This window comes from Peromyscus californicus, unplaced genomic scaffold, assembly GCF_007827085.1.
Source record: "Peromyscus californicus insignis strain IS unplaced genomic scaffold, ASM782708v3 Scaffold_3__1_contigs__length_106647218, whole genome shotgun sequence".
Lineage (NCBI taxonomy): Eukaryota > Metazoa > Chordata > Mammalia > Rodentia > Cricetidae > Peromyscus > Peromyscus californicus.
The window spans coordinates 100,427,620-100,499,708 of NW_026294551.1; the positions used below are offsets into that span (position 1 = coordinate 100,427,620).

At 45.2% G+C, this 72,089-nt stretch overlaps 1 long non-coding RNA gene across 2 annotated transcripts; it reads left to right on the top strand.

Moving 5' to 3' along the window:
- The first annotated feature begins 8,912 nt into the window (after positions 1-8,912).
- Positions 8,913-48,558, top strand: LOC128123238 (uncharacterized). Of its 2 annotated transcripts, none has more exons than XR_008222610.1 (4): positions 8,913-9,479; positions 26,065-27,804; positions 37,711-38,075; positions 46,299-48,558. It is a non-coding gene; the product is annotated as an uncharacterized LOC128123238 (long non-coding RNA). The 2 variants fall into 2 exon arrangements; XR_008222609.1 differs by lacking the exon at positions 8,913-9,479 and adding an exon at positions 19,094-25,376.
- The last annotated feature ends 23,531 nt before the right edge of the window (positions 48,559-72,089 follow it).

Genomic DNA, 72,089 nt, shown 5'->3' on the forward strand with positions numbered 1-72,089 from the left:
TTTCCCAGCCTGAAGTATGTTTTCTACTGACAGAATATTATTTTGGTTTCAGTGTAAAATGGAAAAGTCATAAATTGGACCATTGTAAGTTGGGGCATATCTGTGTGTGTCTAGAAGCTCCTGTTAAAATGTGGTCCTTGAGGCTGGGGAAGATGGCTCAGTGCAGACATGAGGCCCTGAGTTAGGATCCCCAGCACCCATGTGCCAGAGAATTGCTGGACTCACTGGCCACTACCTAGCTCAAGGTCCAGTGAGAAGACCCTCCCTGCAGAGAGTGATACAACAGGACATTTGATGTCCTCTTCTGGCTTCAATAGTTGTGCAGGAGCACTTGTATCTGTATACACACACACACACACACACACACACACACACACACACACACATCACATGCACACATACAGTGTCACAAACACAGACATATAGACACATAGACACATACACTGGAGGGAGAGAAGCAGAGAGATAGAGTAATGTGGTACTGTTCTTTTCTTGAAAAAGCATTTTGGTTTTTGGAGACAGGATCTCACTTTGTAGCCCAGGCTGGTCTGGATCTCACCATGTAGCCCAGGCTATCCTGGAACTCAGATGAAACCCAGACTAGCCTTCCACCTGTGGTGATCCACCAGCCTCTGCTCCCATGTTGCAAGTATGAGGGAGCATCCCTGGTTCAGTTTTAAAAACTCATACTGGTGATTGAACCAATGGGCTAATGCATGTCAGACAAATGCTCTACTCATGAGCAACATCCCCGGTCCTTTTCAAACATTTATTTTGTAAACTTTTTATTAGAGACAGAGTTTTACTAAGTTGCTCAGTCTGGTCTTGAGCTCACTCTCGCCCAAGCAGGACTTGAAAACTTTGAATCCTCCTGCTTCCACCCCGGGGTAGCTGGGATTTCAGGCCCATAGGCCTAGCTTCTTACTAAGAAACTGAATCGGCAAGTGCTATAGTAATTGGATATATTTTGGGGCCCAGTGTGATGTTGGGATGTGTGTGTACACTGTGAGTGGATGAAGCGCATTGATACATTCATCTTACACGCTGGCTTGGTGTGCACTTGCTCTCTAGCGCTCACCCCTCCTGGCTGGCTGGAAACTGTGTCCCCTCCTACGTTTATAGTTGTGAGACTGTTCTCTAGGGCACAAAGGATGGACAGCTTGGAAGCTTCAGAAGTGTCACACATGAGTCCCTGAGATGGTCAGAAGGTGAACAGCTGTTGGTTTCAGGGGTTCCGTCAAGGAGACCTAAGTTATAACGAGGGGGTGAGAGGGATGGAGGGGAGAGGTCAGAGAGGAGAGGAGAGGCTGGAGGGGAGATCAAGACAGAAAGACAGCAAGCTACAGAGAGGGAAGCATTAGTTAGTTTTCTGTGATATCCCTCAGTATCAGTCTTGTTGGTTAGTGATGGGTGGCAATGGTCTATCTTTTATTTGAAATTTTTTTTTTTTACTTTTGGGTGCTTCCTGTTGAAACAAAAAGAACAGACTCCATTTCTTTTTTAATATTAAATTTAAGAATTAGTCAAACTTTTATTTTTCTTGTGTATGGTATTTATGTGTGCTCACATGGGTATGTGAATGTGAAAGCCAAAAGTTAACATTGGGTGTTATCTTAATCAGTATTCTATTGCTGTGAGGAGACACCATGACCATGGCAACTCTTATAAAAGAAAGCATTAATTGGGGCTGGCTTACAGGTTCAGAGATTTAGTCCATTATTGTCACAGCGATGAAAAGGGCAGCATGCAGGCAGACATGGTGCAGGAGAAGTAGCTGAGAGTTCTACTTTGGATCCACAGACAACAGGGAGAGAGAGACCCTGGGCCTGGCTTGGGCTTTTGAAACCTCAAAGTCCACCTCCAGTGACACATTTCCTCCAAGGCCACATCTACTCAAGAAGGCCACACCTCCTAATCAGTCTCAAGTAGCACCACTCCGTGATGACTAAGCAGTCAAATAGAGGAGCCTATGGGGGCCGTTCCTACCACAGATGTCTTCTTCAATCACTCTCCACCTTATGTTTTGAGATGTGTGCTGCTTGGAAGGGCTCATAGCACTGGAGAGCGACACTCTTCAGAAGTTCCTGAAGGGGAATGAGATCTACATCTCTGTAGGGATCACTGGGAAGGAAGGACTTGATTCTCCACTACTTCTGTCTGGGGGCTGGTGTCTTGGGCAAGAACAATTTTTCTCCCTCAGTTTCCCCATATATGGACGGTGATGGTGACAGCGCTTTATTCCAGGGTTAAGAGGTTAAATGAAATAATCCAAGCCTAGAACTTGGAAGGACACACTGCACTCGGGAGCGATGCTATGTTACATTACTGTTATTTTCAATGAATACTATTGCTCTTAGTTCCATTGTTGTATGGAAACACAGCTAAGAATGAAAATTGTCTCCCTTCTGGATAAAGATTTTTTGTTGTTGCTGTTTTGAATTAAAAACCTTTCGTATTTTCACAATCTTTCATTCAGTAGTTTCCAAACCTGGAATTCAGCCTTAGGGGCTCATTTGAAATGGAGATAAGGTTTGATTCATCCATATTTCATGACATCATTTTTGATAGGAAAAGCATTTAAAAAGAGAAATAACTACACAACAACAGGGCAAGTTGGGTTAGCATGTACATCACAACACTCACTCCCCCTAAAGCAGTTCCAGTCTTCCTGGAGGCTTCAAAGCAATAGGAGATTCTGGTCTGTGGGCAGTTTTCTGTAGGGAGGGTGAGGTGGAGATGGTTGGCTTGTGTGACCAGGCATTACACTGAAGGTGAAGCAATGCCAAGGTCTCAGTTTCCCCTTCTCACACTTTCTAACTGAGGCAGGGGCTCCTGTAGGTCCCAGTCTGGCTGTGAATTTTCTGTGTACTCCAGGTTGGCGTCCAGCTTATGGTCATCTTCCTTTAGACTCCCAAAGGCTAGGTTTACAGACCTGTGACAGCCCACCAGCCCTCCTCCCCTGGGGAGGTTAACACTGTCTCACCTGTAGGACTGTGAAACACTTCCCAGGGGAGGCTGCTGCCCACTGAAAGAAGGACCTACAGGAAGAGGACTTCCAGACAGAAGAATCTTGGGAATTCTTGAAGGCTTTTGATATTTTCCTTTTCAGCCCTGGCACTGTCCAGTTCCGTATAGCTGGCCATGGCTATGTGTGTGCATGAAATCTTTAAAAATTCTTTAGTCTGAATGTGGTGGTACATACCTTTTATTCCAGCACTTGAGAGGCAGAGGCAGGAGGATCTCTGTGAGCTTGAGGCCAGCCTGGTCTACACAGTGAGTTACAGGACAGCCAGGACTACATAGAGAGACCCTGTCTCAAAACAACAATCTTTAAAAATAAAAAAACCATACATGTATATAGTGTATTTTGATAATATCTACCACCCACTTTCCCAGATTCCTCCTAGATCTCCTCACTATGTCCCTCTTCCAATTCACATCCTCATTTTTAAAAAGTCACATTTTTTTTTTTTTTTTTGGCTTTTCGAGACAGGGTTTCTCTGTGTAGCTTTGCGCCTTTTCCTGGAACTCACTTGGTAGCCCAGGCTGGCCTCGAACTCACAGAGATCCGCCTGGCTCTGCCTCCCGAGTGCTGGGATTAAAGGCGTGCGCCACCACCGCCCGGCCAAAAGTCACATTTATTTTAATACTGTGTGTATGGGCACACATATGGAGGTCAGAGGACAACTTGGGAGAGTTGGTTCTCTCCTTCCATGATGTGGGTCCCAAGGATCAAACTCAGATGGCTTTACCTGAGCCATCTAGGCAGCCTCCTCATCTTCCTTTTTAATAACTTAGCTTCAGCTACCAGCTTGACATTGTCAGAGTTTGCTGTGGGAGTCTTGACTAGGGGACTGTTCGGACCAGACCAGCCTGGGGGCATGTCTATGAGGCATTGTCTTGATTGTTGATTGATATGGAAGGTTCCAGCCCACTGTGGGCGGTGCCATCCCTGAGCAGGTGGCCCTGGGATGTATGAGAAGTCCTGGAAGGCAGCCAGAGATAAATTCAGCAAGCAGTAATCCTCCATGGCTTCTACTTCAGTTCCTGTTTGAGTTCCTGCCCTCGGTGATGGACTCTTTCCTGGAATTGTAAACTGAAATGAACTCTTTTCTCCCCAAGTTGTTTCTGTTAAGACTGTTTTATCATAGCACCAGGAAGCAAACAAAGACAATAACCACTGAGTCTAATTAGTGCTACTTGTATTCACTTGGAGCATGGACAACTGTTGAGGGTCACACCCCTGTGGAAACTGACTCTTCCTACCTCAGCAGGCTTCGATTACCAGTAGTCCTTAGATGTGGATGGGATTGCATCTGTTCTGGAATGTTGGCTGGCTTGATCTTGTGCAGGATTTGTTCAGACAACCACACTGCTGTGAGTTCATGAGTGAAGTGGCGATGATATATCCAGAAGACACTGTCCCAAGAGTCCTCCTTAACCTTGAGCTCTCGTGGGCCTTGCATGGGCCTGTATGTGCGCTTCTGTGTGGTCTTGTGGAAAAGAAGTTGTTTTTTTTTAAAGTTACATTTATGTGTTTTTCTCCATGCAAGCATATGTGTTGTTATATAACAAGACTTCCTGGTGAGACACCATACACACATCTGTTGGGGTCGGAGGAAATGCTGAAGGAGACCCCAGACTCAAAAAGTATGTAAGAGCAAAGAGTATTTATTTACCAGCATATGTGGGGATCATTTACCTGTACAAAATGATGATGACCCCAAGAGGAGTGTGCAGGTTTAAGCGTGGCTAGGGGTATTTCAGGGACAGTTAGGTCATCTCAAACATAATTGGTTAAGCAAGCAGCAGTTACATTAGTACAGTTTTAATTGGCTGAGCTTTTATCTTTGGACATACTTGGGTAAGTTTCAAGGGGTTTGCAGGAGTTGTTCTTGAGACATTGTAGGGCTGACCCAGGCCCTGTTCTCTCCCTCATCCCTGAATGTAATTTGTTGATAAATGGCCCTTTGTTCCTTCAATCTACTCACTTAAGTTAGGGAGCCCATGACAGATCAAAGTATAGATACCACCAAAGTCCAACTTTGTGAACCAGTGAGTTGTTTTGGGGTTACTTCCAGGAATTTAGGTGAGGGGTCACTTATAGGAGCAGAAATGACTCAAAGGCAGCTGCACCACCAAAGCCCACCCCAGCATGGGTGACAGCTCACAAAAGCTGGAAACAGAGCCCACTGCACAGCCTGCAGGCAGCTCAATAGGCTGAAGAGTGTCCTTTCCAAGTGACTCAGCTAGTTTAAACCTCTTCCAGGCAGCTTGGCTGGTTCATGTTTCTTCCATGTAGCTGGTCTGGGCTCAAGAGTCTGCAGCTTGTCTTGTTTGAGAGGGACTCTCAGGAGTCTTTACTGTTTACTCTTGAGAGGGAGGGAGCAAGAGAATCTGATCGGTTTCAGGGACTTCCTGAAGCTCTTTTGAGTTGTTTACCTTTTGTCTTAATGGGCTTCCCTGCAGGATGGGATGTTTTAACGTGCATATATATACATATCTGGAGGACAGAGAACAACTTTTTTTTTTTTTTTTTTTTGAGACAGGGTTTCTCTGTGTAACCTTGGCTGTCCTAGAACTCTCTTTGTAGAACAGGCTGGCCTCGAATTCATAGAGATCCACCTGCCTCTGCCTCCTGAATGCTGGGATTAAAGGTGTGTGCCACCATCACCCGACTAGAGAACAACTTTTGAGAGTAGGTTTTTTCCTTCCACTGTAAAAGACCTAGTGACTGAACTTAGCTCATCAGGCTTGGCAGCAAGTGTCTTTATCCACAGAGCAATCCCCAGCCATGTAAGATCCTTGAGAAAGATCTTATAGGCTCTAATTAATATTTTGAGAAGGTCTCCAGTTGCCTCCTAATTCTAGCTTTCTCTTCACCATGGTAACCAATAACGTAAAGAGGGTAGGAGGAAAGATTTTTGATCTTGTGTTGCCTGGGGCTTGTCTACCTCCTTTGATAGTCCCTGAGACCCATCACCATTAGGATATTGGGCATAATGGGCTGATATCCCAGGTCCTGGATTCTGTTTTCTGTTGCATGGTTCCTATTTCAAAATCTGGAGAAATGATTAGAAATTCTAAAAGGATTATCTGAAGGTCACAGGAAAGCCACTGTGCCTTTTGTGGCAAGGTGGCTACAGCCGTGTCTCTTGCCTCACATGCTATTCTAGAACTTTCTACCATCACTAGTAGTTAAGCTCTTCATTCCCCTTGTGAGTCTGCTACTACTTGAGTTTAGCAGAAGTAACGGTGTGTGGCTGTGAAGCCATAAACAAGCCCCGAACATTTGCTTATGCTTGCTCTTTGGAGGCAGCCTTCATGTTGTAAGGATCCCATGGGAGGCCTGTGTAAAAAGAGACTGAGGTCTGTACCCCCTCCCCCACAAGGTCCCAGCTTGCAACAGGAGCATCCTGTGAGTTAAGATGTAGCTCTCTTATACCTACCCTTTTGATGACTGCCTGGAATAGCTTTGCTGCTTCCCCCCAGCCCTCCCCAAATTATATGTCTGTGAATAGATGGATCATTGTTGTTGTAAGCCATTAAGTTTTGGAATAGTTTGTCACTTGGCAAGAGATAATCATAACTAATGAATGTCCCAACAAGGGTATTTTGTTTTGTGTGGGGAGATGTTCACCCTTCAGATTTTCTGCCCCACTGCATGTACTTCTAATTTTGTTTTAAAATTAGAACTCCTTCTGATTCTAAATAGTTCTCAACGGAGACTTGAACAATGGTTTCAGGTGAAGGATGATGGGAAAAGCATTGGAGGCGACAGGAAGTGCGTGGGCAAAGGAGCTGTGTGGAGCTCATGGAAGATCCTAGACACAGAGACCTAGAAGCAGCTAGGATGCGAGAGGAAGGTGCAGAGGAGTGGAGGATGAGGATGGTCAGGTCACAGGAGTCACACCTAGAGGACCTAACAGAGATGTTGAGTATCGGGAGCGGGAGACTTGCCTCTAGTCACAGAGGAGACTCAAGTGGGACATTCCTAGCCCTTGCCCCTGAACCCAGCATAGACCCCTATGTACTAGTTTTGGTTCTAGAGTAAGCTACGCCTGTGGTTTGGGTTTGAAACATCCCCAACAGGGTCATGTTTTGAGTGGCTGGTCCCCCCAGCTGGTGGCCCTATTTTGAAGGCTCGGGAACAATTAAGGAGGTGGGACCTGGATGGCAGAAGTAGGTCACTAGAGGTAGGCCCCTGAGGGTGAGATGTGCTCCCGTGTCCTCTTGTTTTTTTCTCTATCATGGTCTGTCATGTGACCAACCTCCCCATGGGGTTATGTCACTATAGCTGGAGGTGTTCCCACTGCTACATCTTTCCCCTCTGAGGGACTGTGAGCCAAGGTAACCTCTTGTCCTTTCTGTCAGCATTTTTGTCATAGCAGTGTGAAAATGGCCAGTGACCAATAGAACTGATTTTGGTGGCAGCTTCCTTTCGGGATCTGCAGTTTTTGAATGAGATAAAAGCCCTGGGTCCAACTGTCAGCTTCCCGCCATGTTGGCAAGGCACGGTACTATACCCATCCTGGCAGGAGTGCAGATATTCTAACAGGAGACACTTTTGTTCTTCCCTTGGGCTATCAGACTTTTGAGACAATGGACCCCAAGAAATTGAAATTTGCCCAGGAGTCTCCTGCTGGGAGAAGGAAAAGGCTGAAGTCTGGTGCCAGCCCAGAGGGGAGTTTGACTCCTGAAAAGAGCTCTGACAAGAGAGACAGGATCCCAGACAGTGACAGGTCACCGATGGCCAGGGCCACACAGTGGTCAAGACTGCGCAGTTTGGCAGACCTTTTGACCTCTATTTAAACTTAAATCTTACCTCAGGGGGCTGGAGAGATGGCTTAGTGGTTGGGAGCACTGGCTGCTCTTGCAGAGGACCCAGGTTCGGTTCCCAGTGCCCCCTTGGCAGCTCACGGTTGTCTGTGGCTGCAGTTCCAGGGAAGCCAACACTCTCAGACAGACCTGCAGGCAAAACACTAATGCACACAACAAAATCTTATGCCAGGACCCTGCAGATGGACGAGGGGCTGGGGAGCAGGCTCTGGACCTTTCTATTTGTTCCTCTTCCCAACCTCATTTCCAAATAAGGACACAGCACAGCTCTTAGAGGGCTTTTGTGTATTCAGTGAGATAGTCTACATGAACAGTTAACATATGATAGATAAATATTAACAAAGGTAGCTATTTTAACATTTGAAACGGAGAGATACAATCAGGCTTTTAGAAAACTCTGTAAAACGAAAAACAAAATTACTTTCTGACTACCCCTTTGTAGAGAAGTCTTTTCAGGTTTTAGGACCCTTAGCCTTAAGAAGAACAGTAACCTTATTGTCATTATTTTAAAAGCACGTTTATAATATATTACCAGTATTTTAGAAATAATATTGTTTTTTTTTTTTTTGGTTTTTCGAGACAGGGTTTCTCTGTGTAGCTTTGCGCCTTTCCTGGAACTCTCACTTGGTAGTCCAGGCTGGCCTCGAACTCACAGAGATCCGCCTGGCTCTGCCTCCCGAGTGCTGGGATTAAAGGTGTGCGCCACCACCGCCCGGCTAGAAATAATATTGTTTTAAAAGAATTGCTTTTGAGAATACTTTCTAAAACTAGTATTTCTTATGTTGCACTTTTGCAGTTTCTGTATTGTTTTAATCCTGCAATTTGCTTTCCTGCCCTTTTTTAAAATTTTGATTTATTTTGTTATTCCATGTGTACGGGCTGCATGTATATCTGTGCATTATGTGTGTGCTGTGCCTGTGGAGGCCAGAAGAGGGCATCATATCCCCTGGAACAGAGTTATAGACAGCTGTGAGCTGCCATGTGGGAGCTGGAAATTGAACCTGTGTCCTCTGGAAGAGCAGCCATCTCTCTAGGCCTCCCCCTGCTGTTTCTTATGTTTTGTTTTGTTTTGTTTGAGACAGGGTTTCATTCTGTGGTCCAGTGTCTTGGTTTCTTCTATCGTTGCTGTGATAAAATCCTCTGGTAAAAGCAACTGAAGAGACAAAGGGTTTATTTCGTTCACAGTTCAAGGTTCATCATGGAGGACAAGTCAGGCTTACAGGAGCTTGAAGCAGCTCTTTCCACGTCACATCCACAATCACAGGAAACTGAGGGATAAATGCAAACTCATTGCTGTTTGCTTCTCGTTCTACATTTGTGCAGTCCAGGATGCCCTGCCTGGGGAAGACCCTCCCACAGCGGGTGGGTCTTCCCACCTTGGTTAACCTAGATAAGACTGTCAGATCCTAAACCAAACCTGGAAACAATGGCTAACCTTGGTGCCTACTAGCATACCAAGCCTGCCTGTGCTGGCCTCAGGCTCTCTCAGCATCACAAGTACCTGTTACAGAGTCCATGGTTCTGGCATGTGGGCGGTTCTGAGTTGACTAACAGCATCTATAATAAAAACCTTTTCTTCAGTCATACTTTGGAGCAGTCATGTCCTCATCTCCACAGGATGCCCCCTGACCATCTCTCGGGTGAGTCTAGAGCTTGTCAAGTTGCCCACACTTCCCATCATTCCCAGGCTGGCCTTGAAGTAGTGATCCTCACATCTCAGCCTCTTAAGTGCTGCGAGGGAGGTGTTAGCCACCACTCCTGGCTGCACCATAGCTTGCCCATGAGAATCAGCCTGCCCTGCTGGCATGCTGGTGGAGGGATGGCTGTTTGATTATTAAATCCAGGCTGGACATGTGACCTGAGGTTGAGACATTCCTTTAAGCCTGGGGGCCTCCACAGGAGAGTGACTTCTGAGGACACCTGTGCTTTTAGCCCTTCATCACACTGGAAGCTTTAATGGGATTCCATTGTCTGGTCACGATGGAATTCTTTTTGTACAAAAATGGAATTGTGATGCGTAAGTCACACCCTTTGCTGAAAGACAGTGCCTTCTCTTGTGACCTCCTCCTCCTGTAAGGACAGGCAAGGGATAGGAAAGTTCCCTTGAACTCTTCTGTGGGTTCTCTTATCTGAAGGAGCAGAAGGAGAGGCATGCCTGAGGGAGTGAATGAAGGGTGAGTGAGTGGGTGAGAAGAGCAGCCGAGTAAGCAATGCCAGGGGAGCGCCGCCGGCACTTCAAGGCATTTGTGGGTTTTTTTCATTTTTTTTATGTGTTATTAATGTATCTTGTGTGTTTGACTTCCTCCTCACATGTGCATGGCATCCAGGGACCGAGGTTGGGGCATCAGGCTTGTGTGGTAGCCTTCCTCTGAGGAGCCATCTCCCCAGCCTCGTTAGAAAATGTTCAGAGACAGGGTCTCGTTATACAGCCAAGGCTGGTCTTGAACTCAAAGTCCTCCTGCTTTAGCCTTCCAAGTACTGTGGGTGTGTACCATTACACCTGTAGATGTGTGTGTTCTTGTGTGTGCAGTTGCATGTGTGTACATTTGTGCAGGGAGGCCAGAGGACAACCTTGGTGTTATTTCTTGGGAGCTCTTATTTTTTAAGACATGATCTCCCACTGGGTTGGAACTTGGCAATTTTGGCTTGGCTGGCTGACTAGTGAGCCCCCAGGATCCACCTGTCTCCACCTCTCTAGCACCGGGATCACAATGGGTTTTGGGGGATTCAGCTTAGGTTCCCATGCTTGCATGGCAAGCCCTCTACTCACAGGGGCCCCATTTGCATAGCCCTTGTTCGCTTGTTTGTTGTTATTGTTTTTTGAGACAGAATTTCGCACTGCCCAAGCTGGTCTCAAACTTGCTATGTAGCCAAGGGTGATAACCTCCTGAGTTCTGAGATTACAAGCACGGGTATCACAGATAGTTTACGCAGTGCTGACTGTGGTGCCCAGGGCTTCAAGACAAGGACTCCATCAGTGTTTGTCAAATGAATGGATTCTGTCGCAGGGTTAGTTCTGCAGGGATCTCTTTGTGGCTGATGTGAGATCCAGTGGAGGGACATTGAGGGCCACACACCACAAAGAGCTTAAGGCTGACCGTCTCCTATCAGTGACCCATGCCTCTGAAAAAGGGCTGCATCTGTTAGGACTGAACCTGAGTTCTGGCCCTGCAGCCCCAGCAGGCTCCCACCAGCTGCCTGTGTTGGACAGCTATGCACCATGTTAGCTAATGGGATATTGATTTATTTTATAAGAAGCAAAAAATGCTTGTGTTGCTGCAATCGATAGCCAAGAAGAGAAAATGAGAAGACTGGGTGAAAACCAGTCCCTTGAGATCCTGTGCACATCTCCCAGCTCTTCCAGGCCCCCCTTCCTCCTGGGAATAAGATGCTGGAAGGAAAGGGACCACTAATAAGGACCGAGGGTGTGCCATGCATTTTCTAAGCATTCCTCCTAAGGGCCTTTGTGACAATCCTGGAGAAGTGACTGCTGTGTTCTTACAGATAGATCACAAAACAGCGTTCAGAATGGGTAACCCCTGCCCAATGTTATGCAGCCACCAAGAGATGGAACTGGGATTTAGGTTTGTAAATACATATTGGGTAGGCTGAGTCAACTGAAGCACAGGAGGGCATGGGGACTCTTTAGGTCGGTGCATAAAGCGCTTGCCACACACATAAGAACCTGAGTTCAGATGGCCAGTGCCCATGTAAAAGTCAGGTGTGGAGACTGTGTGTTTGTAATCCCAGCCTTGGGGAGGTGGACACGCTGGATCCGGGGTTTTCTGGCCAGCCAATCTAGTCTAAATCGGCAAGTTCCAGGTCAGTGAGAGACTGCCTCATGCTTGGCTATGAGGATCTGAAATCTACCCAGACAGGCAGCAGGGACGTTTCTGTTCAGAATTACACCGGACCCTCGCCTCATCACTTCCAAGGCCACTAATCCAAATAGTTTCTTCTCTCCCTTAATTACATCCATTTGCCATCTCTTTCTTTTGTTACGTAAGCTGAGATATTAGGCTCATTGTCTGTGAAGGCTGAATTCTCTTCTAATTATAAGAAAAACAATCCCTTCTGTCTTCCATTAGTCCTAATGGAAATTAGCTGCATCCATCTTCTGGCTTTGGGACAAATCTCTAGGTCCCAAGCAGTGTGGGCCATCGCAGGCTTGGTGAGGAAGCGTGCTGCCACAGAGGTAGGTTTGGAGCTGGGTGGACTGAAGTTTGAACCTAGTGTTAGGTGTGAGCTGCAGCCGACCCCGCATCCCCGTGTTGGTTTCCTTACCTGAACAACGAGTCAAGGACCTCCTCACAGGCGCCAGTGTGAGGGTTCAAAAGTTATCTGTTATTTGGAACTGGGTCTGATAGTGCAGGCCTGTCGTTCTTGAACCCAGGAGACTGAGGCAGCGGGATAGCTAGGAGCTTGAGGCCAACCTGGGCTCTATCTGTTCTTTCTGGAGGCTGCATGCGGCAGACTCCCATGGAAAGGACCAGAGCGTGGCTCTGGTATGCCGAGCTGGCATGGTGGGGGCCAGCACTGAGCAGCGGGCACCATCTTTGCTATCTGTGCCATCTGTGACCAGTGGACCTTTCCTAGTGAGTCGCCTGGGAGAGGAAGACCCAGGGCTGCCAGAGAGGAACGCAGTTAGCTCCGTTTCCAGCAGGCTTCCATGGTTAGAGACTGGTCCCGAGCCAAGGGAACAGCAGGAGTCCAGCCGGGCAGTCTGGGGCTGTGTCCCGCTGTGCGGCTGTGTCCAGCTGTGCGGCTGTGGTGTCCAGCTGTGCGGCTGCGTCCCAGCTCAGTACCATTCTCTCTGAATCCCAGTTTCTTCCCTTGTCAGATGGACCAATCATAGCAGGAGTGAATCTGCTGACACACAGGGAACCCTTAGTGCCTTGGGACAACTCTAAATTAATTCTCACAGCTCCTTCTGGTTAGCTCTTGCTGTGAAACCTGGTAGCTTAAACATCAGTTTGCCATTCTCTCCCAGGCTTCTGTGTGCTGATTGGGCTCAGCTGGGGCTCTGGCTGGGTTCTGTTGTGAGCATTGCAGCTGGGGCTGGGACTATCTGGGAGCTCAGTGGGGCAGGACATCCAGGATGGCTTCTGTATATATATATATATATATATATATATATATATATATATATATATATATATATATATATATATATATATATATATATATATATATATATATATTTTTTTCTGAGACAGGTCTTATATAGGCCAGATTGACCTTGAACACGTTTTGTAACCCAGGCTGACCTCGAACTTCTGATGTCCCCTTCTGCTTCTACCCTGTGAGTGCTGGGATTCCAGGCATACCCCACTATGCAGGGTTTAAATGGTGCTGGGGATTGAACCAGGGCATTGTGCCTGCTAAGAACACAGTCTCCCAATCTGAGCTCCACCCCCAGCCCTGGACTCAGTCTGCACTCCTGTGTACCTCAGTGGAGATACACTTGTCCTCAGGCTGTAGGTCATCTGAGTCCCCAGCAGGCATGCCCAGCTGGGGGTAAGAGGGCAGAAAGCTGACAGAAGACATCCAGCCTACTTCCTCCATTCATCCCTGGAGGGAGCTGGCTAATGAGCCACAGAGAAGCACACTCAGCCGGCAGCTAACTCACCCCTAGCACCCGGCAGAGGACTCTTATCACTGACTACCCCCGAGTTCTGACCACTCAGAACTTTCGTCCACCTTTCTGCCTTTTTTGAGGCCCAGAAAATAACACCTCAAAGCACAGTGCTTTCGCATGCTGAGAGCTTTGAACTAAAGGAAATCCGCAGCCCCTCTGACCTCGTACTCTCTTGTCTTGTGCTCCTCTGACTCCCCTGGAGCACACAGAGCTGTACCTCTGACTTCTCTGGTGGAAGTTCCCAAAGCAGGAATGCAATCATCTCATGTCTCCTGTGTGAAATCCTATCAACCAAAGCTCATATCTCTGGAAAAACTCAGGCTGTGGCCTGGAGACACTTGGCCACAACCAGTTACTCCCCTTTCTGGGCCAGCTCTTCCCCCTCCCCAGATCCCACAAGCAGCTCTTGAGGAACTGTTTCTGCATGTGTCCAGTGTGGTGGTACATGCCTATAATCCCAACATTTTGGAGGCTGAGGCAGGAGGATAGCCACAAGTTTGAGGCCAGCCTGGGATTCATAGAGAGATCCCCAAGTACCTATTCTGCCCTGCTCTTCTTCTATGAGCTTTGTAAACACAACTACCTGGCTGTCTCTGAGTTTTAGGTTTGTGAGGCTCCTGGTACTCATGGTAAATTTAGCTGCCCCTTCTTCAATTAATTCCCTACTGCCTACCAGCTTATTCCAGAGATTCAAATGAACGAACTTTAGAGAGTAGAGGGAAAATTTAATGCTCCCTGCATCCTATAGAAAAACAAAACAAAACAAAACAGAACAAAAATGACAACATTTGATAGCCTAATGTGCTGTGGATATTGCTCTATATGCTGTGAATGTGTTGCTCTGATTGGTTAATAAATAAAGTGCTGATTGGCCAGTAGCCAGGCAGGAAGTATAGGCAGGGCAAGCTGAGAAGAGAATTCTGGGAAGAATCAGGAGTCACCAGCCAGGCACAGAGGAAGCAAGACATGAAGGCAGAACTGGGAAAAGGTACCAAGCCACATGGCTAAACATAAATAAGAATTATGGGTTAATTTAAGTGTAAGAACTAGTTAATAGTTAGCCTGAGCTAATGGCTGAGCAGTTTTTTTTTTTTTTTTTTTTTTTTTTGGTTTTTCGAGACAGGGTTTCTCTGTGTAGCTTTGCGCCTTTCCTGGAACTCACTTGGTAGCCCAGGCTGGCCTCGAACTCACAGCGATCCGCCTGGCTCTGCCTCCCGAGTGCTGGGATTAAAGGCGTGCGCCACCACCGCCCGGCGTCTGAGCAGTTTTAATTAATATAAGCCTCTGTGTGTTTACTTGGGTCCAAGCAGCTGCAGGACTGGTGCATGAGAGAGATTTGTCCTGACCACGGGCCAGGTGGGGCACAGGAAAACTTCAGCTACACTAATGTATCATCTTGGCTAGGCCAGTACACCATTATTTTATCAAACCACACTTGTAGATGAGCTCAAAAGCATTGCAAGGATATCTGAATTCCAATCAGTCCACTTTAAATTAATGGTAGATATTCATGTCCCTTAGCCCACTTCTTTAAAAAATTACATTTACTGTTTATTTTGCTTCTGTGGTTGGGTATGGGCATATGCCTGCCATGGTGTGTGTGGAAACCAGAGAGTTGGTTTTTGTCCTCTACTGTGTGGGTTCCGGGGATTGAACTCAGGTCTTCAGACTTGGCTGCAAGCACTTTTACCAGCTGAGCATCTCTCCAGCTCTGTAACCCATGTCTTGATGCCTCAACTGTGGTCCAGAGAGATTTAGGTACAGCCATTCAAATAGTGGCTCTCACTTTGGGATATCAAATATGTATAGAAAATTAGTGTCTGCCTGAATTTTCCTTTTTCTTTGTGTGTGTGTGTTTGTATTTGTGCATGCATGCATGCACATGCATGTGTATAGGCCTGAGATCATCCTTGGGTGTAGTTCCTCAGGAGTCAACCACCTTAATTTTTGAGGCAGGATCTCTCTCTGTTCTGCAACTCAGCAAGTAGGCTAGGCAGGCTGGCCAGCTGGCTCCAGAGGTCCACCTGTCGCTGCCTCCCTAGTGCCGGGATCACAAACATGAACTGCCCTCCCAGCTTGTATTTTTTTAAAACCAGGTGCTGGGAGTCAAACCCAGGTCCTTACATTTGCTTGCTCTCTCCAGCTCCTATTAAATTTTTCTAAGAAGGGGGGCCATGCATTTTTCTGTCCTCCCTCCCATTCTCAAATCATAACAAGGACTTGTCTCAGGATTCCATAGTTTCCCTGCTGGCATTTGCATAGCTAAAGAAATGAATCTCAAAGATGGAACTATGACACTGGGTGACAGAGATGCCAGTGTCTGGGACAGCCTAGATCCTCCTCATTGTCTTTGTACAGTCTACACTTTCTTGACAGCCGTCTTAATAGAGCTTAATGTGTAGTTACAGCTTTTATTTTATTATCCTGGACTTAGAAAACAAAGTCTTAGAGATTCATGCAGGATTATAAAGGGGCCAGATTTATTATGCTCTAGAAATGTTGAGAATGAAGAAGGAAAAACACAATGAAAAATGAAATGCTGAATAAAGTGAATGAGAGGAAAGATTTAAAAAGAATTTGAAGCCCAAGGGTTTGGTGGGCTTGTGTAGAATGCTTAAGATGACAAAAGGCAGCAGGTGAGATGGCTCTGTGGGGAAAAGGCACTTGCCTCACAACCCGATGGCCTGAGTTCGTTCTCCAGAGCCCAGGGTGGAAGGAGAAAGCCTACTCCTGAGAGTTGTCCTCTGACTTTCACAAATGTGTGGTAGCACTCTTGTTCCATACTCTCTCACACACAATAAAAACAAATAACTGAATAAGTAAACAAATAAGTAAACAGGGCAAAAGATGGAAGAAGGAAAGGGAAAGTTTTTTCCTGTTTTTGTGGGATAATCCACCTTCCATCTTTAGGAATCAGGAAACGTCTTGTTTCCTAGCAACATCATGTGGTCCAGCGTTATGAGTGGGTACAACTCTGGAGGGCGGAATCCTCCTACCTCCCCTTTTCCCCGTTTTTCCTTCTCCTTCACCCTTCTCAGCTGCCTCTCTGTGCTCTGTGTTTATTAAGCTGTGAGTATCGGTAGATGGATCTGCCAGCATCCTCCCAAATTTGTGGCTTGCCAGAGAAATGACTCGGGGCAAGTGACAATCTTGTTTTTTGTTCCTGGCTGCAGTTGGGATTGTGTGAAATGCTGTATCTCTTGCCATTAGCACAGCTGCTGGGAGTCCATTAATAAATGTTCGGTTTCTTCCTTTCTCCTTGTAACAAAATTAGCCAGCCTCTGAGGCACCTAATTAATAAATGTGCATTTTAATGAGAGTGGCTTAGTGGAGGAAGCACAGTGACTTCCTTTGTTGCTTTTAGGTGGGTGCCCGGATATCGAAGTTGCTCTTTTTATTTATTTATTTTTAATATTAAGCAGGGATCTGAGTTTTGTTTGAAGACGTGGAGTAGGCAGAGATAGTTTTTGAAATGGAAATGAGCATTGTATTGCTATGACAAAGACAGTGTGAAGAAATAGAAAATCACTGAACTTCAGAGCTGCAACGCACTTGCAAACAAAATAGCCCTATTTTCTAAACTCAGATTGGGACAGAGGGTCAGGATGGTAGAAGCTTTCTTACGGGGGCAGCAAGACAGAGACGTCTCATATCAAGCTGGAGACACTTTCTTTTAAACTCTTAACCTTTCTGAGATTAGAATGCTTTTGGTATGAATTCAATGAAGTTTTTCTTTGAAGTTTGGAGAAAATGTAATTCTGTATGGGCCCATCATAAAGGTAATGGTGTCTTGCATCTTAAAAACCAAGTAAATGTGGCTTTTTCTTTTCTTCTTAAAACTTTCATTTATTTAATTTTATGTGTGTGGGCGTTTTTGTTCATCACATGCATGTCTGATGCCTGAGGATCCAGAAGAAGGAAGGCATCAGATCCCCTGGAACTGGAGGTGTAGATGATTGTGAGTTGCCATCCTAACCATTGAGCCATCTTCCCAGCCCTTCTTCCTTCCTTCTTTCTTTCCTTCGTTTCTCTTTTTCTTCTTTCTTTGTGTGTATGTTCACATGTGTGCACATGTGGGTAGATGTTGGGGTCCAATCTCAGGTACTGCCCACCTTTATTTCTTGAGACAAGGTCTTTCACTACCTGGAACTGGTTAGCCAGTGAGCCCCGGAGATGCCCCTGTTCCACCTTCCCAGCCCTGAGAGGCAAACGTTCACCACCACACCTGGGTCTTTCACATGGGTTCTGTGGGTTGAACTCAGGTCCACAGGCTTGCCAGGAGAGCACGGCAATGACTGAGCTCTCTCCACAGCCAGGCCTTTCCTTTCTCTCCCCTTCCCCTACCCAAAATACACTGTGACCTGGGCTGGCTTCATGTTCAAGATGCCCCGCTGTAAATGTATGTGTTGAGACAGGATCTTGCTGTGTAGCCCTGGCTGGCCCGGAATTTGCTATCTATACAGGCTGGTCTCAAACTCATTAAGTAGCTCAGGCTGGCCTTGAACTATTGGCAATCCTCCAGCCTCAGCCTGATGCTGCAATTATGTGCCACCAGGTAGGTTTGTGGAAATGAATGCTGACATCAGTTCAAACGGACTGGACACAGACCAGCTTGTCACTCAGTGCTGTCCTGCCAATGAGGTAACCCACTCACCTCTCAGCATCCACCTTTGTCTCTTGTGCATCTTCTATCCTAAGGGCTTCCCTGGCTAACAGCAACATCTGTCCGTACTTTGGGAAGGCTGGACGTGTCAGGGAAAGAATGCACTGCCCGCAGTTCCTGGTTCTGGGAATTAGTGGGTGATACTGCAGAGTCCTCAGCTCTGTGTGGGAAACTAAGCCATGGTTCTCACAGTATGCCTGGAGTTTGCAATGGGTCTTTTGACACACGGACTTGATGCCCGTCCCTCGTTCCTGCCTCATCTTCCCACCCCACCAACGCTTCCTGTGAAGGCCTCTGCATAAATTGCTTGCAGTAGGATCCTTGTCTTAGGGTCTGCTCCTGGGGCCCCATCCTGAGACAGGTGACCCTGTGTGACATGAAGACCCCGCCACTGCAGGGATAGGGCTACAAAGCCTTCTCCATAGCAGGGCTTTTGATACTTTGTCCACTGGTGACTCCTTTTGCCTGAGAAATTTTTATACAACCTTGGGCATATTAACACAAGGACCCAAATCAAACATGTGCTGATACCAAATAATACTGTTTAAATTTATTTAAAAACAATTCTCAAGGCCTGTGAAAGGGCTCCATGGGTTAAGACACATGTCAAGTCAATGACCTGGGTTCAACTCCTGGAACCTTCAGGGTGGAAGGAGAGAACTGACTCCTGAAATTTGTCCTCTGACTCACACACATGCAAAATAAACAAATACTGAGCAAACAAACAAAAACAATTCTTTCATAATTGTGGTATGTATGCACAATGGAAATAAATGTCAGCTCTAAGAAAAAATGAAATTTGAGGCACACATCTTTAATCCCAGTATTCTAGAGGCAGAGGCAGGTGGATTTCTGTGAGTTTGGGGCTAGCATGATCTACCCAGTGAGTTCCAGGACAGCCAGGACTACATATAGAGACCCTGACTCAAACAAAACAAAACAAAACAAAACAAAACAGAAAGAAAGAAGTCATGTTGTTTGCAGGAAAATGCATGTAACTGGCCATAATCATTTTAAGTGAACAGATGTAGTTCTACAAAACAAATGTTGTATGTCTTCTGTACTATATGGATCCTAGATTTTATAGAGAGATGTAAAATTGTGACTGTTGCTATGACATGGAAGGAGCGAACCCTCTGGGGAGAGGGGAACTAAGGGGAAAGGTGCTATGTGAGAAAGGGAAGGGGGGCCTGGAAGGGGATTTACACAATGCACAACACACATCCTTATGCAGCGCAGCCCCATGTGCCATGACTATACACAGTGGAGACTAAACACACAAACCAGTTCTCTGCTTTGCCCATAATCTGACTATGTATTAAAGACAAAGGCAAATTTGTATGCTAATGAGATGGAAGTGCTTGTTTATTTTTACATAAAGAATTAAATCTTGGCTGAATATTTGATAATGCAGACTGTAGAGTATCTTCAACACTTTGTAGAGTTGATCAATATTTTGATTTTTATAATCACCAGTGCCGAGGATGCCACTTCACATAAACGCACAGTACAAAATGGAAGAAAAGTGTGTTTAGGGTCATTATAGAAATTGTTGGAAATTCTGTTCAAATTTCAATCCAAAAGCAATAATAAAAAAACGAAACTCAAGACAGCATCTCAAACAGCAATTTTACAATCAAACATTCTAGCAATGCAATTCAAAGACACACTGATTTGATGGATGCAAAGGGATGATGGTAGGAAAATATTCAGTATTTGTTTTCAAACCAAAGATGTATGAAAAACCCACACAGAAGCCTACTATTTTTCAAGTTAATTAAATACAATATAGGAAGTAATAATAAAATATAACAATAAAACAGAGTTTGAATTGAGGTACCCTACTGGTTGTTCAATGTTGCTCTCAGATGCCACATAGTGTTAAACAAAAAACTCAGTGGGTCACATAAAAAAAAGCCAAACCAAGCCAAGACTAGGCAGGAGGGCTTTCTGAGAGAATGACGGGGTGCTGAGGATCAAACCCAGGGCTTTGTGCACCCTAGGGAAGTGTTCTCCCAGCCAACACACACCCCGGCCTGGAACGAGCTTTTTGTTGTTGCTTCTTCATACACATCCTGCTGTTGCCAAAGTGTTCGAGACCTCCACACTCAATTAGGGAGGGCTCAGTCTAAGAATTTTGTTGATACTGAACAGCTGGGCAGCTCCAAATCAGTGGACAGAGAACCATATTTCAATGTGGGAACCCCTGCTCTGATCCAGCACGGCCTCTTGAATACCCGTGAATGCTCGGACACTGTGATGGTAAATCTTGATAGTTAGCTTGTTAGGATCTGGAATCAAGAGCGTGGTATTACTTCTGCATGGGTCTGTGAAGTCATTTCCAGGAGTGATTAACTGAGGGGACCAGTCACTGGAGCGGGAGGCATCTGAGCAATGACCCAGGTAGAAAAGCTTCTGAGTAAAGCACAGTGCTCCACGCTGATCTTGGTTCTTGCTGGTGACTGTGCATCCATCCATGGCTGCCGCCGCCACCATCCTTTGCTGACATGAGAATCCAGCTTCTTGGACTCCCAGCATGGACTCAAGATGGTTGCTTTCTGGGAATCCTCCAGACCTTCAGCATCAGATTGAGGCTTTCGGCCTCACCAGCCTTTACCCAACAGAGTGTGTTAACCTACCCAGGGAATCCCCTTTTATTACAATCTTTCTATCAGTTCTGGTTCTCTAGAGAACCCTGGGTTAATACAGGGACTTTCTTAACCCTACTACACCCCTGTGTTCCCATCTATAAAACGAGAGGACTCATCTCTCCCTCATAGGGCCAAGTTAGGCTCAAAATGTCAATGCTTTTAAACCTGAAAGGACTTTGTAAATTGGTGGAGCATGTGCAGCGTCCTTCTTTTGCAACAGGAGTATTAAGCTTTGATATTAGCTCAGAAGGCTCTGGTGGTGCAAGCATTGTCCCTGGCAGGCGGTATTGAGAAGTAATTGGATTCTAAGGGTGTTGACTTCATCAACTGGGTAAGGCCTTGTGTTCATACTGAGTAGCCTGTGAGGCTGCCGGGTCCTGCTGGAGAAAGCCGGTCCCTGGATGTGTGCCATCACAGCTTTAAGAGTTTGGGATGGGAAGCCAGGCTCTTGCCATCAAAGTATGAACTCATGCACCAAGTCCCCACACACGCACTGTATTTGAGAGAGAGTTTTCTCTGCTTTCAACCACTGGGGCCCAGGGATCGAACTCACTTCATCAGGCTTGGCAGCAGACATTTTTACCTGCTGAACCATCTCTCTGGAAGTATCTGGAACAGAGATCTACTCAGTTATTTATCTATGGCAGCTTTCCCACTGCAGGAGCAGAGAGGATTGGTGGGAGCAGAGACCACATGTTCTGTCAAGCTGAAATATTTACTACCTTTACACAAAAAGTTTGTCGAGTCCTGTTTTTACTACATGAGGCCCTTTATTCTCAACTCCAGTATACCAGATGGGGCTCTGGGGCACAGAGAAGTTAAGTTGTTTGTCTGAGGTCACACAGCAGAGCTGGGACCAGCATTCTGTCCACACCTGGTTCTGAGGCCAGACTTCAATTGTTTTACTCCACTTTCCTCTCAGCTTGGCCCTCGGGATCCACTTCACAAACTTAATTCACATTTTCTGCAGAGTGAAGAACAAAGACACTGTTTCGGCGGCAGTATGAGCAGGTGTCACAATATTTTCCGTGGCATCAGAGATGTGTTTAGGGAGGGAAATACAGTAGGACCAGAATTTTCAGTATTTCACTTTGTGGTGACCATGTAATGGGGACTTTGGCAGCCAGCCCCAAACAGTGGGTCTGCGGAGACTGGCTGGTGTGACAACAGCGCACAGTCCGCATAGTCATGTGGGTCTTGCTATAATGCTTGTCGCAGGGGCCAGACACGGTGGTAGATGCCAAGTGCCGGGGACCACATCTGACTCTGAGTAAGGCTGATGCAAACATTTGCTTTTTGTGTCAATGGATGGGAAAATTGCCTGGCATGGTGGTTCATGCTTGTAATCCCAGCATTAGGGAGGCTGAGACAGTAGCATTGCCAGAAGTCCCCGTCACATGGTAAGCAGGGAAGCATTGAATTTGATGCACCATTTTCAGAAAGCCTTGCTGGACTCCTGCTTCCCCAGGGGCCGGCTGAATACAGAACACTCCTCTATACACTCTCTATAATGCTCCCATAAACTCTCTCACTGGTTACAAAGCAGTTGTCTTTGATGCAAATGGCCATAGGGCCAGTTATGAATGAGTGTTCAATGAGTCTGGGGAGGTGGTTCAGTGGGCAAGAATACTTGCTGTCCGTGTTTGAGGACTTGAGTTTTGATCATCAGCAATCACATGAAAAGTTGGGTGTGGCTGCTCACAAGCTTTAACCCCAGTGCTTTGGGGAGCAGAGCCAGGACATCGCTGGAGGCTTGCTGCCTGTCTGGCTCCAAGTTTAGAGAGAGACATTGTTTCCAGGGAATAAAGCAGAGTGTAGCAGAGTAGGTCACCTGATGTCTTCCTCTGTCCTTGCATGAATTGGAGTGTACATCCACATATGTGTGCATATGCTACACACACATATCACATGCACATGGACACACATACCAAACAAACAAATGAAAAGTATGTTAAAAATGAAAAGAAAGTGGTGCAGTGAGGGGAGTGAATCCTGGATACTCCAGCTGTCTGTCGCAGCACAAAAGAGCAGACAGTGTGGACAAGGGGAGCCTGTTAGTTATGTCTGTCCCCTCTTGACACCTGGACTTCGGTGCTGATGGTGTCTCGACCTGCATGGCACAAGAACTCTCACTGAGTCTTTCCTTTGTTTGCCTCAGGGTTCTGGTTGGAGCACAAAGGTCCTTGCACCCACAGATCACTAGGGAAACAGGGATGTTAAATACACAGGGGCCTCGTCTCAGTGGAGGAGATAACATACCTGTTTTCCCACCCAGAAGTTTGGGAGTAGATTTTGTTAATGATCTGGTGACCTTTTTGCTATCTGTGGAGGCAGACCTCACCCAAATTACCCAGAATGATTATCCCAGACTCTTCCCTCCCTAGACCATTACCCATCCCTAGGGGAGAAGTCACATGTCCTCTATGGCCTGCTGACCTCTATGCTATCAGTCAGAGACCACAGTAGATTCTAGGCCTTTCAGCTGTGGAACATACCCTCACGGTCACACGTATTTTGTAAAGGAGTTTCTAAGTAGTCACTTAAGCTTTGTTGTGCACCTAGAATTGGAAAGATTATTGCCTGGAAACCTTTCCCCAAACTGTACCATGTTTAAATATGCTGACAATGAACCACCTGGTACTAGACTCCCTTAAGTCTGATGCAGATTGTCGCAGTTGATCCGAAGCAGGTTTTCATTCTCTTTTTGAGACTCACTGCCTGCACTGACACCTGCAGGGTCCCTGTCAGTTCTGAAGCTCAGCACTTTCAATACTCTGGCCACTTGCTTTAGCGCAGTGGTTCTCAACCTGTGGGTCTTGACCCCCAAAGATCATCAGAAAACACAGATATTTACATTATGATTCATAGTAGTAGCAAGATTACAGTTATGAAGTAGCAACAGAATTAATCTTATGGTTGGTGTCACCACACCATGAGGAACTGTGTTAAAGAACTATAGCATTAGGACGGTCGGGAACGCTGCCCTAGTGTATGTGGGGTGCTGGTTCCAGCCTCAGTGCCGGAGAAGGAAGAGATGGCTACCCTGTCATCGGCAGCACAGTGGGTAAGTCTGGAGGGCAGAGTGTTCAGTAGGATAAGCCAAGTGTGGACATAACTGTGACCTCATTCACTCATGGCCATCCTCCTGCCTCTGCCTCTGAGAATCACTCATTTGTGGAATCCAAAGCAAACAAAACACTGAAGCGGCTGTTTCCAGAAGCTGGGGATGGTATTAAGGATGGAATGGGGGGAGAATTACAGCTAGAAGAAATGAATCTGAATCTTCTGCTGCACAGATGGGCGACTATAGTTAACTATTTTCTATTACGTATTTCCTATAATTAGAAGAGAGGCTTTTTCCTTTATTTCAATTTATAAAAATGTACTGCATGTATATGTTTGCACATATGTGTCTTTATGTACGTGAGTACACTTGCCACATGTAGAGGTCAGAGGACAACTTGTGGGAGTCGGTCCTCTCCTTCTATCACGTGAGCTCCAGACCCCAGACCAGTTGTCAGGCTTGGCAGTCGTTTCCACGGCCCAGAAGAGAGGATTTGCATGTCTTCACAGAAAGAAATGATACACGCTCAAGATGATGGGCATGCCCACTTTATTTGATGATTACACAGTGTGTGCATGGAATAGCACACCATAGCCCATAGACATGGATGAGTATCATGTGCCAATTAAAAGCAAAAGGGCACTGGGGAGCTGGCTCAGTGGGTAAGAGCACTGTGCAGGCATGAGGGCCTGAGTTCAGACCCATAGCACACACGTAAAAAGCTGGGCATGGCTGCACATACACATGCAACCACAGTGCTGTGGAGGGTGGAGACAGCAGGGCTGCTGGGGCCTGCCGTCCCTCAGCAGAGCTCCAGGTTCAGTGAAAGACTCGGTCTCAAGAGAGTAAGACAGGATAACAAAGCTTGCTCACCTGATCACTCCCTTTAGCCTCTGAATACACATGATTGCTTGCACCAGCACACACACGCACAGTGCACTCACACACGCATGCGCACACACGCACACGCGCACACACATGCACACACGCACACACACGTGCGTGCACACATACATGCACACGCGCACACACATGCACACACGCATGCGCACACACGCACACGCACACACACATGCACACACGCACACACACGTGCGTGCACACATACATGCACACGCGCACACACTCCATACACCCTTGTGTTGCTGTCATTATCACTTAATTGCTATCACTTCTACTTGTCACCAATTCTTACTGGAAAATTTTTGTTTTTTTCCTTTTAACTTGCTCGTGTTTTTCCCCTGTGGCAAACTCTGCACCTAGCATCTTTAAAGGAGCTTTAAAGAAACCACAGTTCACTTCTGAAGCCTTGTCCCCACACCATGAAAGCCCAAGAGAAGATGAGAGGGATCCTCTTTTGAGGCCAGGTTATTCCACCTTTAAGAGGACTGCATTGTGAGTGATCAGCGGAGAGCAAATGGCCCTAGAGGGGTGCCTGTTATTAGTTTACATGTTCTTCTGCAGGTACTTAGAGCTGGGGCTCGGAGAGCCATGCGTCCACAGGCAGAGACGGAACAAACTGTGAGTGTGATCATTGCACTGGTGGGTGGAACTCACTTAGCATCGTGTCTGTATGTGCTGGACTGGATAAATGCAGCCTGCTCTCCACACTCAGCGACAAGTGCTGCTGCTTGAGAGACCACCTGTGTTACCTGCTGGCCTTTCCAAGACTTGTCCCTCTAGAACCGCTGTCTGGGGACGTACTTGGCAAAAGGGACTTCGCAGGTAGAATGGAATTGAGGGTCTTGGAGGTGGTGATAGATGGCTCAGCCAGAAAAAGTGCTCGCTGCCAGGCTTGGGTTCGTTTCCTGGTGCACACACCTGGTAGAGGAAAAGAATCCACTCTCACAGTTTGTTCTCTGACTTCAGCATGAGTGCTGTGGCACGCACCTGTGTACACACACACACACACACACACACACACACACACACACACACACACACACACACTTTAAAAATGTATACTAAACTAGAAGTTAAAAAAGGGATCTTGAGCCGGGCGGTGGTGGCGCATGTCTTTAATCCCAGCACTCGGGAGGCAGAGGTAGGTATATCTCTGAGTTCGAGGCCAGCCTGGTTTACAGAGTGAGTTCTAGGACAGAGAAACCCTGTCTCAGAAAACCAAGGGAAAAAACAAAACAAAACAGAAAAAGATCTTGAGACAAGAGCATCTGGGTGGGACGTAATCCAATGACTGCCATTTTTACAGGAAGAAGAGGTGATGTCACATGACAGTGCAGGCAGAAGCATTTACAAACCAGTAAAGGACAAAGAGTGTGACAGAGCCCAGAAGCTGGGAGACATGTCTGTGACAGAATCTCCCCTCTTCCCAGAGGAACCAAGCCCAGAAGCTGGGAGACATGTCTGTGACAGAATCTCCTCTCTCCCCAGAGGAACCAAGCCTACCTTCACCTTGATTTCAGCCTCTGACCTCCAGACGGCAAGAGAATAAATTTCAGTTACCATCATCTCTTCGCTTCTGGTAGTTTGTAACAGCATCTGCAGAAAGCTAAGAGGCACCCCATTGGGTGGTCTAGCTTTTCTTTAAATTTACTTCTTTTTCTAACTGGGGGAGCCCTCAATGTTTAATCTTGCTGATTGGATTAAGGGACAGTGTAAATCGTTATTGGATTAAGTGGCACTATTTTGAATGTGTCTGTTGAGGTCTTTTCTACAGAGGATGAACCGAGAAGCCACGATCTTCCCTGAATGTGGGCAGCAGCGTCCCGTGGTCTCAGGTCCCGGACTGGATGAAAAGCAAAAGGGAGAAAGCCTGTCACACACCTGTATTTCCCTCTCTCTGCATCCTCATCAGTGAGATGTGAGCAAGCAGCCTCTTGTCACCATGGACAAGGCAAGGCGCATCCCTGCCAGGATGGACTGTGACCTCTGACCTGTGACCTAAAACAGATTTTCACTCCCTTAAATGTTGTCTCTTCAGGCACAGTTATGAGAGGAGTCACTAATATACCTTTGTCCCCCTTTCTTCTGGCTTTCTCTTTCTCCGTTTTCTCCCCCATCTTTCATTTCATCCTCTTCCCGTTTTCCCTCCTCCCCCCTTTCCCCTTCCTTCCTTCTTCACATTTATTCATGCAGAGTGGAATGAAGTCAAGACAGAAACAATGTCTGACTTTGGACAGTGAGAAATAGCCCAGCAGGAAGGGCTTGTAGTCAGAGGAGCGGAGCCAGGCCTGACTGGGCATCCTTATTTCTCCTTAGCAACGCAGCTATGCCAATAACTTGGTGACAGAGGGCCTGTAGTGGGGAGAGAAGACCCAGATTTCAGCTCCAGATCTCTCACTTACTCCCCATTTGGAAGCTCCTCTTCTCTGAGAGGTGTTTTCTACCCTGGAAAAGAGACAGGATGAAGAGAAAAGAAGCCTGAGTTCATGTTCCCTGTTGGGAGCAAGTGAGGTGATTCTTATGCAGACATTTTGTAAATGGGAAATACTGCAAGGATGCTGATGGCCGCTATTAGGCTCCATTATGTGAAATGGTTGGCATTAGACCATTCTCAACCAACAAAAACAGCAATTTCAATATGCTCTATATCCTTTTATCCACAGGGAATGTTTCAAAACCCGCAGTCGGTGCTGGAATTGGTGACCACATCAAACTCTACATATAGTATGACTTTTCTCTCTCTCTCTCTTTTTTTTTTTTACAAAGGCTCACACCAAGGATAATGTTCAATTTATGAATTTGACACAGCAACAAATAACATTAGCTAATAAGAAGATAGAACAATTATAAGATATGCTATAATGAAAGTTAATTAAAATTTATGAGTTGTGTATTTCTAGAATTTTCCATTTAATATATTTTAAACATTTATTTTATTTTTTATTTGTGTATGTGTGTATGCACACATGAGTGCAGATACCCTCGGAGGCCAGAAGAGGGCATTGGACCCTTGCGGATAGAGTTATAAGGAGCTGTGTGTTGCCTGGTATGTATTCTAGGACTCTGCTTTGGTCCTCTGGAAGAGCAGCAAGTGTTCTTATCCATTGAGCCATCTCTCCAGCCCGCTATTTAGTATTTTTGGGCTGAAGATGCTGATGGGGGGTGGGGGTGGGTGGGAAGTGGAGGCAGTGAGGACAGTGGGGCTTCAGTTTGATGGTTTACCAGGCAGGAAGCCACCCATCTAGCTCAACACGATGAACAAGTTTTCCAATCAGACTGCCATGGGGTTATCACTGAAAGGAATATTGAAAGGGGAAAGAAAAATGCACGCAGCAGGGCAATCCGGTGTCTCCTCAAGTGCGGGGGGTGTGCTGCTGTGGGCACAGAGGAGGGCTTCCTGTGGACAGCCTCTGAAGCTGACACCAAACAAGCTGAAAGCTTATAGACCACCCACCTCCCGCTTCCTCTTCGCCCTCTGATGGCCAGTGCCGCCCTCCCAGTTTGGTGTCATCTGTGCTGACTCTTACTGATTTTCATTTAAGTAAGACAGTGAAAAGACGGAGCTCACAACTTGAGTATCTTAATGCCTAGGTCTTCCGGGCTTTATTTTTACAGCAGGTTTTGTAAAACAATGCCATTTTTTTTTTTTAAAGCAGGGATGAAAAATTTTATTACAAAGGTTATTTATTTAGGCAAAAAATAAATTTGAGGGCATGCAGATATAGTTTGGTCAGGAGCATGCTCATCGACTGCCCATGAAGGCCTGTGTTCTATTCCCAGCACGCCTAAGCCCTACGTCATGTTGAATCCTATAATCCCAGTGTAGGGAAGTGGAGGCAGGAGGGTAAGAATTCAAATTTATCCGTGGTGGCATAGAGAGTTCAAGGCCAGCCTGGGGTACATGAGACCCTGTCTAAGAGAGAAGGGGGATTTGAGGTAAGGAAACATATTAGGTAAACAACAATGATACAGATGGTGAAGGGGACGTGAAGTTCTTGGTGGGGACACTGGCCACACCGGAAGTGTGAGCACGATACTTCCAGGTCATTCAGCTTCAGGTTTCCTTTTCTTACCCTGGAGGAAGGCCCTGCAAGGCAAGTGTTATGAAGGAAGGTAAATCATTTTAACCACAAACAGCGGTGCAGAATTAAATCCCTCAACAATTAAAGGGCAGAGCTGTCATCTGTTATGAAACATGAGCAGGAGCTAATAAAGCAGAGTGACTGTTACTCCAGAAAGCGGCAGAACTGCGTCAACAGCCCTATCCCAAGCAACACTTTCTCTCATCTCTGGGCAGTCAGTGGCCTACTGATGACCTTTGCTTGACTTAGAACTAAACACACGAGACTCTCCTTTTGGCTGGATACAGGACTTTGTGGGAGAAACCCTTAGGAAAGAGTTGGATTCTTCAATTTTGATATTTGGACTGGCGATTGAATTTAGGGCTTTGTACACACTAGGCAAACCCTCCACCACTAAATTACACCCTCTGCTATAAAAAAAAAAGCAAAAAACCCAACCCTTTTTATTTGAAATGGGGTTTTGCTAGGTTGCTCTAGCTAGCCTCGAAGACCTTCAACTTTTGATCCTCCTGCCTCAACATCTCCAGTAGCTGGGATGATAAGCCTTAGCCACCAGGCCCGGCTTGTTGGATTCATTTGTAACCAGAGTCAGAATTATGCCTGTTGTACTGAGCATGCTCACTGTAGTTCCATCATCACAGGCAGAAGGGTGGGGCAAGCCTTTTATGATACAGAAAAATCTAAGTGGTAAATCATTCAGAAGAGAATGAAGTCCTTCAAGAAGATAGGATCCTTCTGCAAGCCAGGATTTCCCCCACTGGCAGACCAGCTGGTCCCTAAAACCACATAAGTAACAGGAAGGTTAAAAGCAGCAGGATTGCTTTTAGACTGTTCTAGATGAAAGGAAATCAAAGAAAAGATAATGAAGGGAAACACGAGAGCGTGACCCTGGATTAAGCAAAGGACAAGTAGCTGAAAGGACATTATGAGGGCCATGAAGATTTTCGAGATTTATTTCACATATTTATTTATTTTTGCTTTTTTTGAGACAGGGTTTCTCTGTGTAACCTTACTTATCCTGGAACTCACTCTGTAGATCAGCTGGCTTCGAACTCAGAGATCTGCCAACCTCTGCCTCACAAATACTGGGATTAAAGGTGTGCACTACCATGCTTGGCTCCTATTTTATTTTCAAAATGTGTGTGTGTGTGTGTGTGTGTGTGTGTGTGTGTGTGTGTGTGTGTGTACAATGCCTGCAGAGGCCAGAAGAGGGCACCTGATACCCTGGAGCTGGAGTTGTGAGGTGTCTGATGTGGGTGCTGAGAACTGAACTGTGGTTCTATGCAAGAGCAGGAGGCACTATTAACTGCTGAGCCATCTTTCCAGTCCCTGGGAGGATTTAATATGATTTAATATGGACTGTACATAGAGTGGTATTGCCATCTGACTTGAATGTTTTTGGATGTGGTAATTGTATTACTGAACTGTGGATTGTTCTAGAGAAGGTGTTTGTTCTTAGGAAATACAGACTGAAGATTTTAGGGATAAAAAAATATCATGATACAAGTTGTTTAATGATCTTTCAGAAGAAAGATGTACAGGGACAAGCAAATATGTCACAGTGCTGATGGTGGGAAAACACAGGAGAGTCTAGATGTTCATTAGATCATCTTCTAACTTCACTACTGTTTCAGGATATTTGATCACACTGTGTGAAAATGTGTTGCTGTTTTATTCTGAGTGGTTTAATAAAGAGCTGAATGGCCAATAGATAGGCAGGAGAGAATAGATGGGATTTCTAGGGCGAGAGAGGAACTCAGGAGATGAATCCAGGCATGGTGTGTATGGGGGGATATGCCAGCAAGACACTGAGGAAGCTGTACATATATTACAGAGAGTAGGCAACAAGCCATGTGACAAAATATAGATTAATATAAATGGGTTAATTTAAGTTATAAGAGCTATTTGGGGATAAATCTAAGCTAAGGCTAAGCTTTTATAATAGGTCTCTGTGTCATTATTTGGGAGCTGGCAGTCCCAAAAGAAAGTCCAACTACATTCACTACCTCAAAAAAGAACACAAAGGTCTGAAAATAAAAATGTTATGTATATTAACTACACTACTTCCAAGAACACAGACATCTTTAATTAGCAAATCAAAAGTTTCAAAAGGCTTACATAGTATTTATACATTTTTGTATCATTTCTTTCTTTTTATTTTGCAATACAATTCAGTTCTACATATCAGCCACGGATTCCCTTGTTCTCCCCCCTCCAGCCCCCTTCACCTTCCCCCCAGCCCACCCCCCTATTCCCACCTCCTCCAGGGCAAAGCCTTCCCCGAGGACTGAGATCAACCTGGTAGACTCAGTCCAGGTAGGTCCAGTCCCCTCCTCCCAGGCTGAGCCAAGTGATCCTGCATAAGCCCCAGGTTTCAAACAGCCAACTCATGCAATGAGCACAGGACCCGGTCCCACTGCCTGGATGCCTCCCAAACAGATCAAGCCAATCAACTGTCTCACCCACTCAGAGGGCCTGATCCAGCTGGTGACCCCTCAGCCATTGGTTCATAGTTCATGTGTTTCCGTTCGTTTGGCTATTTGTCCCTGTGCTTTATCCAACCTTGGTCTCAACATTTCTCGCTCATGTAAACCCTCCGCATTCTCGCTAATTGGACTCCCAGAGATCCACCTGGGGCCTAGCCATGGATCTCTGCTTCCAGAACCCTCAGTAGTTGGATGGGGTTTCTAGCATGACAATTAGGGTGTTTGGCCATCCCATCACCAGAGTAGGTGAGTTCCGACTGTATCTCGATCATTGCCAGCAGTCTGTTGTGGGGGTATCTTTGTGGATTTCTGTGGGCCTCTCTAGCACTTTGCTTCTTCCTATTCTCATGTGGTCTTCATTTACCATGGTCTCCTATTCCTTGTTCTCCCTCTCTGTTGTTGATCCAGCTGGGATCTCCCACTCCCCCAAGCTCTCTTTCCCTTGACCCTCGCCCTTCATTACCCCCCCTCATGTCCAGGCTGTTCATGTAGATCTCTTCCATTTTTCCATCATTGGGCGATCCCCGTGTCTTTCTTGGGGACCTGCTTTCCAGGTAGCCTCCCTGGTGATGTGAGTAGCAGTCCAGTCATCCTTGTTCCACATCTAGTATCCTCCTATGAGTGAGTACATACCATGTTTGTCTTTCTGAGTCTGGGTTACCTCCCTCAGGATGATTTTTTCTAGATCCATCCATTTGTCTGCAAACCTCATGATGTCATTGTTTTTCTCTGCTGAGTAGTATTCCATTGTGTATATGTACCACATTTTATTTATCCATTCTTCAGTTGAAGGGCATCTAGGTGGTTTCCATGTTCTGGCTATTACAAATAATGCTGATATGAACATAGCTGAACAAGTGCTCTTGTGGTGTGACTGAGCATTTCTTGGGTATATGCCCAAGAGTGGTATAGCTGGATCTTGGGGGAGATGGACTCCCAATTTTCTAAGAAAGCGCCATATTGATTCCCATAGTGGTTGTACAAGCTTGCATTCCCACCAGCAGTGGAGGAGAGTTCCCCTAGCTCCATATCCTCTCCAGCATAAGGTGTCTTCAGTGTTTTTGATCTTAGCCATTCTGACAGGCATAAGGTGGTATCTCAGAGTTGTTTTGATTTGCATTTCCCTGATGATTAGGGATGTTGAGCAATTCCTTAAATGTCTTTCAGTCATTTGAGTTTCCTCTGTTGAGAATTCTCTGTTTACTTCTAGAGCCCATTTCTTTTTTTTTTTTTTTTTGGTTTTTCGAGACAGGGTTTCTCTGTGTAGCTTTGCGCCTTTCCTGGAACTCGCTTTGGAGACCAGGCTGGCCTCGAACTCACAGAGATCCGCCTGGCTCTGCCTCCCAAGTGCTGGGATTAAAGGCGTGCGCCACCACCACCCGGCTTAGAGCCCATTTCTTAATTGGACTGTTGGGCATTTTGATGACTAATTTCTTGAGTTCTTTATATATTCTGGATATCAGTCCTCTGTCAGATGTGGGGTTGGTGAAGATCTTTTCCCATTCTGTAGGCTGTCACTTTGCCTTGTTGACCATATCCTTTGCTCTAAAAAAGCTTCTCAGTTTCAAGAGGTCCCATTGATTGATTGTTTCTCTCAGTGTCCGTCCTACTGGTGTTCTATTTAGGAAGTGATCTCCTATGCCAATGCATTCAAGACTACTTCCTACTTTCTCCTCTAGCAGGTTCAGAGTAGCTGGATTTATATTGAGGTCCTTGATCCACTTGGACTTAAGTTCTGTGCACGATGATAGATATGGATCTATTTGCAGCCTTCTACATGTTGATATCCAGTTATGCCAGCACCATTTGTTGAAGATGCTTTCTTTTTTCCATTGTGCACTTTTGGCTTCTTTGTCAAAAATTATATGTTCATAGGTGTGCAGATTTATGTCAGGGTCTTCAATTCGATTCCATTGGTCCACATGTCAGTTTTTATGCCAGTACCAAGCTGTTTTTATTACTGTAGCTCTATAGTAGAGCTTGAAGTCAGGGATCGTGATGCCTCCAGAAGTTGTGTTATTGTACAGGATTCTTTTGGCTATCCTGGGTTTTTTGTTTTTCCATATGAAGTTGAGTATTATTCTTTCCAGGTCTGTGAAGAATTGTGTTGGTATTTTGATGGGGATTGCATTGAATCTGTAGATTGCTTTTGGTAAGATTGCCATTTTCACTATGTTAGTCCTGCCTATCCATGAGCATGGGAGATCTTTCCACTTTCTGACATCTTCTTCAATTTCTTTTTCAGGGACTTAGAGTTCTTGTCATATAGGTCCTTCACTTGCTTGGTTAGTGTTACCCCAAGGTATTTTATGTCATTTGTGGCTATTGTAAAGGGTGATGTATCTCTGATTTCCTTCTCTGCTTCTTTGTCCATTGTATATAGGAGGGCTACTGATTTTTTTGAGTTGATCTTGTATCCTGCTATGTTGCTGAAGGTGTTTATAAGCTGTATGAGTTCCTTGGTGGAATCTTTGGGGTCGCTCAAGTATACTATCATATCATCTGCAAATAAGGAAAGCTTGACTTTTTTCTTTCCAATTTGTATCCCCTTAATCTCCTTATGTTGTCTTATTGCTCTGGCTAGAATTTCAAGTACTATATTGAATAAGTATGGGGAGAGCGGACAGCCTTGCCTCATTCCGGATTTTAGTGGAATTGCTTTGCGTTTCTCTCCATTTAATTTGATGTTGGCTGTTGGCTTGCTGTAAATTGCCCTTATTATGTTTAGGTATGTTCCCTGTATTCCTGATCGCTCCAAGACCTTTATCATGAAGGGGTGTTGAATTTTGTCAAATGCTTTTCCTACATCTAGTGAGATGATCAGGGGTTTTTGTCCTTGAGTTTGTTTATATGGTGTATTACATTGACAGACTTTCGTATGTTGAACCACCCTTGCATCCCTGGAATGAAGCCTACTTGATCATGGTGGATAATTGTTTTGATGTGTTCTTGGAGTCTGTTTGCCAGTATTTTATTGAGTATCTTTGCATCAATGTTCATGAGGGAGATCGGTCTGTAGTTCTCTTTCTTTGTTGTATCCTTGTTTGGTTTAGGAATCAGGGTAATTGTAGCCTCATAGAAGGAGTTTGGTAATGTTCCTTCTGTTTCTATTGTGTGGAACAATTTAGAGAGTATTGGTATTAACTCTTCTTTGAAGATCTGGTAGAATTCTGTGCTGAAACCATCTGGTCCTGGGCATTTTTTGGTTAGGAGACTTTTAATGACTGTTTCTATTTTGTTAGGGGTTATTAGACTTTTTAAATAGTTTATCTGGTCTTGATTTAACTTAGGTATGTGGTACCTATCCAGAAAGTTATCCATTTCTTTTAGGTTTTCCAGTTTTGTGGAGCAGAGGTTTTTGAAGTATGACCTGATGATTCTCTGGATTTCCTCGATGTCTGTTGTTATGTCCCCCTTTTCATTTCTGATTTTGTTAATTTGGATGCTCTCTCTCTGTCTTTTGGTTAGTTTGGATAAGGGCTTGTCTATCTTGTTGATTTTCTCAAATAACCAACTCTTTGTTTCATTAATTTTTTGCATTGTTCTCTTTGTTTCTATTTTATTGATTTCAGCTTTCACTTTGATAATTTCCTGGTGTCTATTTTTCCTGGGAGTCTTTGCTTCTTCTTGTTCTAGAGCTTTCAGGTGTGCTGTTAAGTCACTAGTGTGAGATTTCTCCAACTTCTTTATGTGGGCATTTAGTGCTATGAATTTCCCTCTTAGTACTGCTTTCATAGTGTCCCATAGGTTTGGATATATGGTGTCTTCATTTTCGTTGATCTCTAGGAAGTTTTTAATTTCTTTATTTCTTCCTTAACCCATTGGTGATTCAGTTGAGTATTATTCAGTTTCCATGAGGTTGTAGGTTTTCTGAAGTTTTTGTTGTTGTTGAAATCTAACTTTAGACCATGGTGGTCTGATAGAACACAGGAGGTTAATCCAATTGTTTTGTATCTGTTTAGATTTGTTTTGTGGTCAAGTATGTGGTCGATTTTAGAGAAGGTTCCATGGGGTGCTGAGAAGAAGGTATATTCTTTTTTGTTAGGGTGGAATGTTCTGTAGATATCGATTAAGTCCATTTGAGTCATGACATCAGTTATGTCCTTTATTTCTCTGTTAAGTTTAGATTTGGGAGATCTGTCCAGTGGTGAAAGTGGGGTGTTGAGGTCTCCTACTATTAATGTGTAGGGTTTTATATGTGATTTAAGTTTTAGTAATGTTTCTTTTACATATGTGGGTGCCTTTGTGTTTGGGGCATAAATGTTCAGAATTGAGACTTCATCTTGGTGGATCTTTCCTGTGATGAGTATGTAATGCCCTTCTTGATCTCTTTTGATTGATTTTAGTTTGAAGTCTATTTTGCTGGATATCAGGATGGCTACACCCGCTTGTTTCTTAAGACTGTTTGATTGGAAAGTCTTTTCCCAGCCTTTTATTTTTAGATAGTGTCTATCTTTGAATTTGAGGTGTGTTTCTTGTATGCAGCAGAAAGATGGGACCCATCTGTCTTTTTATAGGTGAATTAAGTCCATTGATATTGAGGGATATTAATGACCAGTGATTGTTCATTCCTGTTATTTTTTGGTGGTAATGTGTGTGTACTTCTCTTTGTTGGGGTTTCCTTCTGTGGCTTTATCTATTGCCTGTGTTTTTGAGGGTGTATCTGACTTCCTTAGGTTGGAATTTTCCTTCTAGTGCTTTCTGTAGGGCTGGGTTTGTGGATAAGTATTGTTTAAATCTGGCTTTGTCTTGGAATGTCTTGTTCGCTCCATCTATGATGATTGAAAGTTTTGCTGGGTATATTAGTCTAGGCTGGCATCCATGGTCTCTTAGTGTCTGCATTACATCTGTCCAGGTCCTTCTGGCTTTCAAAGTCTCCATTGAGAAATCCGGTGTTATTCTGATGGGTTTGCCTTTATAAGTCACTTGGCCTTTTTCCTTTGCTGCTCTTAATATTCTTTCTTTATTCTGTACATTTAGTTGTTTAATTATTATGTGGTGAGGGGACTTTTTTTGGGGGTGTAGTCTGTTTGGTGTTCTATAGGCTTCTTGTATCTTCATAGGCATTTCCTTCTTTAAATTGGGAAAGTTTTCTTCTATGATCTTGTTGAATATATTTTCTGTGCCCTTGAGTTGGTATTCTTCTCCTTCTTCTACCCCTATTATTCTTAGGTTTGGTCTTTTCATGGTGTCCCAAATTTCTTGGACGTTTTGGTTAATGACTTTGTTGGCTTTAGTGTTTTCTTTGACTGATGAATCTATTTTTTCTACTGTATCTTCAATGCCAGAGGTCCTCTCTTCCATCTCTTGCATTCTGTTCATTATACTTGCATTTGAAGTTCCCGATCGTTTACTCAGATTTTCTATTTCCAGCATTCCCTCTGTTTGTGTCTTCTTCATTTTTTCTATTTCCCTTTTCAGGTCTTGGACTGTTTCCTTCATTTGTTTCATTGATTTTTCTTGATTTTCTTTCAGTACTTTATTGTTTTCTTCCAGGACTTTATTGTTTTCTTCTAATTTGTTTGCCCTTTCCTCTAGTTGTTTACAGCGTTCTTCCCATTTTTTTGTCTTTTCCTCTACACAAGCCTCTAGCTTCTTCATGATGTCATTCATAAGGCTGTTTTCTTCTGCTTCTTCCAATTTCTGATGTTCAGGTCTAGATGTTAGAGGAGGGCTAGGTTCTGGTGATGCTGTATTGCTATTCATTTTGATGTATGTATTTCTGCCTTGATGTCTGCCCATCTCCTTGTGGTTCGTTCTTGGCCTTATCCGCACACTTGGTTCAGACAGAGCTGACAGATTCAGGAAGTCTCTCTCTCTTGTCCAGATGGGAGCTCTCTTGTCCAAATGGGAAGTCCGGGGCAGGATGGGAGCTCTTGTCCAGAAGGGAACTCCGGGGCAGGATGGAAGCTCTTGTCCAGACAGGAAGTCCGGGGCAAGATGGGCGCCCTTGTCCAGAAGGGAAGTCCAGGGCAGGATGGGCACTCTTGTCCAGAAGGGAAGTCCGGGGTGGCAGGATGGGAGCTCTTCTCTCTCTCTCTCTCTCTCTCTCTCTCTCTCTCTCTCTCTCTCTCTGCTCCAGAAAGGAAGTCCAGCCGTATCATTTCTTCATTGCATTTAACTAGCTAAAAATAAAAGCCAAATCTTGGTTTTTATCAGACTGAACTTGATGAGAAAAAATCCATAAGGAAAGAATAGCTTCCACACTACAGGATGAGATATTCCAAAATGAAGAGTTAGGTAAATTTTCTCAGCTGTGTGAGTGGGGATGGGGCAGCTTGCCACATTTTTTTCTTTGTTTCAACAGAAACTAGAAGCTGGCTGATAACGTGTATTAATTAAACTTCCTAGAGGTCCTGGGCTTAATGAATGATTTCTTTTCAGCTTGTCATTTGTAGGAGCATGGCTGTCAGAAAAGGCTTTGCTCTGCTTCAGAGGCCTTAGGAGACCACAGAAGATCTCTCTGCATCATGGAATTTTTTTCTGTCCTGGAAGCAGGACAAGTCGTTCCCGCTCTTCCTGCTTCCCAGAGGTCTTGGGCTCAGGCCACCTCCCCTCTATATCCAAGCAGTGGTCCTCAGTGTCTCCACACACAGTATGTTCCTATTCTATTGTTCATAGAAGACAGCACCAATCAATTTCAACACAATGCTCCAGGGAACCACTACTAATCAGCTACAGAGAAGCAGCCAGTTGATATCTGGACAATGCTTTCCCCCTACTTCCAAGAATTTTCAAGCAAAACAAAGGTAAATCTGAGTTGTTTTAAACCTTGTACAAACGATGTTCTCTTCCTCATGGTAACTCACCTCTTCCCAATGTCTGTTTCTACCAATATTGCAGACTACGATTTCATCTTTCCTGAGATTCTTGTGTGTGTGTGTATAAGTGTGTGCATGTTCATATGTGTGTGTATACACATGTATGTGTAGGTGCATATGCTTGTATTTGTATATGTGGGGACCAAAGAACAACCTTGAATATTGTTCCTTGGGTGTTACACACACACACACACACACACACACACACACACACACACACACACACACACAGAGTCTCTTACTGGCCTGGAATTCACCAAGTGGTCTAGGCAGGCTGGCCAGTGAGTCCCAGGGACCTGATTGTGTCCTTCCCAGTGTGGGCATTACAAGTGTGCACCACTGTTCCTGGATCTGTTTTTCGTTTATTTTTAAGATTTATTTTATCTTTCATTATATGTATGTGTGTAGGTACCAGCAGAGGCTGGGGCCTTTGGATCCCCTGGAGCTGGAGTTGCTGGGCTGTTGAGAACTTGCTGACATGGATGCCTGGGCTCAAACTTGGGTCCTATACAGAAGCAGTGTTAGCTCTTACCTGCTGAATTAGTTCTCCAGCCCCCTTTTAACATGGGTCCTGGGGATCCTAGCCAGGTCTTCATGCTTGCAAGGCCAGTCCTTTGCCACTGAGACATGCTCTTGCCCTACAATCTCTCTTAAGCATTCAATGGAACCTTACAGATGTCCCTATGTGTCCAGGAGGAAGTTGGTGTTTGCATCTGGCACCTGATGCTGCTCCTGTGGGTGTGGCCACTTCACTGATGGGGGCTGTGCTTCCACTGATGCCTCATGTCTCATATGTTATGGAGATTCTTCTTGTCTGCCCTTCGGGACTTGAAGGTCACCTTGCTGAGGCACATCTTACATCTCATGTAATGTCTCCATTCCTGTTCTTTATTATTTTCTTTATGATCCCAAGGAAGATGAGGAGTCCAATGGTCATCCACACAGCATCTGGAGGGCCAAAGTCTCCATTGTGCTGAGAGAGAAAAATGCTGTCTGGGGCCCAGGAGATGGCTCCATAGTTAAGAGCTCTTGGTGCACCTGCAGAGGACCCAACTTTGGTTCCCAGTACTCTTCTTTTGTAGCTCACAACTGCTTGCAGCTCCAGCTCCATGGGATCTGACATCCTCTTCTAGCCTCTAAGGACACCTGCTCTCATGTTCACGTACCCACTCCCCTCAGTCTGCATAACTAAAAATAAATCTTAAAAAAAAAAAACCCTTCTGTCCCCAGCATCCCGAGGTGGTCTGGTGCTGGCAGACAAAACTTGGTCTAGAGCTCACAGTTTCACAGACCATCAGCATTAGGCAGGATACTCTGTGTTTCTAATGGCTAGGACAAAAGCAAGATTTTGTGTGTCTGTTTCCTCCAAGCTGGATGTTAACTATTGCTGCCCTGAGTCAGAGAAGCTGTGATCCCTTTTGTGAGACCCTAGAATGATTGTTCCCACTACCGTTCTCTCATGGAAGGAGAGGATGGTTCAGGAGGTGCACAGGCCTCTTCCCAAGGAAACATTAGCAGTTAACAATGGCTGGAGGAAAAGGAGACTGCGGTGGTGTAGCTGGACACATGTTTCGCATGCTCTTGTAAATGACTCCAATGGAACTGGTTGGTTCCCTAAGCTGTACTTGAGTGGGACACTTCCTTTAGACTGTTCCAGCCCTTTCTATATGGAGTGAATGAAAACACATCCCAAGACTATCCCATTTTTATGAATGATCACAAAACACAGATTGTCTTAGCCACACTTAATCACGTTCCTCCTCATCCCAGCTAGTAGACACTAAGCTCATCTGTGGCTTTAACAATGGCAGCTATAGCTTCGTTTTCATTTCTTTAACTCTCTCCCTCCTCTCTCTCTTTTTAAATATATATTTTATTTATTTATTTACAACCTGACCACTATTTCTCCTCCTCCCTCTCCTCCCAGTCTCTCCCCCCATCTTCCCTCTGTCACCGATCCTCCTGTTTCTATTCAGAGGAAGACAAGTCTCCCATGGATATCAACCAAACATGGAATATCAAATTGGAGGCTAAATGAGACATCCCCATATGAGGACAAGCCATGGCTTAAGAAGTCTTGGTGATATTTTAGCATATATATATATATATATATATATATATATATATATATATATATATATATTAGCTGGTATCTACAATGATTTTCTTGTGTGCCATGTACTTCTAAGAACTTCTAACAGTGTATGTATCCAAAATACTAATCAAGCATCCAAGGACAAATGACCTCCTGAACTAAGGTAACACCCTTATGGAAACAACACCTGTCTCCTAGGTCAGGCGGATAGTTTTATTTTTTGTGCAATTTAAGGTGAGACCCTCTTTTCTTATACAACCTTACTAACATTATAGACTCCTAACTTCTTACCTAACCACTTCTAGGAATGTAGATTGAGCACATAAATTCCCTTTCTGATATACTAACTGATATTAGCTCTCAGTTGACCTCCTCCTTTAACCACTCCATCTTCAGGTTATAAAAGAAAGCCTGACAGTCACTGCCTGAGAAAACTCTTACCTGCCTTTATGACCCTGTAGGAATTCAAACCTGGTGATCTGGCTGGAGGGGGAGGATTGTTATTGCTTGGGTTTATAACTGAATACCCTAGAGAGCATGAAGAGAGAGAACTGAGAGGGATAAGGAGGATTTTGACTACAGAACTTGAGGATGAGATGGAAGATGAGGAAGAGCCAGATGGGAAAGTACTAGATGGGTAAGAATGAGATGAGAAGGACCTAGATGAGGCAGAATTAAGATGAGAGAATTAAGATAGAACTTAGAGGGGACAGTAGATAAAGGTAGAGAGAAATCAGTCAGGAAAGGAGTTGGGCACAAAAGCAGAACTGTAGCTGTGTAGATAGGATTTTATCCCAGAGGAATAAAGTAGATGGACAAAGAGCTTGGTGTACTTAGATTCATTTCATTTAAATAATTCTCGCCGTTCATAGTTTCTCTTGTGGGCTCCTGGGAAGACTATTATTAAGGCTGGTCCTTTAATAATGAGATCATGATGGAACCAACCAGTCATCATCCCTGCTCACCTTTTCATCTCTGTGAGTAATGAATGGAAGCACAGATATGCTTAGGACTCATTTTACAACTGCAGCATGGCAGCCGGTGGTGGAGGCCCACGCCTTTAATCCCAGCACTTGGGAGGCAGAGGCAGCTGGATCTCTGTGAGTTTGAGGCCAGCCTGGTCTATAAATTGAGTTCCAGGACAACCAAGGCTGTTATACAGAGAAACTCTGCCTCGGAGAAACAAACAAATAAACAAACCAAAACCCAAAAAAGTCACATGGCCAGAATCTGCAGAAGGGACTGAGGCAAGAGTGGTGTCAAACAAAGGCCCCCCTTTGCTTTTCCCCTCTGACTAGTCCTGCAGCAAATAAGGAAGGAGGTACTGTAGCCTAGTAGTGGACCCCTGACTCTGACTCGTGCATCTTATCTCAAAACCAAGGATGGGTACTGAGCACCCAGCACCCCTTGATTGCTTTCAGAGAGAGGCCACTCCCTTCTTCCGCTGGGCCAGGGGAGCTGTGACAAAGCTCTCCTGCTATAATAGCATGGAAGTCGGAGGGAGATGTACTGTGGATGATTGATTGATAAAGTGCTGATTGGCCAATAGCCAGGCAGGAAGTATAGGTGGGACAAGGAGAGAGGAGAATTCTGGGAAATGGAAGGCTGAGGCTGGGAGACGCTGCCATGAAAAGCGAGATATAAATTACCGGTAAGCCACGAGCCACGTGGCGACTTATAGATTAATAGAAATGGGTTAATTTAAGATATAAGAACTAGATAGCAAGAAGCTTGAGCCATTAGGCCAAATAGTTTAAATAATATAAGCGTCTGTGTGTTTATTTGAGTCTGAGTGGCTGCCGGCCCAGGCGGGACTGGAGATAGCTCCAGCTACAGAGTTGTAGTTCAGGTGATAGTTCAGTTGTAGTTCAGTTCATGCTCACCAAGCATGCACAAAGCCCTGGGTTAAATTCTCGGTGTTGCATGAATCAGGTTTGGTGGTGCACACCTGAAATCCCAGCACCCAGGAGGATCTGAAATTCAAAGTCATCCTTGGGTACATGGTGAGTTCAAGGCCAGCCTGGGCTAATGAGATCCTGTCTAAAAAAAACCCATCCTATACAGAAATGACACTTCATTTTGATGGCAAGCACGAGGACAAGTATGTCCTTTCCATGAAACTTCCTAGATGCCAGCTCCTCTGGAGGAGAGTGTGGAGACAGTGGGCTTCAGATCTGTTTCCTTTGGCCCCTTTTGCAAATAAAAAAGTCAGCATTAAACAGATTTTGGAGGAAAAAAAACCTTTGTTGACATTCTTGGTTATTATACACTAGATTCTCTTCTTCTATTTTGAGATAGGGTCTTACTTTGTAACCCTGGCAGCCCTGGAACTCACTCTGCAGACCAGGATGGCCTTGAAGTCATAGAGATCCATCTGCCTATGCCTTCTGAGTGCTGGGATTAATGGCTGCTGCCACCATGCCTGACTCAGATTCTCTTCTTGCTGCAGTTAGTGAGGATCTGTATCTGTGATAACTGCTGTCCAGACTACAGTGACTTCTCTACGGCCTGTGTGTCTTCGGTTCACTGGCAGTTACTTGATAATGGCCCCTTCTCTCCTCTCTACTTCTCCATTGACCTCTGGTTTCTCTGGATGCAGAATAACAACATAAAGGGACCACAGTCTGGGTGGTATGGTGGGGTAGTGCATTAGGCAGGGTTCTCTAGAGGATCAGAATTGATAGAATGAATATATGTTATGAAGGAGGATTTATTTATTAGGCAGGCTTACATGGCAAGGGTTGACAGTCCAACAATGGCTGTTGGCACTGGGGAGGCTGAGAACTGGCCTCTCCTCAGCTACTGGCTCAGCACTGGAGAGGTTTCGTCAAGTGCTATATTTCAAAGCCATTTGAATAATTAACTTTTAGGAATTAGGAATAAGTATCAGTTAAAGGGATGGAGAGATAGATCGGCTGTTGGGGAATATTATTTTAAGATGTGTTACTTTTGTTTATGTTGCATTTGCTTAACTCTGTGAAGCTGTGATACTTGCCTGTCTAAAGCACCTAATGATCTAACAAAGAGCTGAATGGCCAAGGGCGAGGCAGGAGAAAGGATAGGCAGGGCTGACAGGCAGAGAGAATTAATAGAAGGAGAAATCTGGGAGGAGAAGAAGAAGAAGGAATGAGAGAGGGAGGAGGAGGACATCAGGAGCCAGCCACCCAGCCACCCAGCTATACAGCAAGCCATAGAGTAAGAAACAAAGAAAGGTATACAGAAATAGAGAACAATAAAAGCCCAGAGGCAAAAGGTAGATGGGATAAATTAAGGAAAGCTATCAAGAAACAAACTCTTGCAGGCCAGAAGAATATATTCTAGAGATTCAGCTGTATATTAAAGCTATACCTAGAAATTTCAAGGCATTTTTTCTAGAGGAAGCCATTTATCAGGGAATAATTGCTGTTATTCCGTTATTAATATTTCAGCTGTCTTCTGCTATGAAATTCTTGTGGGCCCATATACTCCTGGACCATGTTGGCAAACAGCTAAGCTTCTCAAATGCTGATCCACTAGGTAACATTCCCCCACAGAGCCTAGTAGACAGGCAGGGCTGTAGATGCATAGCTTCGTTTCTTGTGCAAATGAAGCTCAGACCATCCCTTGCCTTCAGGCCTAGTGGCATTGCAGAAAGATTGACAGAGGACAATAGGACTTTTTGCATAACCAGGTGCAGTCGTACTGGAGCAGAATTCCAGAGGAGGCAGAGCCTTGTGGCCAGAAAAGAAAGAACAAGGAGAGTTTCTGTAGATGGTAAGGCAGAGTGGCTCAGGCTGAGGAGTGAGGAGCAAGGAAAAGTTTCTTGTAGATTGTAGGTGAATCAGATCAGGAGAGGAGAAGAGGAAGCAAAGATGGAGGACAAGGGAACATGGGATGAAGATGAGTTAAGAAACATAAGGGCTTAGTTATTACTAAGGCTATGAGGGGACAGAAAAAGTAGGTACAGAGAGGAACTGAGACTCAGGATGGAACTGAAGCTGTATAAATAGAATTTTGTCATAGAGGAATAAAGTAAATGGACAAAGAGCATGGTGTACATAGATTCCTTTTTCTCAGATAACCCCACGCTGGACATAGCATCTTCCCCAGGACTCTGGGAGGAATCTTCTCAGGACCAGGACTTGGGAAAATTCCATTAACAAGCCAAGGTAAGGCCGAGCATTTATAATTAAGAATAAGCCTCTGGGTGTGATTTATTTGGGAGCTGGTTGGCAGGCCCCCCAAAGAAAAAAACCGACAAACAACTGTCAGCAGTAAAGAGTACTTGTTTATCTTGTAGAAGACCTGGGTTTGGTTCTCAGCACTGCCATGGCAGCTTGTAATTGTAATTCCAGTTCTGAGGATCCGATGCCCTCTTCTAGTTTCTATGGCACCAGGCATGCACACAGTACACATATATATATGGAGGCACAACATCATACACATAAAAATAAATAAATCTTAAAAATAAATTTCAATTAAAATTATAATTAATTTTTTAATTAAAAAGTTAACTAAATGGAATCACCAATAACAGGGGAGACAAAACCCCAACTAGGCATCTTTTGCCATCAAATGAAACCTCCATTGCCAGGAATGGGTTACATCTAATTGAGTTGTTGGCCAAAGGGGCCCGATGGAAACCTCCAAACAGCCAAGGATGTTGCCAAGGATATTAGTTGCTCTCTACAAACTGATGAGAAGTTCCTATTGCTGAAGACAACACCTACATATTTCATTAAACTTGGGAAAGTCATGCTGATGTATACCTAGAGCTTCACTTCTACTGACCAGTGTTCATGGCACTGGAAGGTACTCGGCATGCTACCAGAAGAGAAAGGTAAACACCAACCCAGCTATAAACCCTTTGCTCTACAAGCGTGTCCCACCTGCATGATCTGCTGGTACAACAGCGGTATAAAAGTTGTGAGAGTAACCAACTACTATCTCATTGGATTTGAGGCCCATTCCATGAGATGGAACCTATCCCTGACACTGCTTGGATGGCCAAGAACCTGAGACTAGATAGGCCACAGACCTAGGGGAAAACCAAATACTACTATTACATAAAGGAATATAGCAGTAAAATGACTCCTAATGACATTCTGCTGTATTCATAGATGAATTCATGCTTAGCCAACATCGGAGAATCCTCCTCCTGCAACAAAAATAGAGATCCACTACTGGACAATGTTCAAAGAGTTAGAGACCTTGGAAAGTTTATTCCTAAAAGGGATGTCTCCATTAAACCCCTCCCCTCAGGGCTCAGGGAACTTTGCAGAAGAGGAGGTAGAAAGATTGTAAGAGCTAAAGGTGATGGAAGACACCAAGGAAACAAGGCCTAGATACAATAGGGATAACACACATATGTATGGACTCGCAGAGACTGTGGCAGCATGCACAGGGCCTGCATAGGTCTAAATCAGATGGGGTTCCAGCACTGAGGGGAAGTAGATACACCCCCCCCGCCCCTGCCCCACAACTCTAACCCAGCCATATCTCCAGTTGACAACTGCTCACAAAGAAAATTAGTTTTCTCCGATAGAGTCTCACTGTGTATACAAAGCATACTTTGATGGCAGGCCCCATACCCAGCAGTAGACAGCCAACACAAGCAAACTCAATGGTATTTGAGGTTCTTTATCTTATAATTCTTTGTCAGAGTTTTATTATGTACATTTGTGTGTGTGTGTGTGTGTGTGTGTGTGTGTGTGTATGTATGTATGTATGTATGTATGTATGTATGTATGTGTATTTAGTTACCTTACAGGCCTTTTGCTTATATATTATGTTTTCCAGTTTTGTGTCTTTATGGGATTTGCACATGTGAGAATGTGTGTTTCAGTATGTGTTTCTTGTGCCTTTTCTTTGGCTCTTTTTTTCTATTTGTTTTGTCTGACTGTCTTTATTTTTGTTGTTGTTGTTTCCTGTTTGTTTTTCGATGAGAGGGATAAAGAAAAGGTGTGGATTTGGGTGGTTGGTGACAAACTGGGAGGAGTCCCTGGGGTAGGGGGAACCATAATCAGAATATATTGTGTGAAAAGAAGTCTAATTCCTTACTGCATTCTAAATCTCAGGCTTATACACACAGAAGTGTAGCTACCATCCCTCATCAAAGAAGCCCCTCTTCATAGCAAATGGAGCCTACCACAGAAAACCACAACTGGACACAATGCGGAGACCAATAGATCAATGGGGAACCCAGAGACATTGACGTCACAGCTCCTGCATCCATGGCTCAGGGGACACTGAAGAAGAGAGAACAGAAAGGTTGTCAGAGTTGGAATACGGGAAGTCTGTTGTGAAACAGTCTCTCCTACAAATGGCTGCATAAACCAGACTGGAACAATGGCTACATCAATCAAAGTGTTAGTGTGGAACCAGGAAGATTTCTCAGGGCCTCACCTCTAGACAAAGAAATACAGGCAGCTAATGACTTCAGGGAGAGGGAGGATTAGCTTCTCCCAGGGATGAACCCTCTTATTGGTTGTCCAATGCAGAGTGCTCAGCCCTGAAAACATGTACACACCAAAAACAAAAACAGGGGTAGCCGGTTGTACTTATATATATTTGCACACACACACACACACACACACACACACACACACACACACACACACACCCAATAATAGTCAAAGGAAAAGAATAGTCAACTTGAAAGTGGGGGAAATGTGGGAGGGGTTTGAAGGAGGAGATCTGGGAGGGGAAGGAGGGAGAGAAGGAAGGGAGAAAAGTGATGTAATTCTATTTCAATTTCAATTAAAAATATATCTAAAAAATTCCAGTAAAAGTGGAGGCGGGGCTTCCAAGGCTGTATACCTAGCTGAAGAACTGTTGGCAATTGGTGGCTGGGGGGGAAGGGGAGTCTTTTTCTTTGGGGGTGTGGTCACTGAATTTATCCATGTTCTCTGGTGGATGGTACCACACCCATGACATGAGGCAGCACTAATTGTCCTCATTGGTTTATACAGAAGTAGAAGATGTGACCTAACAAGGGGGCCAGGTTAGGGGGTCGGGGGTTGTGGTGAAAAGGAGAGTGGGGGTGGGTATGATCATGATATAGTGAATACATATGTGTGATGTCAAAGAATAAAACTACTCTAAAAGGAAGAAAGTCCACTTTTCATTCTCTTCAGTGAAATCTTGTTTCTTCTTTTTTTTTCCTGCTTTTTAGACAGTGTCTTATGTAGTCCAGGCTAGCTTCCAACTCATGTTGCTCAGGATGGACTTGAACTCATGACTTTCCTGCTTTCTCTTGTTTACTGGGTGGGAACTGAATTTTAACTCTTTCTATGTTACTCAGATGTTTTGTTAATTAATAATAACTATTTTTGTTAATTATTTATTTTTCCATTTATTTCTCTATCTCTACATAATCTATTATCTATCTATACATCACCTATCCATTTATCCATCACCAATCACCTATCTATCTGTCTGTCTATCTATCTAGTGACTGATTTATTTTGATAAGGCTCTCATGCATTCCTGTCTGGTCTTGAATTCTCTGTGTAGTCCAGGCTCATATTCAACTCTGTGTAGCCCAGTCTGGTCTTGAGTTCCTGATCCTCCTGATTCTGCCTATCAAATGTTGGATGACAACATGCTCCACCAAGCCTGCTTATTTTTCCATTTAAGTGTGTTTATATACCACATCTTTCTTAGGTAAATGTCAAAATAAAGTACACACATCTCTACCTTGTGTTTTTTCATGTAGTGATATTTTTGAGTGTGGAGGCACTCCACCTTCCTGTGACAGCTGGGTAGTAAGTGAACACATCATGTTAATCTGGCAGGTGCCAGCACAGGTCACACCCAGACCGTTGCTGCTGCAGATGAAGCTGCAGAGACACCAGCCATGCAGGCACACCAATGCCTGTCTTTCTGTCAGCATGCTTGGAACACAATTTTAGGACTGGGGTTTATGAGTCAGTGGCCACATGCATAGGTAGTTTTGCTAAATTTCACTTCATGAGTGTTTTGCTATTTTGTGTTCACACCAATAATAACAACACAGACGTCCTCTTGCCATAGAACAATTTTGGGGTGTTGGGAGAAAGGAATAGTGGTCTATTAGGTAATCTCGGGGTCCACCCAATAACCAGCTGTGTCTGTGGTCTCCAATATAAGTTCTCTGTAATATCAATAAGATTGTGTTATTTACATGTCTAAAACCCTGCTGGCTTTCTTTTTTATATCATGTATTTTAAAAAGATTCATTTATTTATTTATTTAGAGACAAAGCCTCACTATATATCTTTGGCCAGCCTGGAACTTGCTGAGTAGGCCAGGCTGGCCTTGAATTCACAGAAATCCACCTGTCTCTGCTTTCCTAGTTTTGGATTAAAGATGTGTTACACTACAGCTGGCTAAAAGATATATTTTATTTTTAACTCTGTGTGCACATGTGTGTCAGTGTATAGGTATGGGCATGTGAACTCAAGTGCCTGAAGCAGCCAAAAGCAGGACGCCGATCTCCCTGGAGCTGGAGGTCCACTGGTGGTCGTGAGCTACCTGATGGATCCTCTGCACAAACAGTGTGTTCCTCGCTGCTGAGCTATCATCTAGGCTCCCCTCCCCCCTCAATGTCATAATCAAGCCCTCCCATGGCAGTATTAGATCCCCACACAGTCTCGACCCTTTGTAGTTTTCTGATCTTGGTTGCTTCTCTCCTTGTTTGGCCATACTGGTTGCTGCTGTTTGGATATGTAAAATCCCCTATAGGTCTATTTTTTGAACAACTGTTTCCTAGCTGGTGACACTGATTTTGAAGGTTCTGGAATCTTTGTGATGTGGAACCATGTTGGAGGAAGTTGGATCATGGAGGTTTGGACTTGAGGTTTGATAGCCTGTCCCCACTTCCTGTCTATTCTCTGCTTTCTGACTGTGGACGTATTGTGACCAGCTGTCTATGCCTCTGTCACCATACCTTCTCTGCCATGGTAGACTGTATTCCTTTAACTATAAACTGAAGGATTCCCTTCCTTACTGTATTAGTTACTTTTCTGTTGCTGCAGAAAAATGCCATGTGTAATTGGATTTTTCTTTGGGCCACCATCTCACAAATAATGACATGGAGACATTATTACTTATGAAAGCTTGGCCTTAGCTTAGGTTTGTCCCACTAGCTCTTATAACGTAAATTAACCTGTTTCTATTAATCTATGTTTTATCATGTGATTTTTCAACCTTTTTTCATTCTGTATGTCCAACTCCCTCCATGTCTTGTTGGTGTCTCCTGGCATCATTTGTGCCACTTTCTCCTCCTCTTCCCCTCTCTCCCTGGAAATCGCACCTGTATTTCCTGCCTAGCTATTGACTGTTCAGCTTTTTATTACACCAGTCAAAGCAACACATCTTCTCACAGTGTACAAATATTTCTCAACAACAGTGACCAAAAGCAGCTAAAGGAAAAGACTTTAATTCATGGTTCCAGGGGGATAACGTTCATGGCCTTGGAGGTGGACACTGCAGCAGAAGCAGGAAGTTGGGAGATCACATCTTAACCACACACAGGAAGTGGAGAGAAAGCATGAAGTAGTGCAAAGGTATAACCCTTTAAATCCCACCCTCAGTGACATACTTACTCCAGAAAGGCTGTAAATCTTAGAGGTTCCACAACCTCTTCAAACAATGCAAACTGGGACCAAATATTCAAACACAGGAACCTCTGGGAGATATTTCTCATTCAAACCACCACATTCGGCTCCCTGGCCTTCACAGGCTCAGGGCCATTTCATGCTACAAAATACATTTAGCCCAACTTCAAAAGTCTCCATAGTTTTTAACAGTGTCAACAGCGTTCAGGAGTCAAAGCCTCTTCTGAGACTCAAGGCAACCTCTGAACTGTGGCCCCTTCTTAAAGACAAAACAAAAACCAAATTACATACTTTCAATACACCCTTACATAATATACATTACATATATTCTGAAAGGGAGGGATGGAGGCACAGTTAAGGAAGATTGGAGCAAAGTAAGACCAAAATCCAGCAGGGCAAACTCCAAATCCACAGCCCTATGTCTGGTATCAGGGCCTTCAGTCTCCAAAGGCTTAGATGACTCTATCCCTCCAGCTTCTCTGCCTGCAACATCCATTTCTTTCTTGGACTGGTTCTACTCCCTGTATGTAGTGGTTCTGGACAGATGTCTCATGATTGTGGCATCTCTAACAACTCCGGGTCTCCATGACAACCCAGACTTCATATTCACATAGCTTCATGCAGTGGCCTCTCATGGCCTATTTGCAGGGATTTCAGCAATATCACAGATTGTCTGGCCTCAGCAGCTCTCTGAGATTACAGAAGAAGAATCCACAACTCCCCCAATCTTGCATCTTTTATGTCTCCAAAGCCATTATCACATGGATGATAGTGTTCAGCTGTTAGCTTTGGATGGACCCTCACTTCCTCAAGTCACATTAGTAGCAGCTGTGGCATACTTTCCAGTAGCCGTAAACCCTCTAGGTTCCTTCACAAGTTGGCCTATCTGTGGGTGGGTCTTGTACTGAGGGTACCTTTCCTATCTTTCCAATGCAAAACAGGAGGCTTGTGTGTGTGTATGTGTATGTGTGTGTGTGTGTGTGTGTGTGTGTGTGTGTGTGTGTGTGTATGTGTGTGTTTGTGTGTGGTATGTAGGAGGCTTTTATGTGTGTGTGGTATGTATGTGTGTATGGTATGTGTGTATGTGGTGTGCAGTGTATGTGGTATGTATGTGTGTATGGTATGCGTGTATGGGGCATGTGTGCATGTGATATATGTGTGTGTGGTATGTGTGTATGTGGTGTATTTGGTGTGTGTGTGTGTGTGTGTGTGTGTGTGTGTGTGTGTGTCTACTCTGTTTTAACAGTTACAGTCTCTCAGCACACACCTTGGTTGAACATTAAGCTTCCTAGTACTCTTTCCTTCTCCAGACTGTACACTTTTTCCTTTTGCCCACTCATTGCTCTTTTTCATTGTAAACCTGTAGAGGATGAATCAGTAATAACCATTTCTCAGATGTAGCATTACATTGTCTTGACATTTCCTCTACCTGAGATATAGTTCAGTGATTTTTAATTTAGCTTCAGGCAAGTTCTCAGAACATGGGCAGAATGTAGCCAAAATATCACACACATGACTTCTAGCCCAATTGCTGACAGAGTCCTCTCCCCCAACTGCCACCAATCCTGTTGATGTGGGCCTCCGCTGTCTGAATTACTCTCAGTGCTACTGTCTCCCGAGTTTCTACTAGAACAACCCATTACACTCTGCCTACAGCATTTAACCACTTTGTAGTCCAAAGCTCCAGAGTCTTACACATTACCCCAAATCCAGCACAGTCATTCTTTACAGTAACACCACCACTTCCTGATGCCAGATTCTGTGTTAGTCCCTTTTCTGTTGCTGCGATAAAATACTGTGACCAAAAGGGTTTCTATAGAAGGAAGAATTCATTTTGTCTCACAGTTCCCCAGGGAGAGTCCATGTCAGGGAAGGCATGGCAATGGGCAGCGGGAGCAGGAAGCTGGCTGATCACATTTCCTCTACACACAGCAGTCAGAGAGAAAGAACAGCCAGTGGGATGGAGCCATGAACTCCCAAAGCCTACACCAGTGACTGACTCCTCCAGCAAGGCAGCATGGGCCACCACCTGGGGACCAAGTGTCCAAACTCATTTCTCATTCAGACGACTGCACCCCTTCAGTTGCTGCAGCCCAGGTGTTGTGTCAGAGAAATGATAGAAATGAGGAAAGTACTGAATACACAGGCCTTGGGTCTGTCCTTTTCATCTCCACGTCTCTCCTTGGGGTTTGGGGTTCAGGGCTCCCTCTGCGTGGATCTTTCTCCTCATCGTTTTTGTGTAACAATATCACTTCAATATGTGTGTGTGTCAGCTTTTTTCCTCAGGAAAGCCTTTTCTCACCAACCAGTCAATATGTCTCTCAGTTTTTCTTTATCAACTCACTTTTACACTAAACTTTTTATTTTAAGTTAATTATTTTCTTGTGTGTGTTTGTGTGTACAAGCACACATGAAGGACAGCTTGTGGAAGTTGGTTCTCTCCTCCCACCAAGTGGATGGTTCCTGGAGATTCAACTCCGATCATATAAGGCTTGGTGGTGGTCTCCTTTACCTGCTGAGCCACCTCTCCAGCCAACCTTTGTATTTTTTGATTGTGTGTAAGACCTGTGAGGACAGAGTCCTTCCTGCCTCTCTATTATAGGATTTGAAGTGTTTGGTATGAAATAGTTCCTTAACCCACATTGGCTCAGTAAGTGAGTATGTAGTGTGTTAGTTACTGACGTCACTGTGACAGAACACCTGAGGAAAGCCACTGAAGGAAGGGCGTGTCTGCTCAGCTCACATTTTCTGAAGTGTTACTCCATGAAGGCAGGAAGGGCATGACAGATAGAACAGCCCACATCATGGTGACCAGGAAGCACAAAGACCCTTCACAGACATGCTCCTGGTGACCTAACTTCATCCAACTAGGCTCCGCCTTCCATGGTATCTACCACTTCCTAACAATATATCCATAAAGTGATTTCTATGCCTAGCTTCAGTCTCCCACAAGGGAAGCATGTCAATCAACTTTGTTTCTGTGAGAACACACATGAGACACATAACTGACAAGGGAAAGAAAGTTTATTTTGGCTCACATTTCCAAAGGATCCCATCCATGATTGGTTGGCTCTCTTGTTTTGGGTCTGAGGTGGAACCATGTCACAGTAGGAGTATGTGGTGGGGAGGCCTGTTCACTACATGGCAGTTGTTTGGAAGTAAAATGAGCCACAGGAAAGGCTGTGGCCTCAACCTCCCCTTTGAGGGACTGCTCCCAATGATCTAATTTTCTCCCATGATGCCCCACCTCTTACAGATCTCATCAGTTCCCAATAGCACCACAGGCTGTGGACTAAGCCTTTAACACTGTGACCTTGAGGAACATTTCCTTCCAAATTATAGTAGAAGGGCTATTTCCTTTTTTTCTTTCTCTCTTCCTCTTTCTTTCTTTCTTTCTTTCTTTCTTTCTTTCTTTCTTTCTTTCTTTCTTTTTTCTTTCTCTCTTTCTTTCTCTTCCTTCCTCCCTCCCCTCTTTCTTTTTTCTTTCAAAAAGAGGTTTATTTTTATTTTTATATATGTATGTGTGTCTGTATGCCACATGTGTGCAGGTACCCATGGAAGCCAGATGAGGGCGTCAGATCCCGTGGAATAGGAATTATAGGTGGTTGTGGGCCACATGATGTAGGTTCTGGAAACTGAACCTGGGGCCTCTGCAATAGCTGTGGGCACTCTTAACAACTGAGCCATCTTTCCAGCTCCCAAAGACAATTTCTTGGGGTGAGCACCATTTATTAGGTCTATATTTTTTTAAACACACACACACACACACACACACACACACACACACACACACACACACACCATATTAATCTAGGTGTGATGCATGTCTGTAATGCCAATACTAGAGGTAAAGGCAGGAGGAACAGAAGTTCAAGGTCATCCTGAGCTACACAGTGAGTTTGAGGCCAGTCTGGGCTACATGAGACCTTGTCTCAAAGAACTCCTGAAACCAACCAACCAACCAACCAACCCATCCCTCCTACCCTGCAAGTGGGGCTGCAGAGATGCTCTGCTGTGGGATGTTCTGTAAGCTGTGAATGTGCTGCTCTGATTGGTTGATAAATAAAAAGCTGATTGGCCAGTAGCCAGGCAGGAAATATAGGCAGGACAAACAGACAAGGAGAATTCTGGGAAGAAGAAGGCAAGTCAGGAGACGCCACCCTGCCATCCAGGGAGCAGCATGTAATGGCACATGTGGCAGAACACGTGGCGACAAATAGGTGAACAGAAATGGGCTGAGTTTAAGTGTAAGAACTAGTCAGTGGTTAGCCTGAGCTAATGGCTGAGCAGCTTTAATTAATATAAGCCTCGGTGTGTTTACTTGGGTCTGAGCAGCTGTGAAACGGGCAGGACACAGGAAAACTTCAGCTACAATGCTCAGTAGTTAAGACCACTTGCTGCTTTTGCAGAGGACCTGGGTTTGGTTCCCAGCATCTACATAGTGGATTACAGCCATCTGTGACTTCAGTTCTAGGTGACCCAACATTATTTTCTAGCTTCCATGGACACTAGACATGAACATGATGTAACACATACAATCATACGCCATACACATAATTGCTCATATACATAACCCCCCAGATTAATATATAGCAGATACTGTATTAAACATACAACTCTGTGAGTGTACATCCATAAAACCATTCACCATCACCAATGCCACCAACATATCCATCACCTCTAAAGGTGTCCTCATGCCTCATCTACTTATTTATTTATTATTATAATTATCATCATCATTATTATTTTGCCATAAGAACACTTAACCTGTGATCTGCCCACTTAATACATTTTAAAATAGTCACTATGATGTCGGTAGCTGCAGGCATGGTATGGTACTTAATCATCATGTGTAACTGAATTCTGGTTTCATCAGGGGCACCATCTATTTATCTTTGCATCTTCAGAACAACTTCTTCCTGCATTTAACAGGAACTCCTGAGGGTGAATGAAAGCTGTTTGAGGCCTGAGACCTATGCAAACTGGAGATGCTTTAAGTAAAATAATCTAGAATTACAAAGATCCAACTAAGGAGCAGACTTTGGAAGGGACTCACCTAAGTGTGGGTCTCTGATGCTTATGCCTCATTAGTTTCAGGGAACAGCCGCCTTCGGGCTTCATTACATGCCTGCTGGTGACTGAGTGAGTCAAAGGTGGATCTTTAAAGCCTGAGTTTGCTGCTTTTATTTTTGGTGGATTAGGAACAGAGGAGAGTGACAGAGGTAGACAAGATGATCTAGCCTATTGTGTTTTTGCACATAATTAGGACTTAAAAAATCTTCCTAATTTAAGGCCGCTTCCACCTCGGGTTTGCAGCTGAAGGGAATGGAGACAATCGGGTATTATGGCATGTCATCAGCGTTAGACAGTGCCTGTGTGGGCTCTCTGCTTGTAGGTCTTCACACTTGGAGCCAACAGAACATTCCATTCCTTTCAGAGACCCATGCCCTGGTTCCTCCATCCTCTGATTCAGGCGGGCCGGTGCAGGTTTTAGGTGAAGATGTGCATGTGAGTTCTGTCCCCCACCCCCAATCAACCAGATCTTAGCATCCAACTGAGAGCCTCTTTCCTATTCACTGTGGTGTGAGGGTTACCACGATGAGCGTTTGGTAAATGCACCTCTATCCATCCACCCCTCATCATAGTCCACTGAGGGGAGGCCAACCACCATCTCCATGTTAGGGATGAAATCTGGAGGTGTCAAAGTGTCGTTAGGCAGGGGCTCTACTGCTCAGCTGCACCTCGACTCTTTCCGAGACTCAGTCTTGAGGCAGAATTTCACTTCCTCAGGGAAGTTGGTTTTTTCTCTTAAAACCTTTATTAGTCAAGACAGCTCCGTGGATGGAGGGTGATTTCCTTGGCTGAAGGTCAACCAATTATAGATATGACTCTCACCCACAAATGCCTTCATGGCAACGTTGAGACACTCATTTGAGCACACAACTGTGCAGGGAAGCAATTAAGGCAGAATACGCGCTGGGGTTGTCCCCGTGGATCTCAGCTTCCACGTCTGGTGGATGGGCGGGTTTGTTGCCATCTTTACGCTTCTTTAAGTGGGAATGACACTGAGAGGCCAGTGACGAAGGCCCGGGAACGTACGAAGGTCATTTCCAGGGCTGGTGAGAAGGCTCAGTGGGTAAAGGCGCTTGCTGCACATGGCTGACAACATGAGTTCCAATCCAGCAATCCACGGTGGAAAGAGGGAACCAGCCTCTTCCTGTTGTCCTCTGACCTCCACACATGTGCCTTGGCATGTGTGGACTCTCCATCCCCACACTTTTTTTCAAGATAAGGTTTATCTGTGTAATAGCTCTGGCTGACCAGGCTGGTCTTAAACCTCCACCTGCCTCTGTCTCTCAAAGACTGGGATTAAAGGAGTATGCCATCACTGCCAGGCTCCATCCCCACACATTTTACACACACACACACACACACACACACACACACACACACACACACACACACTTCTCTGCTAATAAGTAAAAATACAAAATTAGAAAATAAAGTGATAATTTCCAGTCATGGTCACTAGGATTGGACAGAAGATTCTGGAAGTTAAAGGCTTTGGTTTCCTAAATTCCTGAGTCATCCCATCCCAGGGTGTAAACGTGACGTCAGGGCTTGAAGGGGGCTTGTATTTTTCAGAGAAGCCTGTTTCAACATGAGGAAGGAGAAAGCCCAGCCCTCCAAGGGGCTACCCTGAGCATGTGAGCAATTGGTCGCCGATAATCCCACAGAGATGCTCCCTTCATTAATTTCTTTTTCAGTGGGTGGAGTCCAGACCCTCAAGATGCTGAGCAGCGACCTACTGCTGAGCTGCCCCCCAGCACCTGAGGCTGACTTGCTTTGGATACCCAGGATGGAAGGAGTGGAGAAGCAGAACAGGAGAAGGACTGCAAAATATGAGCCTTATCTGTGGGCAGAACTATGCACTCAGAGACATGTCTGCTAAGTAGAGAAGATTGTGTTTGCACCACCAAGCCACAGTCACAGAGAGGTGACAGAAAACCCCAGAATGCACTGAACTTGTAGTGGAGTTGGAGCCAACGAAGATGGAGGCTTAAAAGGAACTTTTCTTTTTTTCACATGCTTGTGTATTTGAGTGTGCAATTGCATGTGTATGTGCAAGTGCACATGAGTGTATATGAATGTACATGTAGAAGCCAGAGGACATGTTTTGACAAACCTTTTCTGGGGAAGGGTCTCTCATTGGCCTAAGTCTCAACAATTGGGCTGGACTGGTCAGCCAATGAGCACCAGGAATCTCCCTGTCTCTGCAGTGCTGGTGTTACAGGCCCTGCCAACTGTGATTAGCATTTTTACTTGCATTCTAGGGATTGACTTCAGGTCTCTGTGCTCATAAAGCAAATGCTTACTAACCGAGCCATTTTGCCAGCCCGGGCTCAGCATCTTAAGACTTCTCCTAACTGTGTACTTCGAACAAATCAAGGAAACACTTGGACTTCAGTCTCTTTGTCTGTGAAAGGAGAGATGAGCTAGCAATATCTGGTTTGCAGAGCTGTGGTGAGGATGTGCCAGGTAAATCCTGAGATGGCTTTTTATTTCCTGCTGTTACCACGTGGGTTGCTGGGTGAGTGATTCTGGATCAGTGGATCAAGGAGTTGCCCTGGCAGGGATTTGGTCGTGGAATGGTGGCAGTCTGGGGGTTGTGGGTTGGCATTGCCCCTGGCTATTCTGTGGTCAAGTTCATCTCTCAGTTACCTCAGGTCTCAGTGTTTATGTTTATTTTTAGCAGGGGACTATTACGGTGAAGGAAGAGAAGAGCTATTAATGAACATATTATTCAATAATGGGAGATAATAGGCAGCTGCTCTAATTGCATTATGCACATGCCACTTGAGGTTCATGCCGAGATCAAGCTCAGCGCTTGAAATATTTTTAAGTGGGAGCCTAGGTTTTCCAGTACAGGAAGGTGTGGGAGGGGAGAGGACAATTTCCTAAAAGAGGAAACCCTAGCACCTTCCATCTCTGAAGACCAGCATAAACTTAAGGACTCTACATTCTGTAAGGGTACAGTACAGAGGAACAATTGGTTTCCTCTTGAGGGAAGAAGGCTTTCCGCAAAGTAATTTCTAGTCTTGGAAAAGGATGAGATGGGGCGGGAGACTTAACTTGTGGTCAAAAGTTCTAAGCTATGCTTACTTTTGTTCCATTGGATGCACTTAGCAGCTCTGAGAAGCAAACATTGTGATAGTCATTGACAAGAAAGGTTAGCTGAGGGTCGGAGGGTTAAGAAACAGGCTCTAAGGTTCTGAAAAAGTATGAGGAATCACCCAGAGTCTGCCACCACCCACAGCCTGATTGTAACCTTCACCCTGACATTTGTATTAACCTGCATTTTAACCCCAACCTTCACCTTAACCCACACCCTCATCCTAACCCAACACTTGACCTAACGCTAACCCTCACCTTGATCTTAACTATAAACTTGCTTCTAACCTTAATTCTAACCCCAATCCCTAACCCTAATTCTCACCCAGATTTTAACCTATTCTGAACCTTAACCCTCATTCTAATCCTAATTCTTAACTTGATTCTAATTTTAGTCCCAGCCTGAACTCTAACCCTGCTTGAAGCTTCACCCACATTCCAACCTTAACCCAAACCTAATTGCTAACCCTGGTTCTCACTCTCACCCTGACCCTAACCCTAACCCCGAGTTTAATTCTAACCTTGACACGAACCCTTATTGCGTAACTCTATTTCCAACCCTAACCTGTAGAGACATCTTAAACGTTTGTTAGGGAAAGGCCAAATGAGTGTCTTCAAATAGTCCTTTCTTAACAGCTTGAAGCCCAAGATGATGTATTTGGACATGGACTGTGGTTCTGAAACCTGTTTCTGAGGCCGTTTCCTCATGTGTGGACCAGCACAGCAGTCAGTGTCCAAAGGGTGTGCACATCCCACGGGGCACATGTATTCCTACTTGGTATCAGCTGTACATGCATGTGTACAGTCACCTGTTATTTATGGCTCACAAGGACAGCTCTCCAATTAGGGTAGAGATTTAATTTTACAGTAAATACATTTAAACTCTTTCAGAGTGTGTAGATCTGAAAAATACTTAAATACATACTAGAGGTGGTGGCAGATGCAATAACAATAATTGCAAACAAAGGTTTATTGAGTACTTATGTGGGCCAAGCGTGATTCGAAGCACTTTTTATTCATCTGCTTATTTTAAGCCTTACCACCATTAACTCTGGATCTGTGACTAGCCTTACTTTACAATTGAGCAAATGGAGGTTCAGCAGCATCAATGTCTTGTATGTGAAGGAGCCAGCCCTTGAATCCAGACCCCCGACATGACTCCACGTTCCTAAGTGTTTCTGCTCACAGCATATGAATGACGGTGTTGGTGTGATGCGTGCCTTGGCTTGTGTGTAGAGTGATCGCTTGCTCAGATTACTCAAGATTTCTTGATTGGACATCTTGCATGGAGGGAGACCCTCATGCCCCAGGCCAATGGTTACCAATGACTCTAATAATGTCTGAAGTCTTTTCCAATCTCTTCTGAGATTGTCTTACTGCATATGGCGGCAGCATCCGCCAAGCATATGCAACCAATGTAAACATGCCAGATCTGTAGGGACTGTGAGGAGTAAATATACACATCTCCTTACCACACACATAACATCCAGACATTCTGGTTAAAAATACCAGGGTAAGTGCCTGATCGGTGTGAATGTAACTAACAGTGACACTTGCCTTCTCCACATAAATAACAGAGTGAAAATGTCCCACATCTCTATCTATAGCAGAATAGTGTCATGTACAGAAATACCATATCTTGGCATACTGACATACATCACACAGAATAAAGGAGACTCTGTCAGTGCAGCCGAAACAGTGATGATAAAAATGATGCTAATGATGATGACAATAGTTAAGGTGTAATAATGATGATGGAAGATGTTGATAGAGATGGTTGTGATGGTGATAATGATGATATCAATAGTGATGATGATGATGGGGATAGTGATGGTGGTGATGGAGTCTGATGGTGATGATGATTATGATGGTGAAAATATGGTAACGATTGTGATGGTAATGGTGATGAAGGTGGGGATGATACTTGTGATAATGATGCTGCTGATAATGCTAATGATGGTGATGATGGTGATGGTGGCAGTGATGATAGTGGTGATAATAATGATGGGTGGCTGCTCTACAGTGTCACCCACTTTATTTCAGTATTTTGCTCAGCGATTTGTGTGGATTTTTTAAAGCAGAATCTTGCTATGCAGTCTTGGCTTGCGTGGAACTCACTATGTAGAGTAGGTTGGTCTTGGACTTGTGGAAATCCTTCTATCTCTGCCTCCTGAGTGCTAGGATTAGAGATATGTGCCAGCATGCCTGGCTGTGTGCAATTCTTGTTGGGTAGTGCCATTAATTATCATCTCCATTTTGAAGATGAGGAAATGGGGGCATATAAAGTTTCTAAAATTGCCAAATTAACATATGCAAGAAGAGGGGAAGTGGGATTTCTAATTCAAGCATCCTTTCTGCAGAGGAGTGCCCTTCACCCTATTGGCAGATGAGGAGAAGCACATTGAGACTGAGGTCAGGAAAGTCACGGAATCCAGACCTATGTCAATTACACTGCTTTCAACAACTTCTGGGAGGCCTCTTCTCTCCGTCTTTGCTATCTTGACAATATCTGTTGGAGCAAACTTGTTTGGAAGGAGTCTGGTGAAAGATCCCCCTCAGCTTCCCTCCCCATCTCTTTCTCTAAACCCACCCCTTCAAAGCCCATCAAACACAGCTCCTCTCCAAACTCGCCCCTTCAAAGCCTGCCAGACACAGCTCTTCCCTCAGAGAGGCTCAGGATGACTCCCACAGGGGATATATAAACGGCATCCCCGAAAACAGACACATGGTTCTTCAGGTCTCTCAGCCTGTCTCCTCTCTGCAGGCTGGGGAATCACCTGGGAACCTTTTACCCATTAAACCTGGGCTTTCCAATTCGGTCTGATTCAGTTTGCTGCACCGTCACAGAGAGGCCTTCAGGAGGCCCAAAACTTATCAAAGCTCAGCATGAATTGCCAGTTGGATGGTGAACAGTGGTCCCATCTCCTAATTTGCATTCTGCTCCCCCTAGTCTTTATTGGCTACTGAGGTCCTTCCCTTCCTTCAGGGTCCCCTTCCAGACATGGAAGGATGCATCTGTGTCCGGTGTCCAGAAAGAGGCGACACATGCCTTCACATATATCATAGAGCATAGGGAACAGAGAAGGGGCCCCAGCTTCCTGCCATGCCTGCCCTGCACGACTCCCCTCCTCAGTGGTTGCTGTGACTTCTCTTAGTTCCTTTCCCTCTGGAGGAGCCTCATCAGAATTCAGTGAGTGAAAGCAATATTTATGAGAATAACCTTGAGCCGATGTGTACATGTATTTGTAGCGTTTGACACTTTATTATTAGCAACAGATTACTTGGTGATACACCTCACAATTCTTGCAACATGCTACACCTTGCCCGAAAACTGCTGGCAGAACTTGGGTAGGGAAAGAGGTGGAGCGAAAGAGGGAAGGGGGAGGGAGAGGGAAGAGAGAGGAGAGGTGAGGGAAGAGAGGAAGAGAGAAAGGTGGGGGCTGGGGGGTGGAGGAGAAAGAAAGAAGGAAAGTGGGGAGAAAGGAGAGGGAGGAATCTCTTCCTTGCTCTTACGGCGCTACATCCTGGACACAAGCTATTCCACCCTGACCCATGAACCTGTGTCTAGAGCAATGGTCTCAACTTTCCTAATACTGTGACCATTTAACGTTGTGGTGACCCCCAACCATAAAATTATTTTTGCTGCTTCTTCACAACAGTAGTTTTGCTACTGTTATGAATTCTAGTGTAAACATCTGTGTTTTCTGGTGGTCTTAGGTGACCCTTGTAAAAGAGTCATTCGACCCACGAAAAGGTCAAGACCCAGAGGTTGAGAACCCCTAATTTAGGCACTTTATAGCATCGACAACTGAGTCCTTGATTTGGGGGCTCAAAGGGATTTCTTTCTGCTGCTATTTGGGCTTTTTCCCAGGTGTCATCAAGAGAGCACTCCTTGAACTCCAATCTCAAGAAAGCCTTTAACAGTTATCAAGAACCTTGGGATTTAGATACAGCCAGCGGTAGAGACAGAGCAGTATCCCACTTCTTTTAGTCTCGGACTATGTAATAATTTGGCCTTTTCTTTCTTTCTTCTCTAGAACTAAAATACTTGAGAAAAGAAGTTAAGGGAAGAAAGATTTACCTTGGCTCATGGCCTCAGAGGGTTCAGCTCATGGTCATGTGGATTCATGTACTTGGGCAAGCACCATGGTAGTGTTAGCATGTGTCAGAGGAGAGCTGTTTGTATTGTGGCTAACAGGAAGCTGAGGATGGAACAGCACACATCATGGTGGATCGGAAGCTGAGAGGGGAATATCTCACTTCATGGTAGGTAGGAAGCAGAGCAGAGCCATTATAAGAAAGTGCCAGGGCAGGATAGAGCCTTAAGGACCAAAGACCTGGGTTCAGGTCTACTTTCTTCAACCAGGGCCTGCCTTCCATGGTTGTATCGCCTCCATATATATATATATATATATATATATTATATATAAATTTGAAGTTTGAAACCTCCGATTACTTAAAGCACTGAGTGAGGCAGAGCCTTCACGATTTATACAACTGTGTCTAGATTCTCAGTCACACATTAGGATATCCTATTAATCTCCTCTGGGCACCAACCACCATCATCTTGGCTCAAGTCTCTCCTCATGCAAGGTGGTCCGACAAGTTGTCAGAACTGTGAAATTTCTCCCTGGAGAAAAATTCCTCCCCTGTCCGACATTAGGTCTCCAGCCTTCCCTTGTGTGGGATTCCTGGGGAAATCTAGTTCTTTGTGGGTCTGTTATGTCAGTGGTCTAATAGCTTCTGTGAGGCACCACTGAGTCTCTGCAGAGTGCTGCCTCTCCTGCCAGGGTGGTTCCGGCAGGGAACACATTCTCCCTCAAAGCCTCTGGAACAGACTAGCCATGTCCGTTCCCAGCTTTAGAAAATCCTGGGCCTCTGAGTCAGACTTAGGTTCAAATTCCAGCTCTAGGACTGGACAAATGGCTCAGCTCATAAAACATTTGCTATGTAAGCTTGAGGAGCTGAGTTTGGATCCCCAGTACCTATGGGAGGAGCCAGGCTTGAAGGCCTGCCCCTGTAACCACCATGCTGGGAGGCAGGAACAGGAGGACCCTGGGAGCCTTGCTGATCAGACAATCTAGCCTGATCAGTGAGGACCAGGTTCAGCGAGAGACCCTGTTTTGGAAAATAAGGTGGAAAGTAACTGAGGGAGATATCTGATGTTACCTTCTGAACTCTGTATACATATGCACACATGTATACATGAGCCCAAGAGCACATGCACATGTACATATGCATGTGCACATACAGACAGAGACACACACAGACACACACACAGAGACACAGACACACACACACAGACGCAAATACACACACAGACACACAGACACACACAGACACACATACACACACAGACACACATAGACACACACAGACACACAGACACAGACACAGACACACACACACACACACACACACACACACACACACACACACACACACAGACACAGACACACACCCTTGCTCTGCTGTGTGAACTCTGTCCAGTTGTCTAACTTCTCTGAGCCTCAGAGCTCATCCAGAAACACCACATTACCAGTCAGGACTTTAGTCTTGAGTCCTGCTGCATGGTGTACATTGCTGTACCGGTTCAGAGCAGGAGGGGGAGCTGAGCTGTTTGTTCAGGATGCAAAGTGAAGCATGGCTGTAGAGACTCCTTGGGGCCTTGTTTCTCCTCCCCGTGGGCAGGACTGAGGTAGGAGCTAGAAGGTGGGAAGCTCTTGCCAGGCAGTGAAGTCGCCCCAAATTCTGTCCTTCAGAAGTCCTTCCAGCCTGAGCAGAGGTAGGGGCACCTGTGTGGAAAGTATCTGCGTCATCTATCCTGGCATTCTTGAATGGCAAGTGCTCAGGGCCCACTGTCTCCATGGTGACAGAGAAGCCAGTGTCAGCCCCGATGGTGGGAGGAGGTGATGTTGAGAATACATTTAGTGTTTGATCTAGGGATCTTGGCCACACTGAAGAGGAGTCCGTGTGTGTGACATATGAAGTCCTTGTCCCAGGGAATGCAAGCATGACTTCTGTCCTCAGCAGCTCCTGCAATGAGCATGGGTGTCTGTGTGTCTGAGTGTCTGTATGTCTCTTGACCCTGTGTGTGAGCATGTTTGCATTTGTTCCTGTGTGTTTTTGTGTGTCTACATGTTTTCCCCATGCCTGCGTACATATGTCTTTTTGTGTCCTTGTGTGTCTGTATATGTCTTTATGTTTAAAATACTTATATCTAAAACTTTATTATTTTGTGAGTGTGTATATGTGCATTTTGGTGTGAGAGTGTGGGTACACGTGTGCCATGTCACTAGTGTGGAGGTCAAGGATAACTTTGTGGAGTCAGTTCTCTCTTTCCCCCTTTATGTGGGTTCTGGGGATTGAACTCAGTCAGCCTCCTGCAGCCAGTGCTCTGCCCTCCAGGCCGTCTCGCTGGCCCCTACACAGCTGTTTTAATATCATCCAACAGTTGCCGAGCACTTAGTGTTTGTGAGTAACTGTGGTAACAGCGTCTCACAGACTATAGTTTAATTTTCACCGTTTGCCAGGAGAAAACAGGGGCGCAGAGGAGTTATTTGTCTGCAGAGCAAATAGCTTGTTTAGAAGGCAAATTTACTTATTGGCTGATAAGTCAATGGTAGAGCTCAGGCCATCCTTGTTAGCTCTGTGCATGTCTGCATGGGTCCGTGTGTGTGTGTGTGTGTGTGTGTGTGTGTGTGTGTGTGTGTCTACATGTGTTCTTGTGTCCCATTGTTTCTGTAGGTCTGTGTGTATACCCTGTGTACTTACACGTCTCTGTGTGTATTTGTACCCTTATATGTTCCTGTGTGTTTGTGTTTACCAATGTGTATAGACCTGTGTGCGTATGCAAGTTTTTTGTGTACATATATATCATCTTTACATCTATATGGACATATGTATGCAAGTGCTATGTATTTATTTATGCATATACATCTCTGTGTATTCATGTGTCTAATGCACATACGTGTGTGCATGGGTGTGACCATGCATTGGTACTTATCTCTGCATATATGTACAGTTGTCCATGTTTTTGATTTGTAAGCATGCTGTGTGTGTACTCACGCCATGTGTGTGCTTTAGCTCTTTCTTGAGCAGAGTCCCCTTTGTCTGATTTACTTAAGTATTCACTAATGAATTCATATTAATGAGAGCCAAATCCTAACTCTAAAAAATTAGGAATGTCTGGCAGGGAAAAATCATTGATGGAGTTCCTTGGATCCTAAATGAGGTTGAGTGGCCATTGAGCAAGTGGTGACAGCTGTGACAATGTTTTACCAGGTTTGCCTGATAAAACAGGTTGCCATCTTCAGGTTTCCACAGAACCCAGGCCCTGCTGCTGTTGTTAGTGGGCACATGACAGCCTGAGATCTCTGCTGAAGTACATTACTGTGGCTTGCATGTCTCCTCCAGAAACTAACCTTGAATTTAAACAAAATCTCTCCCCCTGCCCCTCTCTGTGTGTAGGTGTGTGGGCGTATGGTGAGCCCATGGAGGTCAAGGATGACCTTGGATATTGGTCCTTGATTTTACCTCATTTGAGGCAGGGTTTCTTGTTCCCACTGTGTGAACTTCCAGGGATTCTGCTGTCTGAGCCTACCATCGTCCTGTGGGAGCACTGAGATCGCAGGTTTGTTCTGCCCCTCTGGCTTTACGTGGGCCCTGGGGATTTGAACTAAGACCCTTACATTTGTGTGATGAGTGTTTTGCCCACCAGGCCATCTCTCTTAGTTCTCATATTGAAGTTTAATTGCTATTGTAACAGCAATAAGAAGTGTGACCTTTAAGAAGTGATTGGTTAGGCCCTGGTGAATGGAGCTAGTGTGTTATCACAGAAGGCTAAATTATCACGAGAGTGTGAACCTGATGAAAAGATAGTTAGGCCCCACTGTTTTCTCTGATGCACTTCTGCCTTTTTCCAAAGGTTCTCACAGCACAAAGGCCCTTGCCAGATGCATGGCCCTGCCTTCTCTTGGACTCTGAACTGTGATCTAAATGAACTTCTATTATTTACAAATTATCCTCTCAGTAGTACTCTGTTAGGGCAGTAAGAAGAAACAACCTATTCAGACACTTGCAGTGGCTCCCTATTGATTGCAGCAGGGATGCAAGCTTAAACTTAAGTGTGCCACTATTTCCCATGCAGACATTACTAATTGATTGCAGCATGCTGCCAACTCTTTCCTTGTGGTTGTCCTGTGAGCTATCAGTTGAGGTTGGTCACAAAATAATCTGATGTCCCTTCTCAGTTCTACAGAGGCAAGGATGGAGCCGCCAGCTTGGCATTTGGTTGTTTCTGGAGTCTGCCTTCTTTCTTCTGAGAAGTCATCTTCCTCTGTTGGCGCTTTGAACTCCAGATCACCTGTTCCTTCTTGGGCTTCTGACTGCTTTTCTTAGACTAAGAGGAGGAGCTGTTAAGTGCATCACTGCTGGAATTTAGCTCCATGCATTTGATGCCAATTCTGCTGCAGCTTCTGAGTTGGGATACTCTGACTGTTTAACTAGAAAACCCTTTCTTTATCCGCAATTTGCAGGTGATAATAGTAGTGTGGGCTTCATGGGGCTGGTATGAGCTCAGAACAAGCTGCCCCACCGCGTCTCTGCGCTCACACTAAGCCTTTAATGAGGTCTTGGCCCACTGTGAGTAACATCTGCTGTCACAGGTTCCTATTTGACACTCTTGTTGGTGTTTGTTTCTCTGTTAAACACCTGCCCATCCTTTCCATCATGAGGCATATCACTCGTCCATCCCTGGCTCATCTCCATTCTCTTCAAGGGACAGTTAAGGTGCCTCCTCCAGAATGACCTGCCCTGCTTGGTTTTTTAGAGTTTCACAGCCTCCATGTTAGTCAAGGCAGAGCAGCAATACAGCTACTTGCTTTTCTGGAGCTGTCCTTCAGGGGGTGCATTTCACAGACCATATATAAGAAATGGCTTTCCAGAGCTATGTCACCTGGTGTTCTATTCCCAGTTACACCAGAGGAACAAATTTTGCCTTCTCCTGTATTCTCAACATTTCTGAAGGTAGTAGGTCTTATCACCACTCCATGCTCAGTGCCCCACAGAGCACCTGACACACACTGGGTCTACATCAATGTAGTCAGACTGTAAAACAGAGAAGGCCTGAGGTTCAGGGTCACTGATGGAGCAAATTATTGAAGTCACAGGAAGATGAATGTAATAAAGAAGAAATAAAGTCAGAAAAGCCCAGAGCCACCCTCTGTCCATCAGTCTTCATCCAGGAGGGCTTGAAAGGGCCCAGCAGCTGCCCAGTGGCTCTGCCAGCCGCTTACCCCGGTGATCAGTTCTTCACATTGTAAGTGAGGTTTCAACAGCCCTGCTACTGATGCTCCCTACCAGGTAACACTGGGTGATGGCAGGGAGGTGGTGCAGTACGGGCACCATGGACTGTTCTTTACGCTTCACGGCAGTTAGCAGCATCCCTGCTCCTACCCACTAGATGTCACTAGCAACCTCCAACCCTTCCAACTGTGGCAACAGAAATGCCTGGAGATGTTGTCAAATATTCCCCACAGGACAGCAGTGCCCCACTGAGAACCACTGGGCTCCAGCAACTTCATTGAACAGCTGTACCATCAGGTCCCAGCCAGGTGACAGCCACAGGCAAGCAAAGAAAATCATGGGAAGGGCGAGCCTGCCACTTAGCTGCCATTAAATGAGACATCTGGGACTCTCCCTACTACAGATCCTAAGGCATGAAACTGGCCCTTGGAGGACAAGGGCAAAGGCTAGAGTCCCTTTGAGTTTCAAGTGAGTGACTGGGTTGCACTGAGCGGGGAGGAGAATGTAGGCGCTTAGGCAGGTTTCTGGGGTTTTGGAAACTGTGAGATTTGGCAAGGCCTCTGTCCTTTTGTATCAGCTACTCACTGTCACAAAACACCAAGATAACTTAATTAAGGAAAGAAGGTTTATTTGGGCTCACACTGAGGATCTGAGGCTCTAACGGCCATGGCAGGTAAATCATGGCTGTAGGAGCTTGAGATGGCAGAGCACTGTGCGGGCAGTCGGGAAGCAGAGGGATGGATACTGAGCTCAGCTTGCTCAGCCCAGGATCCCAGCTGATGGCACGTGGGCTGGTCCCCCATCTCAGGTAACCAAATCTAGAAACTTGACCTCAAACATGGCTAGAGGTTTGCCACAGATGATCGAGAGCCCATCAAGTTGACGAGCTAACCACTATGCTTTGCACTGGGTGGCGCCCAGGCCCACAGGCTGGGCATGTGGTCAGCAAAGCTCCCCAGGAGCCCACACCTCTCCTCTTTCCTTCCTATACAGTCCTGCTGTGTGGGATGCACTCAGGTCAGATCTCATTGCTGTGACCGAATGCCTGACAAGAGGGAGGTTTGTTTCGACTTCCCAGGGCACACAGTCCAGCATGCTGGGTGGAATACAGCAGCAGGGGTACGATCAAGTCCTGTGGCTGAAGTCAGGAAGTGGGGCTGCTTCACAACCCTGGAAAGTAGTACCACCAACAGGAGACCAGGTGTTTAAACACATAAACCCGCGGGAGACATTTTACATTCCAGCTTCAGGACAGAGGGGTTGTTTGATAGCCCTCCACCAAGCTAGGTTGGGGTCCTTTTGTGATGTCATGGTTCTCTCCCTGACCCCATGCTTACTTACTCTCTCAAAGTCCCAGGCAGTCCTCAGCTCTGCCTGGCTACTTGTCAAACTCTGCCTCACAGCATGTCTTCTGTGTCTTGTTCATGTTTTTGCATTTCTCACAAGTTGCGTAAGGGTCTGACATGTAGGAGGTGGCCATCTGTTCCTACATTGGTATAGACCTAGTGTGTGCCAGGTGCTGTGAAGGGCAATGGGTATACTACGGTGATGAGGCAAAACTTTACCCTCAAGAGTGTTTAGTATACCGGAAAGACTAAGTTTGTCTCCCTGATGTGACTGGATGTAGGACACAGGCCACAGCTCCAGAGAGCTCCTTCTCATCTTACGGTCTGGGAAAGGGTGTTGCCTTAGAGGACAGTTCCAGGAAAGCAGGTTCAGAGCAGTGCTGAGGACCTGTATCGGGAGTAAAGTATGGTCCTTGGCTTATAGAACACGGCAATCACCAGACACACCAGGCTCTTTCTGGTATGTGTGTGTGTGTGTGTGTGTGTGTGTGTGTGTGTGTGTGTGTGTGTCCAGAACCTATCTCCACCCATCTTCTGGAATCAGTAGGAGGGTGTGGGAGTCTAGGGAGGTCCTCAAGCCAAGAAATGGAGCTACTGAGTCATGGGGGTTCATAATTCTACGCGAATCCTCACAACTTTGTGAAGCAGGCTCTGTGATTCATACACCTATTTTGCCAGTAGAGGAAACAGACCCAGAGAGATTGACTTGTCCGAGGCGGCCCAGCGGGTTGGCAGCAGAATACATGTGATGTCTGGATGCCCACCCCTTATTTTTTTTTTTGCTCCTACTGCCTCCACTTCTGAGCATGCTGAGATGTCCGGCTGTGTGCCCTCAGCCCAGTTAATGTGCGAACCCAGGGCTCACGCAAGCCGGGCACAGTCTACCAACTGCGCAGCCTCTTCAGTCCCTGGATTTTCAACTCCGGACCGATGCTCTGTTTGAGTTGTGGGTTCAGAGCACAGACTGGAGGTAATGTCACGGCTCTGTGAGTTGCCAGCTTTTGGATGCTAGCAAGTCATTTAACTTTTCCAAGTCTTAATTTCTTCATAGTCATAATTCTAAGCTTTCTTGTGAAGTTATTTTTAAAGAACCGGTGTGATGACCCAAGTGGAGAAAATTCTAATGGAGCATGGTACAGCTTTCAGAACACAGCGGCTGCTGCCTCGAAAAATCCAAAGTTCTCTTCTCTTTGCAGAAGCTGAAAGCCAAAGGGTGGATGATCTCACCTCCTTCCCCGGAAGGAAGATGCAGAACTTCCTGGGAACCGCACATCCCTCCTTCCGCCTCGGAGCCCAAATTCCAAGAAATGCAGCTAAAATTGGCCCTCAAACAGCTTTTGCAGAGCACGCCGCAGCTTTTTTTGGGCCTAGAGAGCCAGTTTCCATGATGAAAGTGGCACAGAAGGAGAGACCCAGCTAAAAACAGCCACCGCCCAGGCTGGTGTTAACAGGATGCAGCCTACCCTAAGATCTGGTGGTTTAGACGCCCAGGCTTCCGCAGCTGTTTCACGTATGGCCACTAGGTGGCGGCATCGCAGCGTGCGGCGGGGGAACACGCTCCAGGACCCTAATGATAGAGCCCTTCTCCAATGAGGCCCATAGAACATTCACTGGCTGCAAAATTCGCCACTAAATTGTCTTGCTTTTACTTGGGGACATGCATTTGCATTACGGGAGCTCCACGGAAGTACTTCTTCTAGGGGCTATCTTGAAGGGGTTAGAAACCAAAGCTGAAAGTGTGTGAATCAACTCATGTGGTACCTTGGCAGCAAACATCAGATACCTAATTCACCTAACCCATCAGGTTCACCATGCCAATCTGGCTTCTTTTAGAAAGTTTCAGCAGAGGCTGCAGAGAGTTGAGGAGGAGGTGTGCATTTGGGGTAGAAGCCAGTTGCCTCCTTCTCTGGGTGCAGGCAGAGTGGCTGCCTTGTCCCCAGGCCACTGAGGTGTTTTAACCTACCACCTGAATGGGGGGCCGGCGTGGGGTGGGGGGCGGCGGCTGAAGAGATTGTTTTTAGAACAGTTCTGCCACACAAAGAGGACTCAATGCTGGTTTCTTTGTGTGAGTATGTGTGTGGCATTTGTAAATGGGGTACCTTTATCTGGGCACGGGAGACCAGAGACTGAAGTTGGGATGCTTTCTTTAATTGCTTCTCCCCCTTATTGTTTTGAGACAGGGTCTCTCACTGAATCTGGAGCTCAACATTCTGGCTGGCTGGCCAGTGAGTTCCACATTGCTGGGGTGACAGACACTTGTAGTGACCCGCTCCCTTCACCTGGATGTTGGGGGATCCTAACAGGTCCTCACGCTTGCACAGGAGGTGCTTTACCCACCCAGGCACCTCTCTAGTCCCATTGTTTATTTGTTTGTTTATCGCTACTTTTTTTCAGTATCTCTCTGGTCTGGTATATATTAGATGCTTAACCAATATACATCAACCTTTCCCATCCAAATGCTTGGGATAAGAAGTGCTTTGGGTTTAGGATGTTGGAATATGCATAGACAGTGAGGTATCTTGGGAAAAGTGCCCAAGTCTAAACACTGAATTCAGTTATGTTTTGTATATACTTTTATGCATAGCCAGAGGCAATTTTATTCACTATTTTTCATGCACCTGTGTTTTGTTTGCAGCTGTCATGGGAGGTCACATGTGGAATTTTCCACTGGTGGTCTGATGTCCTAAGTTTAGATTTTGGATTTTTGAATTAGGGATGCCTATTATCTTAGTTTGGGGGACCTCAGAGGAAGGTGAACAGGATGGGCCAACGCACCACAGGATAATGTCCAATGTTGGCCCCAGGGAAACTCCTTTAGAAATGTGAATTCTAGACCCTGTCTGGCCCCCATCTGAGGCAGAACCTTCCTGGACATCCTCTTCAGGGTCTCGGAACGTGTAAGATTTGAGATGCTCCACACCAAGGCCTCTTCTGACCTGGAATTTGCTTCTAGCTCTGGGAAACAATTCTCAGGTTCTCATCTTTGTGAAACTCAACCGTCAGGCCAGCCCTGCGTTATAACTTTTTCTCTCATTTTCACAAACATGTCCAGCTGTCTCTGCTTGTGCACAGGTGTGTCAGGGTGAGGCACTGCACTGTGCACAGGTGTGTCAGGGTGTTGCACTGCACACAGGTGTGTCAGGGTGAGGCATTGCCCTGTGCACATGTGTGTTGGGGGATGCACTGCAGTATGCACAGGTGTGTCAGGGGATGCACTGCACTGTGCACAGGTGTGTCAGGGTGAGGCATTGCCCTGTGCACATGTGTCTTGGGGGATGCACTGCAGTATGCACAGGTGTGTCAGGGGATGCACTGCACTGTGCACAGGTGTGTCAGGGTGAGGCATTGCACTGTGCACATGTATGTCAGGGGATGTACTTCACTGTGCACAGGTGTGTCAGGGTGAGGCATTGCACTGTGCACAGGTGCGTCAGGGTGATGCACT